The sequence below is a fragment of the Mirounga angustirostris genome, unplaced genomic scaffold (genome assembly GCF_029215605.1).
Source record: "Mirounga angustirostris isolate CCGP_5_RB_7025 unplaced genomic scaffold, mMirAng1.0.hap1 SCAF_5, whole genome shotgun sequence".
Lineage (NCBI taxonomy): Eukaryota > Metazoa > Chordata > Mammalia > Carnivora > Phocidae > Mirounga > Mirounga angustirostris.
Genome location: NW_026991713.1, coordinates 95,684,394 through 95,756,482, shown reverse-complemented (window position 1 = coordinate 95,756,482; position 72,089 = coordinate 95,684,394). Strand labels below are relative to the sequence as shown.

At 38.4% G+C, this 72,089-nt stretch overlaps 1 protein-coding gene across 3 annotated transcripts; it reads right to left on the bottom strand.

Moving 5' to 3' along the window:
* Nucleotides 1-21,243: 21,243 nt before the first annotated feature.
* On the bottom strand, nt 21,244-70,863 carry CD163 (CD163 molecule). Of its 3 annotated transcripts, none has more exons than XM_064591621.1 (17): nt 70,688-70,863; nt 69,239-69,325; nt 67,948-68,268; nt 64,484-64,804; nt 51,836-52,156; nt 50,776-51,096; nt 32,649-32,963; nt 32,236-32,550; nt 31,755-31,847; nt 31,097-31,411; nt 29,629-29,949; nt 27,977-28,285; nt 27,370-27,405; nt 26,845-26,952; nt 25,463-25,558; nt 24,505-24,554; nt 21,244-21,455 (listed from the first exon to the last, which is right to left on the bottom strand). In XM_064591621.1, exons 1-16 carry the CDS (start codon nt 70,716-70,718, stop codon nt 24,535-24,537), a joined length of 3,330 nt encoding a protein of 1,109 aa, XP_064447691.1. In that variant the 5' UTR covers nt 70,719-70,863; the 3' UTR covers nt 21,244-21,455; nt 24,505-24,534. The 3 variants fall into 3 exon arrangements, with proteins under 3 accessions (XP_064447691.1, XP_064447690.1, XP_064447692.1); XM_064591620.1 differs by having other exon boundaries at nt 24,505-24,557; nt 70,688-70,862; XM_064591622.1 differs by lacking the exons at nt 32,236-32,550; nt 32,649-32,963 and having other exon boundaries at nt 24,505-24,557; nt 70,688-70,862.
* Between the last annotated feature and the right edge of the window lie 1,226 nt (nt 70,864-72,089).

The following is a 72,089-nucleotide window of genomic DNA, read 5'->3' as shown; positions in this document are numbered from 1 at the left end:
TAATCCATCACTCTTCACATCCCCAGTGCAGCTCTTTCTGTCCATGGGTCCTGTCCCCATGCTTTAATAAAACCAGTTTTTTTTTGCACCAAAGATGTCTCAAGAATACTTTCTTGGCCATTGACTCTGAATCCCACCACTCCAAACCACATCATTCATGATGAGAACTTGCAACACAATAGGTAAAAAGGAAATTTCCTTAGCACAGTAAAGGCTGTTTATGAAAAAACCACAACTAATATCATAATCTGGGGGTGGGGAGAGCAGGAAGATTTGCCTCTAAGATCCAGAAGAAGGCAAGGGTACTCATTCTCACCACTTCTAGTCAACATAGTACCGAAAGTACAGCAAGAGCAATCAGACAGGAAAAATAAATAAAAGATATTCAAATTGGAAAAGAAGAATTAAAATAATCTCTGTGTGCAGATGACATGATCTTTTATGTAGAAAACCCTATAGGCTCCACCAAAAATCTTGTCAGAGCTAATAAATACAATAAAGTCTCAGGATACAAAATCAACATACAAGTACTAGCTGTGTTTCTTTACGCCACAATGATCTAGCAGAAAAGAAAATTAAGAAAACATTTATGACATCCCATTTTTTGATAGAATCCAAAATAATAACATACTTTAGGAATGAATTTAACCAAGGAGTGAAAGATCTGTACACTAAAAAGTATAAAACATTGATGAAAGGAGTTGAAGAAGGTACAGATAAATATGAAGATACTCATGTTTATGGGTCAGAAGAATGAATGTTGTTAAGATGTTCATACTAACCAAAGCCATCTATAGATTTGGTGCAATTTGTATCAAAATTCCAATGGCATTTTTCACAGAAATCGGAAAACAATCCTACAGTTTGTATGAAACCATAAGATTCCATAGCCAAAACAATCTTGAGGAAAAAAAAAAAAAAAGCTGGAGGCATCACACTTCCTGATTTCAAACTATATTACAAAGCTATAATTAATAATCAAAACATATAGTAGTTGCATAAAAACAGACATAGAGACCAGTGGAATAGAATAGGGAGCCCAGAAATAAAACCAAACATACATAGTCAACTAAATTTCATGCAGGTAGCCAAGAATATACAATGGGGAAAAAATAGTCTTTTTAAATATATAAATGGTGTTAGCAGAACTGGATATTTACATGCAAAAAAAATTGAAATTGGACTCTTATCTCACACCATACACAAAAATCAACCTAAAATGGATTAAAGATGTAAAAGTAAGACCTGCAACTGTGAACCTCCTAGAAAAAAATAAACATTGACTTTGGCAATGATTTTTTGGGGTATGATACCAAAAATTCAGGTAATAAAATAAAAAATAAACAAGTAAAATTATATTAAACTAAAAAGCTGCTGCCCAACAAAGGAAAAAATCAACAAAATAAAAAGACAACCTATGAATTGGGAGATTTTCTTGGTATCATTTGCAAACTATATATCTGATAGGGGGTTAATATCCAAAATATATAAGGCACTCATACAACCAAATAACAAAACGAAAACAAAACAATTCCAATTAAAAATGGGAAAAGGATATGGATAGACTTCTTTTCCAAAGAAGACATACAAAGGCCAACAGGTATATGAAAAGGTGTTCAGGGGCGCCTGGGTGACTCAGTTGGTTAAGCGGCTGCCTTGGGCTCAGGTCATGATCCTGGGGTCCTGGGATCAAGTCCCGCATCGGGCTCCCTGCTTCTCCCTCTCCCACTCCCCCTACTTGTGTTCCCTCTCTCACTGGTCTCTGCCTGCCACTCTGCCTACTTGTGCTCTCTCTCTATCTCTCTGCCAAATAAATAAATAAAATCTTAAAAAAAAAAAGGTGTTCAACATCACAAATTATCAAGGAAATGCAAATCAAAACCACAATGAGATATCACCCTACATCTGTTCGGATGCTATTATCAAAATGACAAGATAACAGGTGTTGGTAAGGATGTGGAGAAAAGGCAACCTTGTACTCTGAGTGAGAATGTAAATTAGTACAACCATTCTGGAAACTGTGTAGGGGCTCCTCAATAAGCTAAAAACAGAACTCCCATGTGATCCAGCAGTCCCTTTGCTGGGTGTATATTAAAAAATTATTATTATTCTTGTTTTTAATATAGCAGACTATCTCAATACTAGCTGGATTAGGTTAAATAAAGAATTTTTATGTTCAAAAAAATATTATTATTTACATTTTAAGCAGTTTTGAGATAAAAATCTTTTTTTTTTTCATGAAACCAACCATTAACAAATATTTACTGATGTCCTACAGTACCCAAAGAATATTAAATCAGTATCTGGAAAAGATCTGCTCCCATGTTCACTGCAGATCCCATTATTCACAATAGAATAATGTGAATAATCCCTTTATTCACAATAACCAAGGAATGGACACAACATAAGTGTTCATCAACAGATAAATGGATAAAGATGCTCATAAGTGCATATTTGTACTATGAATATATATGAATATATTTTATTCATAAAATATTTATTCATAAAGCATTATTTTATATATGAAAGTTATTCAACCTTAGAAAAGATGAAGATCCTACCATTTGTGATAACATGGATGAACCTTGAGGACATTATGCTAAGTGAAACTAAGGACATTATGCCAACTGAAATAAGCCAGACAAATATATTCTGCATGTGAAAGAGACATGAACCACTGGGAGAAAAGTGTCAATTTATAATAAACAGACCCTATGGTGGTCCCCAAAGATCCTGGCTTCCAGGCATCCATGTACTTATGTAATCTCTCCCCTTTGGTGATTCACTTCTAATTAACAGAATAGAACAGAAATAATGGAAAGTCACTTTTGAAATTAGGTTATAAAAAGATTGTACCTTCTATCTTGAGTTGTCTCTCTCTTACTTTTTTGTGTTTTTGCTCTTTCAAAATAAAAATTAAAAACTACATTAAAAATTAGCATACTAAATTCAGCAAAAATATTTAAAAAGTCAATAAACCTTAGGTTTACCCATAGTTAAGTTTGGTTTGAAATAGAAAAATCTATAAAAATCTATAATTATCATGAACCACATAATAGATTCAGGGCCAAAAAATCCATATAATCATTTCAATGACATAGTAAAATAATTTGATAAAAACTGTTCATAAACTAGGAATAGAAATAAACTCCCTCCTTCTAAGTGATATCTGGCAAAAACGTATAGCAATAATAATCCTAAAAAGGGAATGTTGGAAGCATTCCCTTTAAATGACAAACAGGAGGGGTGCCTAGGTGATTCAATCAATTAAGTGTCTGCCATTGGCTCAGGTCTCAATCTCAGGGTCCTGGGATGGAGCCCCACATCAGGCTCCCTGCTTCTCCCTCTCTCTCTGCCTGCTTCTCTCTCTTCCTCTGCCTGCTACTCCCCCTGCTTGTGCTCTCTGTCTCTGTCAAATAATAAATAAAATCTTAAAAAAAAAATCACAAACATGAAAAAAAGTCTGTTTTCATTGTTTCTGTGTAACATTATACTGGAAATTCTGACCAGTGCAATAAACCAAGAAAAATAAATTAAAAGCTTAAGAATTGTAGAGAAAGAAACTGAATTATCTTTATTTCAGTTAATTTTTTACTTACAAATATATGTCCAACACATTTTTAGACATAATAAGAAAGACTAGGTGTGGGGCTGGCTAGAATCAATATACCAAAATAAGAATAACAACAACAAAAATTGCATTTCTCTGTTTTAGTATTAGTCAGTGAATGTAATTGAAAATAGATACCATTTATAATAGCAATACAATTATTGATACCAAAGAATTAATCTAACAAAAGTAAGAAAGATCCACATCCAAAGAATTACATAACATTATTGAGAGACAAAAACACTTGAATGGGCCATATATGGCATATTCAGTAACAAAAAAGTATCCAGTTGTAATTCTTCCTCAACTAGCCTGTAAATTCAGTATCAGTGAAAATACCAACATGTAATTTTAGGAATTTGTCAAGCAGATTTTAACATTTATGTGGAAAAGTAAAAGAGTAAGCGTTGGCAAGACGTTTCTAAATAAAAAGAATAAATAAAAATACGCAATTAATAAAAAGAATTAATATATACCTAGCCTAGTATAGATGAAAACTTATTAGAAAGTGAGAGTAATTAAAACAGTGGAGTATTGATGTAGGGATAGACAGACAACTGGCTAACTGGAAGAAAATGACTGCCTCTAAAAGTCTCACACTATATGAAACCACAATATATAATATAGATAACATTTCAAATTAACATGAAAAAGATTCTGTGCAATAAATTATGTGGAGAAAATTGATTACTTACTTGAAAAAAATGAAATTAGATCAGTTTTTTATTTCATGAGTTAAAAAATCTAATTTGGGGGGCGCCTGGGTGGCTCAGTCATTTAAGTGTCTGACTCTTGGTTTTAGCTCAGATTGTGATCTCAGGGTCATGAGATTGAGCCCGGAGTTGGACTCCATGCTCAGCACAGAGTCTGCTTGAGATTCTCTCTCCCCCTGCCCCTCCCCCTCCTGTTCATGCTCTTTCTCTAAAATAAATAAATCTTTAAAAAAAAACTAACTTGGGGGCGCCTGGGTGGCTCAGTCATTAAGCGTCTGCCCTCGGCTCAGGTCATGATCCCAGGGTCCTGGGATCGAGCCCCACGTCGGGCTCCCTGCTCCACGGGAAGCCTGCTTCTCCCTCACCCACTCCCCCTGCTTGTGTTCCTTCTCTCGCTTTGTCTCTCTCTGTCAAATAAATAAATAAAAATCTTAAAAAAACAAAACAAAACTAATTTGGGAGTTTGCAGACATGTGAAAAGCAATACGTTATAACATTTAGAGGATTAAAAAGCAATATTCATTTGACTTGGGTAAATAAGTTTTTCTTAAGCAAGATGCAAAGAGTTCTAATTATTAAAATGATTGATAAACTGGGACACCTGGGTGGCTCAGTCGGTTAAGCATCTGCCTTTGGCTCAGGTCATTATCTCAGGGTCCTGGGATCGAGCCCCACGTCGGGCTCTCTGCTCAACAGGGGAATATGCTTCTCCCTCTGACCTTCCCCCTGCTTGTGCTCTCTCTCATTCTCTCTCTAAATAAAACCTTTAAAATAAATGATTGATAAACTAAGAACTGCTCTTCAAAAGATATCATTTAAAAAGTGAAAAGAAAAGTCACAAACTTGAGGAATATATTTGTAGCGTAAATTATGATTATGGACTAGTATCTAGATTATATTTTTAAAATATATATATTTATAAAAATATGGAAAATGAGCAAGTGACTTAAACAGACACCTCACAGAAGAGAACAAAAGACCTGACCATTCATATGCGAGAAGATGTTTAAAATCTTTAATATTTAAGAAACTGAGAATTAAGATAACATTATAGTTTTATGTTCTCCTGACTGGCAAAATAAAGAACTCTGAATATTTCAATGTTAGAGAGGATGTGGATCATTGGAAACGCATATACATTGCTGGTGGAATTCATCCTACCTGGAGGGTCGAAGACATATACATCATATACATCCTAACATCTGTTAATTTCACTCTTACCTGTAGATTTTAGATAAACTTTTACAAATATACACCAGAGACATATTTGTACCAGCATATTTGTATTTAGAATATTTATACCATCATATTTCATGACAGTAATAATCCAAATGACTATTGACAAGATAATGTATAAATTTACTGGGGAATATTTATTTATACAAGAAAATATATTTTACATGAGTGAAGACTAAATTAACTATAGCTTTTGTAATGACAGAAATGGAGTTTAGAAATACAATACTGAAAAAGAAAAGCAATCTCAGAACACTAAATGCAGTTTGATATTTTATAAAGCTTAAAAACAAGCTAAACTAAACAACACATTATTATATATATTATGCATATATATCTATATATTTTATATTAGTAGACAAGGTAATGAGAAGCACACAATTCCGAATAGAAGTCACCTCTGGAGGTGGTGACGGATAGGTGGAAGAGAAGAGGAAAACAGGTAGAAAAAAGAGGTTGCTAAAGATCCAGTTTCTTGGTTGAATGGTAGGTTTATGTACATTCAGGTTAATAAATTGTGTATATGTAATGAACATTTTTGTCTAATGAAATATTATATTAAATAAAGGAATTTAAAGCATTTTTAAAAACAAATTAGTGAAAATATTTGCAACATATATGACAAGAAGCAATACTAATTTGAAATAAAGATCTCATACTATTCTAATGTAAAACAGAAATATTAAAAATGAATGAACTAAGCATTTAATTAAAGTAAATAAGCATTTGAATACCATGATTCAATGTCAATACATTTAAAATGTCAATTTAAAACAATAAAATACCATTCAGTCTACAAGTTTGGCATTAATTAAAATTATCAAAAATATGAAAAATATAGGGGTGCTTCGGTGGGTCAGGTGGTTGTATCTGCCTTCGGCTCAGGTCATGATCTCGGGGTCCTGGGATGGAGTCCCACTTCAGGCTCCCTGCTCAGTGGGGAGCCTGCTTCTCCCTCTCCCTCTTCAGCTCCCCTTGCTTGTGCTCTCTCATTCTCTCTCTCTCTGTCAAATAAATAAGTAAACTCTTTTAAAAATATGAAAAATATAGAAAAAGGATAATTTCTGTATCAGATTTATAAAAAACAATTTTATTGCAAAATTCTTAAAGTAATTACAATATAAAAATTAAATAACTTCAATATCACTCCTAGAGTCTTATCTAAATCTCTTTGAATGTTTCTAAGTGATGGAAACATACACAGCCAATAAAATTTTGTATCATAAGTGAATATGTGATGTAATAAAAATGTTAAAGAACTATACAGGTAATAACCTGTAGCATAGTATAATACTAATTTTCTTTAAAATATTGTATTTTAAAGATTTTATTTATTTATTTGAGAGAGAGAGAGAACACCAGCGAGGGGGAGGGGCCAAGGGAGAGGGAGAAGCAGACTCCCCACTGAGCAGGGAGCCTGAGGGAGGACTCGATCCCAGGACTCTGGGATCATGACCTGAGCTGAAGGCAGATGCTTAACCAACTGAGCCACCCAGGTGCCCTTAAAATAATATATAGTAATATAAAAATATATCACAAATTGGTTTTCAAATTCTTAGGGTGTGTTTATCTCCTGGTATTAATATTACATAGGTTTCTTTATCATTTATTCTCTTTGATTTCTGTATTTGTTTTATTAACTTTTTCTAATTTTAAAAATACACTATGTTCAAATATGCATATTTTTTTCAATGAGACTCTCCAAATTACACATATTCTATTGACCTCAAAATAATTGTTTTGGGTAGTGATCAGGGGGAAGGTGGGGTGAGGGAATGTAGGCCCAAAGGTAATCATCCTGTAGAACTCATTAAAACAGCTGGTGAGAAAACAGGAATTCAGGCTATAAATGACCACAGTGGGCAAAAATTCTGTTGAGCCTTGCATCTGACAAAGTCTGTAGAAACAAAATATAGCAAGATGGAATTCCATGCCTCTCTGGGATATGCTAGATGACTTCAGTGATTTAAACACATAACAAGGTAGAAGCAATAAAGAATATTTTCCAAAGGAAATGGCACAAAACTTCTTTTATCCTAGGAAAATGTCATAGGATTAGATCTTGTGATGGAAACTACCAAAGTGTTCAGGATATTTTAGCATATGACGTTAAAAGTTTGCCTGTGTCCAAATTTATTTTGAGGTTTTCAGGGGTGGTTTAATTAGTATTTTCAGGACTACTTATTTTTATGTCTCAACTCTTTGGTCTACTTTCTCTCCAGTTTTATTACCATGCTTCTCCTCTGGACTTTAACACCCCGCTTTGTTTATTCATTTACTCATTTATTGAGTAGGAGGTATGCACCAGATTTGCTGCTTAATTGTTATGGGCAAAAAAGGAAGTAAGTGTTGTTCCCCGCATTCTACTTGGTGGTTTCTGACTGGAATGTACAAGCAATCACACCTTTGTAGTTCACTGTAATGAGAACTACTGATGAACATCATGATTATTTACCAAAGTTAGCCACTTTGCTTGCATCTCACTATTTCTTTTTAATTTAATAACTGCTGTTTCTTTCTTTCATTCTTCCTCCCTTTCTTTCCCTCCCTCCTTTCTTTCTTTTCCTTCCTTCCTTCCCTCCCTCCCTTCTCCTTCCTTCCTTCCTTCTCTCCTTCCTTCCTACCTTCTTTTTCTTTCTTTCTCTTTCTTTCTTTCTTTCTTTCTTTCTTTCTTTTCTTTCTCTCTCTCTCTCTCTCTCTCTCTCTCTTTCTTTCTTTCTTTCTTTCCCTAAGGTTTTTTTAGATGAATAAATTCAGGTCTATCTAGTTAATACTATACTATGCATTTGAAATTGGGAAGAGAGTAGATCTTAAATGTTCTCACCCCCAAAAAGAAATGATAACTATATGACATGAGAGAGGTGTTAGCTAATGTTATGGTGGTAATAATTTGCCATAAATAATTGTATCAAATCAGCAGTTGTACACCTTAAACTTACACGATATGTCAATTGTATCTCAAAGGAGCATCTCACTATTTCATTTACAGAATCTGTCACTTTCCTCACTTCTCTCTCCCTTTCCAGTTTGTTCTCAGTTCTGCAACTAGTAAAGTTTACATCAGTGTATGGGAAAAGAATAAGTTGAAATAGGCAGAAAAAACATACAACTAAAGGGGTCAAGACCTTATTCCGTGAGTCATTTGGAGACTTTAAATAATTTAATCAGGGTATGCTCTATAAAATTAGCATTTTAGAAAGATTATTTTAAATGCAGATGGGAGAGGTGCCTGGGTGGCCCAGTGGTTAAGCGCCTGCCTTCGGCTCAGGTCATGATCCCAGGGTCCTGGGATGGAGCTTGGTGTTGGGCTCCTTGCTCAGCGGGGAGTCTGCTCCCTACCCCCGACTTGTGCTCTCTCATTCTTGCTCTCTCTCAAATAAATAAATAAATAAAATCTTTAAAAAATAAAATAAATGCAGATGGGAGGATGGATAATAGGGATTTACAGGAATAGATGTAAATTTATAAGGGTAATGCACAACATTGCAGAAGGAGGCTACTTAGTAAGCTGATACCAACATGCAAGAACCGAGAAGTCAACAAATAGCGTAGTAATGAAGACTAGACAGGAGGGACAACTAGTAAAGTATTTTAGCCAGAACTTGTGATCCTCCCTAGACCTAAAGCCATCCTACCAAATTCCACATTTTCAGCTTCCTTGTTCATTTTCTAAAATACATGGCACACAGCATGTTACAGTTTAAATAAAATAATCCTTGGGGCGCCTGGGTGGCTCAGTCATTAAGCATCTGCCTTCAGCTCAGGTCATGATCCCAGCATCCTGGGATCGAGCCCCGCATCGGGCCTCCTGCTCCACGGGAGGCCTGCTTCTCCCTCTCTCACTCCCCCTGCTTGTGTTCCCTCTCTCTTTGTGTCTCTCTCTGTCAAATAAATAAATAAAATCTTAAAAATAAATAAATAAATAAACAAAATAATCCTTTAAGTAACACACATGAATTGGGAAGAACTGGAATTCATTAAAGTTGAACCTTGCCAGATAGGAGCTGGCTGTGGCTCTTGAACTATAGTAAGTCTTTCTCAAAAAGATGTCTTTTTTAAAAAGTCAGACATTCTGCTGATTTTCTAGAAACTTGCTGGTCTTCAGGTATAAGCCAAATAGTCACAAAATATTAAATTGACCTGTAGCAAACGGCACACTGAGGTGTGGTGTGGACACAGCACCAACAGAAGTAACATTGCATTTTCAAAAGCCTTGCACAGTTTGGGCCTCAAGTCTCACATACAGCAGAAAATCATTCCAGCCCCAGGGCCCTTTGCCATTCCTTCTTTCCACTAAATGTCTATGACATGTAACTTCCAAGGTTATCCCACTAATTTCAAATGTGCTCTGAAATACTTCCTCACCATACTTTCCTTTGTCCATTCTTACTCTTTAGAGTCCATTAAAGACATGCTCTTTGTTTTCTGCCTTAGAATTTATTTTTATTTTTCTTTACTAAAATTTATAGCAGAAAGATCAAGAGTTTGGACTTAGCTGGTCCTGGGTTTAAATTACATTTTGGAATTTACTATATGACCTTACATAAATCAGATAGTCTTTATAAACCTTCGTTTTCCATTTAACAATAGGAATGATAATACCTACATTTCAGTTTACTTATGAGAATTAAATTGAAATGATATAAAGCATTTACTATAGCACTTAGCATTTGGTAACAATAAATACGCGTTTCTCATTTAAACCTTATTTTCGTTTTTACAACTTCATATCTTTGTATGACTTCTAATCCACAGCTTTTGTCATTTATTTTTCTTGACTTTATTAGTGATTTTCTCTTTTCTTGGATTCAAATTCTGCCTCTGATATTGCTGCTTCACTAAGTACCACAAAACTTCCAGTATTTTTTATATTTTTCATTTCCTTTCTATTTTTGTCCTTACTGCATAATATTTATATCTATCTGTGGACATACAAACTCCTACCATACCTACTCTCTTCCAAATGGCAGAGCAAAATAAAAGCAAACCCTGACCAATGTGCCAAGAGTTTTGAGGTTGCATCATTATGAGACTATCTCTTCCTGAGTCTTAAGTAATAATTCCTGGGCACATCTGGGTGGCTTAGTCGGTTAAGCCTCCGACTCTTAATTTCGGCTCAGTCATGATCTCAGGGTCGTGAGATAGAGCCCAGGCTCTGTGCTCAGTGTGGAGTCTGCTTGTCCCTCCCCCCTGCCCCCCGCCCCCACTCTCTCTCTCTCTCTCGAATAAATACATAAAATCTTTTTTAAAAAATTTAAAATATATTAAAAAAGACATAATTCCTGGATCCTCTTATGCCTCAGAGGTGTACTAATGATGTAAAAACAGATCTGTTCATTGGAAATAAGACTGTAAAATTAAGTTACTGGTACTTGAAAGAAGAAGTCATTATAAAAGCTGAGGTTGTGTTTCCCTTGTTACTTCCTTGTCATGTTAGGATATGGGACAGCAAAGGAAGTTAAAGAATCTGCCTGAAAGCTCTCACAGAGTAAGGGGAACTATAAACTGCCAATCTAAACTTTCAAAAAGATTCATATTTTGCGTGAAAATATTTATGTGGATTTTGTTTAAAAGGTAAACTATGTCCCCAGGTTTGTTTACTTTAGCATACATATTACAACAGGCTATGGTAAAGAGCTCAGATGGAAATTACAAGACTCATAGCCAGATTTTCTTTCTTTCTTTTTAAGATTTTATTTGAGAGAGAGAGTGCACGTGTGAGTACAATTGGGGGTGCAGAGGCAGAGGGAGAAGCAGACTCCCCACTGAGCAGGGAGCCTGACATGGGGCTCGATCTCAGGACCCTGAGATCATGACCTGAGCCAAAGGCAGACACTTCACTGACTGAGCCACCCAGGTGCCCACAGCCAGATTTTCTATGAAAGTTTTGCTGATGTCAACATGAGAATAGATAAACACATTAGAAAATATTCTATAATCTATGAACATGTTTAAAATGGAGTCCTTGGAAAATTAATGTTAATGATCATGGGCAAGAAAATAAAGTTTAGTCGTCAAATGAGTTTGGAAAATATGAATTTAAATTATTCAAAACATTTGGTGGAAACCAGCAAAAGTAGCTTCTCAACTCATAGTGATTGTTATATGTTCTAATGGGCTTATACATTTTTCTTGGGGAAAATTTCTTTTTCTCCCTCATGTTCAATATGTTAATAGTTAGAGCTCACATCTTCTTATAAGCCAATGTCTCCCTGATTATAGTGACAGGTCCAAGGAAAAGCCAACAAGCCCATAAGTGTACTTGTCTGGATTTTTCATACCATACTTCTATATGGAGTAGGCTGATTAATAAAAATGAAGCTGGGGCATCTGGATGGCACAGTTGGTTAAGCATCTGACTCTTGGTTTCAGCTCAGGTCATGATCTCAGAGTCCTGGGATCGAGCCCTGCATTAGGCTCCACACTCTGCCCAGAGTCTGCTTGATATTCTCTCTCTCTCCTTCTGCCCCTCCTGCTCACGCTGTCTCTCTCTCTCTCTAAAAATAAAATAAATAAATCTCTTTAAAAAATGAAGCTAACATAAATAAATTAAAATGAGACATACGAAAATAAAGGCCTTAAATAACTTAGCCCTTAGAAATTTCCATTGCTAAATTAAAAAGTTTTGTCCTTCCTTGTTCCTTCCTTGTCAACCTGGATATATGGCAGACCACATAACAAAGACTAAATAAAATTATGCTACAACGGGGTGCCTGGGTGGTTTAGTCAGTTAAGCATCTGACTCTTTTTTTAAGATTTTATTTATTTGAGGGAGAGAGAGAGTGAGCAAGGGGCAGAGGGAGAAACAGACTCCCCACTGAGCAGGGAGCCCATTGCAGGGCTAGATGCCAGGATTCCGGGAGCATGACCTGAGCAGAAGGCAGACACTTAACTGACTGAGCCACCCAGACACCCCTAAGCATCTGACTCTTTATCTCAACTCAGGTTTTGGTCTCAGGGTTGCAAATTCAAGCCCTCCGTTGGGCTCCAGGCTGGGCATGGAGCCTACTTAAAAAAAGAAGAAGAAGAAGGAGAAGGAGAAGGAGAAGAAGAAAAAGAAAAGAGGAAGTCTAATTAAATCTCAGTGCTTGCTAGGTAGGAGATAGCTACACCTCTGATATTGTCTCTTTTTCTCTTCTCGGGGCAGAGGTAAAAGCCCAAGCCAGAAACAGTCAGAAGAAAAACAGAGAGAACCTTTTCTGGAAAAGCTGGAAATGAAACAAGTATTGGAGAAATATAATCTACCCCACAAGGGGAGGGGATAATCTATGATCCAGCACAAGATCATATGATTGAGATAATGGAGGATACAAAGGGAGGGTACTGAAACTTGGTCTGGTAACTTGTTTCTCAGCCACAACTTCCTGAAATTTTCAAAATACAGGATGACTGGAAACATTTTCACTTCTTTGACATTTTCATGCTGACACAATCCAGAGTAAACTATTGCTGGTAAATGAGTGAACTTTGATCTTACAGAAGTGAGAACTAAAAACATAGAACAACGAAAACCTGGTTATTGCTATTCTTTGACAAAACATATGTACTGATACTTGCCTTCACAACAAATCTGCTACTGTTTTGGGCTTCCTCCATTTCCAGTCTCCCAAAGTCATCTCCCTCAGATGCGTGGTAGCAGTTCCTGATCTAAAGGTTTGAGTCTCTTTCTCACCTTTACAATGAGCAGGTACAATGAATGTGACAACCTTCTCCTTTGGCAGTAGCTGGATATTCTGCTTTAAGGTCTCTCATAAGGCTGTAATCCAGTTGTCAATTGGGGCCATGGTTTCACTTAAAGATTTGACTGAGGAAAGATCTTCCATAGTCACTGTTGTGGACTGAATTGCGTCTCCCCAAAATTTATAAGTTGAAGCTCCAACCCACAATGTGACTGCATTTGGAGGGCCTTTAGGGAGATAATTAAGGTTAAATGAGGTTATTGGGGTGGGGCCCTGAACCAGTGGGATTGGTGTCCCTATACGAAGAGGAGGAGACACCAGAGAGCTCTCTTTTTTCATGCACACAGAGGAAAGGCTGTATGAGAACTTGATGAGAAGGTAACCATCTGCAAGGCAGGAAGAGCTCTCACCACACACCAGATTTGCCAACACGTTGATCATGGACTTGAGTCTCCTGAAATGTGAGAAAATAAATTTCAGTTGTTTAAGGCACCTGATCTATGGTATTTTGTTACGCAGCCCAAGCAGACTAACAGTCACTAATAAGGTTGTCAGCAGTATTCAGTGTGTTATGGGATGTTGTATTTGAGGCACACTTTTTCTTGCTCAGACAGAGGCTGCATTTAGTTCCTTGCCATATTGACCTCTCCATAGAGAGAGAGAGAGAGAGTCTGAACTCTTGCAACGAGAAAGAGAGAATACTAGAAAGATGGAATCACGGTTATTTATAACCTAATCTTCAAAGTGACATCTCAGCATTTTTGCCTTATTTTATTCATTAGAAGCAAGTCCTTAGGTCCAGCCCACCCACAAGGGGAGGGGATTACACAAGGCATTATTACTTGAGGACTTAATTGGGGAACAATCTACAACAAAGACTGAACAAAGAACAGGACATCCAAAAGCTGTGGGACAATATGTAAGAGTGCAACATACTTGTAATTGGAATACCCGGAGGAAAATGGTGATGGAATGGGGCAGAAGAAATGATGGTCAAGAATTAATGATAGACACCAAACCGCAGCTCCAACATACTTAAAGAACACCAAGCAAGATGGGAACACACACACACACACACACACACACAACTGTACCTTGTATACTATGTTCAATTGAGAAAGGAGAGAGAGAGGGTGAGAAAGTTGAAGTCAAGTGGAGAAAAAGTCACATGAATTAGTGTTTCCCTATTCTTTGGGTAAATACCCATTAGTGGAATTACTGGATTATATGGTAGTTCTATTTTTAATTTTTTGAGGAATCTCCATATTGTTTTTCACAGTGGCTGCACCAGTTTGCATTCTCACCAACAGTGCAGGAGGGTTCCTTTTTCTCCACATACTCGCCAACAGTTTTTCTTGTATTTTTTATTTTAGCCATTCGGACAGGTGTGAGGTGATATCTCCTTGTGGTTTCGATTTGCATTTCCCAGATGATGAATGATGTTGAACATCTGCTCAGGTGTCTGTTGGCCATCTGTATGTCTTCTTTGGAAAAATGTCTGTTTATGTCTTCTGCCCATTTTTAATTGGATTATCCATTCTTGTGCATCTGTTGAGTTGGATAAGTTCTTTAAATATTTTGGATACTAACCCTTATCAGATATGTCTTTTTCAAATATGTCCCATTCAGTAAGTTGTCTTTTAGTTTTCTTGATTATTTCCTTTGTTGTGCAGAAGCTTTTTATTTTGATGTAGTCTCAATAATTTATTTTTGCTTTTGTTTCCCTTGCCTCGGGAGACATATCTAGAAAAATGTTGTTTTGGTTGATGTCAGAGAAATTACTGCCTGTTCTCTCTTCTAGGGTTTTTATGGTTTCTGGTCTCACATTAAATGGTCTTTAATCCAGTTTGAGTTTATTTTTGTCTGTGGTGTAAGAAAGTGGTACAGTTTCATTCTTTTGCACATAGCTTTCCAGTTTTCCCAACACTATTTGCTGAAGACACTTTTTCCCATTGCATATTCTTGCCTCCTTTGTCAAATATTAATTGACCATATAATTATGGGCTTATTTCTGGGCTCTCTATTCTGTTCTATTGATCTATGGGTCTGTTTTTGTGCCAGAACCATACTGTTTGAATTACGATAGCTTTGCAGTATATCTTGAGATCTGGAATTGTGATACCTCTAGTTTGTTCTTTTAAAGATTGCTTTGGTTATTTGGGTCTTTTGTGGTTCCATACAGATTTGAAGATTATTTGTTCCAGCTCTGTAAAAAATGCTGGTGGTATTTTGATAGGGATTGCAGTAAATGTGTAGATTGCTTTGGGTAGTATGGACATTTTAACAATATTTGTTCTTCAATCCATTAGCATGGAATGTCTTTCCATTTCTTTGTGTCATCTTCAATTTCTTTCATCAATGTTTTATAGTTTTAAGAGTGCAGGTCTTTCATTTCCTTGGTTAAGTTTATTCCTAGGTATTTTATCATTTTTGGTGCAATTGTAAATGAGATTGTTTTATTATTTTCTCTTTTTGCTACTTCATTATTAGTGTATAAAATGCAATAGATTTCTGTATATTGATTTTGTATCCTGAGACCTTACTGAATTTATTTAACAGTTCTAGTAGTTTTTTTGGTAGAGTCTTTAGTTTTCTATATGTGGTATAATGTCATCTGCAAATAGTGGAAGGTCTATTTCTTCCTCATCAATTTGGATGCCTTTTATTTCTTTATGTTGTCTGATTGCTGTGGCTAGGACTTCCAGTACTATAGTGAATAAAAGTGGTGAGAATGGCCATCCTCATCTTGTTACCAATCTTAGAGGAAAAGCTCTCAGCTTTTCACCATTGAGTATGATGTTAGCTGTGATTTTTTCATATTTTATTATGTCGATATATGTTCCCTCTGAACTTACTTTGTTGAGGGTTTTTATCATCAATGGATGTTTTACTTTGTCCCATACTGTTTTTGTATCTATTGAGATGATCATGATTTTTATCCTTTCTCTTGTTGATATGATGTATCATGTTGATTGATTTGCAAATATTGAACCACACTTTCATTCTGGAAATAAATCCCACTTGATCACGGCAAATGGTTTTTTAAATGTATTGTTGGATTCGGTTTGCTATATTTTGTTGAGGATTTTTGCATCTATGTTCATCAGAGATATTGGCCTGTTCTCCTTTTTTTGTGGTTTCTTTACATGGCTTTGGTGTCAAGATAATGCTGGCCTCAAAGAATGAATTTGGAAATTTTTCTTTATCTTCTATTTTTTGGAAAAATTTAAGAAGATTAGGTATTAACTCTTCTTTAGATGTTTGGTAGAATTTGCCTGTGAAGCTATCTGGTCTTGGACTTTTGTTTGTTGGGAGTTTTTTTGATTACTGATTCAACTTCATTGCTGGTAATTGGTCTGTTCAAATTTTCTATTTCTTCTTGATTTAGTTTTGGGAGGTTTCCAGGAATTGATCCATTTCTTCTAAGTTGTGCAGTTTGTTGGCATATAATTTTTCATAATATTCTCTTATAATCTTTTGTATTTCTGTGGCATTTCAGTGGTCATTTCTCCCCTTTCAGTTCTGATTTTGTTTATTGAGTCCTCTCAATTTTTTTTTAATGATGAATCTGGTGAAAGGTTTATTGATTTTGTTGATCTTTTCAAAGAACCAGGTTTCATTGATCTGTTCTATTGGTTTTTTTTTTTTTTTTTTTGGTTTCCATTTCATTTCTTTCTGATCTGATCTTTATTATTTTCTTTCTTCTACTGGTTTTGGGTTTGGTTAGTTCCTTTTCTAGCTCCTTTAGGTATAAAGTTAGATTTTTTTTATTTGAGATTTTTCTTGCTTCTTGAGGTAGGCTCATATTGCTATAAATTTCTCTCTTAGAACAGCTTTTGCTGCATTCCAAAGATTTTTTTTTTAAGATTATTTATTTATTTATTTGTCAGAGAGACAGAACACAAGCAGGGGGAGAGACAGGCAGAGGGAGAAGCAGGCTCCCCACCGAGCAAGGAGCCCGATGTGGGACTCGATCCCAGGACCCTGGGATCATGACCTGAGCCGAAGGCAGCCACTTAACCGACTGAGCCACCCAGGCGTCCCCATTCCAAAGATTTTGAACTGTTGTGTTTTCATTTTTATTTATCTCCATGTATTTTTTTTATTCCCTCTTTGATTTCTTGGTTTATCCACTCATTGTTTAGTAGCATGTTTTTAACCTCCATGCATTTGTAGTTATTTCCAGATTTTTTTTTTCTTGTGGTTGATTTCTAGTTTTATGGCATTGTGGTCAGAAAAAATCATAGTATGACTTCAACCTTTTTGAGACTTGTTTTGTGGCCTAATATGTGATCTATTCTGGAGAATGTTTTACATGCACTTGAAAAGAATGTGTATTCTGCTGTTTGGGGAATTAATTATTCTGAAGATACCTGTTAGATCCATTTGGTTCAATGTGTTATTAAAAGCTACTGTTTCCTTGTTGATTTTCTGTTTGGATGTTCCATCCATTAATGTAAGTGGGATGTTAAAATCCCCTACTATTATTGTATTACTATCAATTACTTCCTTTATGCTTGTTATTAGCTGCTTTATGTATTTCAGTGCTCCCATGTCCAGTGCATAAATATTTACAATTGGTATATCTTCCTGTTGGATTGCCCTCTTATGATTATGTAGTGTCCCTCTTTGTCTCTTGTTACAGCCTGTTTTAAAGTCTATTTTGTCCAATATAAATATTGCTACCTCAGTTTTCTTTTCACTTCCACTTGCATGATAAATGCTTTTCCATTCTTTCACTTTCAATCTGCCTGTGTCTTTAGGTCTGAAATGAGTCTCTTGTAGGCAGGATATAGATGTGTCTTTTTTTCTTCTATCCATTTCATCACCCTATGTCTTTTGATTGGAGCATTTAGTCCATTTACATTCAAACTAATTATTTTTTTTAAAGATTTTATTTATTTATTTATTTATTTGAGAGAAAGAGTGAGACAGAGAAACAGCATGAGAGGGGAGAGGGTCAGAGGGAGAAGCAGGCTCCCCGCTGAGCCGGGAGCCCGATGTGGGACTCAATCCCAGGACTCGGGGATCATGACCTGAGCTGAAGGCAGTTGCTTAACCAACTGAGCCACCCAGTTCCCAGGCGCCCCAAACTAATTATTGATAGGTATGTTCTTATTGTCATTTGTTACTTGTTTTGTGGTTATTTTTGCAGCTCTCTGTTTCTTTGTTCTCTTGCTCTCTTCTCTCATGGTTTGCTAGTTTTCTTTAGTGATAGACTTGGATCCCTTTCTCTTTGTTTTTTGCATATCTATTACTGGTTTTTGATTTGTGGTTACCACTCAGTTTGCATATAACATCTTATGCATATAGCAGTCTATATTAAGTTGATGGTCACTTAAGTTTGAACCCATTCTTTACTCCTCTACCCACATGTTTTAGGTGTATGGTGTCATACTTTACATCATTTTATTTTGTGAATCTCTTGACTGATTTTTATAGGTATACTTAATTTTACTACTTTTGTGCTTCCTGCTTTTCTTACTCCTACTTGTGGCCTCTCTTTTCCACTTAAAGAGTCCCCTTTCACATTTCTTTTTTTTTTTTTTTTTTTTTTAAAGATTTTATTTATTTATTTATTTGAGAGAGAATGAGAGACAGAGAGCACGAGAGGGAAGAGGGCAGAGGGAGAAGCAGACCCCCGCTGAGCAGGGAGCCCGATGCGGGGCTCGATCCTGGGACTCCAGGATCATGACCTGAGCTGAAGGCAGTCGCTTAACCAACTGAGCCACCCAGGCGCCCCCCTTTCACATTTCTTGTAGGGCTAGATTAGTGGTGATGAATTCCTTTAGCTTTTGTTTGTCTGAAAAACTTTTTATCTCTTCTTCTATTCTGAATGATAGCCTTGCTGGATAAAGTATTTTTAGCTGTAGATTTTTTCCTTTCAGCACTTCGAATATATCATGCCACTCTCTTCTGGCCTGCAAAGTTTGTGCTGAAAAATCAGCTGATAGACTTATGGGGTTTCCCTTGTATATAAATGCTGTCTTTTCTCTTGCTGCTTTTAAAATTCAAAGAATATTATTTTTTAACTAGGTGATTTAAGTGGCCAAGTAATGTAGACTTGAAAAATGAGAGCATTTGAGCATCTTGAGAAAGCTAGACTTGGAGCAGAGAGACATAGGCAAAAGTTGAGAGGACAATTTACTAATATAGATTTGGTCCTTTTCTCTGTTGAGGTGGCCCATACTCTATTCTTGCCCTGTTTCATCAAAGCAAACAAGTTCTCTACAAACAGTATCAGTATCACAAATTACACTTAAGTGGGTATAAGACAATGAAAGTTGGAAATGTCTTCACCCCATATATTTTCACTTTGAAAGTTGGTATATATCATATGATGGTTAAGAGCATGGCCTCTAGAGTCAGAGTATCTGGCCTCAAGGTTCAGCTCTGTCACTTACTAGTTGCATTCTTTTTAGGCAAGTTATTTAACTTCTCTGTCCTTCAGTTTTTCCAAATCTAAAATGGATATTACAACCCATTTCAAATTATTATGAGTATTTACTTGTTAACTCATATAAAACATTTAAAGTAGTCTCTGGTGCATAGTAAGTACCATATGTTAACTATTATTACATGGAGTAAAATTTCACCATCCAGGGGACATGTTGAGCAACAGAAGAGGGAGGGTGCATTACTATTAATACTCTCTCAAAAAATTGTGAAAATTCTGAAAGTACCATCACAATTTTCATTTACTTCCTACTAGTGTATTAATAAGAAAGTGTTGTAACAATTGATGTCTCATACATAATTTGGGTAAAATAAATCTAAATATAAGTAGAAATTCTATTCATATTATATATTACTTTAAAACATGTACATAAATATTTATGTTAATTATTATATAGGTGGGGTTCCTACAAGTGTATCCTATAATTTGATACATATTATATATATATACATATATAATATATATATATTATATATATATAGTACCTGACCTGTAATTAGGAAAATAGTGCATGGCATATAATTGGGTATTTAATGTCCAATGCCTGACAAATAGTAGGTGCTTAGTAAATATTGTTGAATAAAAGAGTAAATGATTAAATGATTTAATTAATTTATGTCAAAGATATGTCTGAAATTGACAAGAGGAAGGAAAGAAATGGGAAGTGAAGCAAATTTCATGGTTCTACAAGATAATGGCTTTGAAGCCCTAAATGCCAGAAAAGAGTATAGGCAATACCAGAATACTGAGAAAAGGCTAAAAATCAATTTGCATCTCACACTGGGATATTTAACAACAGAGTCTAAGCTTAGTGTTGAATTGTTATAAGTCTTTCTTTAAATGTTATCTTCTGGGGTGCCTGGGTGGCTCAGTTGGTTAAGTGTCCACCTTCAGTTCAGGTCATGATCCCGGAATCCTGGGATTGAGCCCCATGTCAGATTCCCCACTAGACGGGGAGTCTGCTTCTCCCTCTCCCTCTGCCCCCTCCCTGCTCCTTATCTCCCAAATAAATAAATAAAATCTTTAAAAAAAAAATGTTATCTTCTATGTTAATATATAATATGGATACGTGATTTTTAATAAAATAAGAATTTTCATTATAACTTACATTTATATAGAAAAGATGTAATTTACACATTCATTTCAGTTTTAGTTACACTGTCCTAAGGAACAAGGAAGTGAGCCATTGAGTCTTTGTACCTTTACCTGGTGTTGCTGTGCATATTTTGTCAGCGATGAAAATTACAGTAACAAAAAGCAATTAAGAACAAATGAGATTCATGCCTTGTAGAGGTAACAATATATTATTAGCCTTTCAATAATCATTAACTTTCCCTTTCTTAAAAAAAAAACTAAGAAAAACAAATTTGTTTTAATTTGGTAATAAGAAGAAAATTATTATTTAAACCAAAGTAGAAAACATATATGTTATATGCAAATGGAAACACTGTCAAATGAAAAGACATCATGTTATATTTATGAAACCCTAAAAAAGTCAGAAAGCCTACCCAGAAATTCATAAAATCAAGAGCAGGAAGTTAAGACAAATTCAAATCAGCAATATTCCTTTTTATTTAAACCCCCTGAAAGTCTTATAAAGAGCTTTTAATAGTCACATTCACCAATTTAATTTTTATAAATTCAGCAGCAGTCTTTGGAACACTAGGAGACAAAGGACTGTATTGTAATCTTCAGTGAACAAGGTGGTTCTTGCTCTATTCCATAGTTCAGGTCTTCATCATGGGATCTTAAAGGCTGAACTGAAACCATAAATAGAAAAACTGTTATTTTCCTCTTTATACACACTTGCACAGAGGAATTATACTATAATGTCATATAATGTGTTATACGACAATACACACACACGTGCACACACCAAACACACACACACACAAACTCACATGTATTAAAAAGCGTACTCCTTCCCTGAACAGAAAACTTGAATGCAATGATTTGCAAACTTTAGCATGCATAAGAATTATTTCTATTTCATAGAACTAAGATGGCACCCCAAAATGCCATTTTAAAGTACCCTCACGTGATTCTGAAGCAGTGACTCAGCAATGATTCCTCTTTAAGGAAAAAGTAGTTTAATCTGTATTCATTATATTGGAATAATATTCATATGTTCAAGATTATAAATCGTAAGTCTATTGTAGTCTTAATCTAACAAAGTTCGATTTTTAATGTTTCCATATACATATACCTACATATAATCTTATAGGTGTAAACATTTAATTATATCTGATAACATGAACACATAAATGGAATGATGCTGCATTTTTGTGGATGACTTTTCCTTTTTCAGTTGGCCGTACCATAATTTTCTAGCCATTAGCTCACTGACATTCATTCTGTTTCCAGCTTTTTGCCACTACTCACAATGCTGTAAAAAGGAATCATTATATCTAAGTTCTTACACACTAGTGGCTTTATCTGCAAGGAAGAAATTCTCAGGGGTAGAATTTTGCATGAATGGATCTGTGGAACATTTAAAAAAATATTTCATAGACATTTCCAGATTGTTTTCTGCAAAGGCTACCACACCTCCCATTTCCAATAGCAATGTTTGAAATTACAATTTTCTCTGTATTCCCACCAGCAATAAATATTGGTGCTGTTTTAAATTTTTGGTGGTCTGATTTACATAAAGTGACATCTCAGTGTTAATTGTAATTTGAATTGCCTTGACATACTGGTGAATTTGAGCATTTATAAATGTCTATTTGTCACTTGAAATTCATAGCTTTGCCCAGTGATGATCCATCAAATGCTATCCTTTAATAGTTGTTAAGACATACATTAAGATGCATATAAATGTATATTTATCCCTTTCATGCCATATACAATTTATTACCTTTTATGTGTGTATGTGTATATGTATGATTTAACACTTTATATTTATATACTTTTAAGAGTTCCAACTTTAATCCTGTCTCAATCTGTATTTCTTATTTAAAAAACCCCATACTTTGGTACATATTATTTCTAAATATATAGTCTTCCCGGGTGCCTGGGTGGCTCAGTTGGTTAAGCAACTGCCGTCGGCTCAGGTCATGATCCTGGAGTCCAGGGATCAAGTCCCTTATCGGACTCCCTGCTCGGCGGGGAGCCTGCTTCTCCCTCTGACCCTCCCTTCTCTCATGCTCTCTCTCTCTCTCTCATTCTCTCTCTCAAATAAATAAATAAAATCTTAAAAAAAAAAAAGAAAAAAGAAAAAAAATATATAGTCTTCCCCCAAATTGTTTTTTTAATGGAAAATATATCCACTACCTCATTTCACCATCTTTTCTTTTTAATGTATAACTTAACAAATTTCTTCTGTTATACATTCTGCATGAAAGAAAATTATAAAATGCAAATCTGATTGTGTCTTGCCCCAGCTTAATCTTTCAAAGCCCACTGCCTCCATAACAGTCCCTAAAATAAAATATAAATGTGAAATATAGCAGACAAGGCCATTCATGATAGGACTGTATGCAGCCTTTTCAGCTTAGATTCTCACCACTTCCTCTCTCTTGAGATTTACATTAAACAATCATGTCTTTGTCAGTAATATCTTTTATTTATGTGTCTTCAGTGCTCAGAACACTACTTGTCACCATAAATATGATCAATACATATTTTTTTCCAATGGTTTTACCATTTTATTTTATTTTTTTAATTTTTTTGGTGGTTAACTTTTTTTTATTATGTTATGTTAATCATTTTTAAAGTTTTTATTTTTAAGTAATTTCCACACCCAACATGAGGCTCAAACTTACAGCCCTGAGAGCAAGAGATGCATGCTCTCCTGACCAAGCCAGCCAGGCACCCCAGTTCAATGTATATATATATTTAAAGATGTTATTTACTTACAGAGAGAGACACAGTGAGAGAATGAACACAAGCAGGGGGAGTGGGAGAAGGAGAAGCAGGCACCCCACGGAGCAGGGAGCCCGATGCGAGGCTCGATCCCAGAACCCTGGGATCATGACTTGAGCCAAAGGCAGACGCTTAACGACTGAGCCACCCAGGCGCCCCTCAATACATATTTATGAATGAAAAACTTCTTACTGTTCCCCAAAGATGTGGTTCTTTTCTATGCCTCCATATTTTGTACATGCTATGTCCTTGCCCTAAAATTGTCTTTCAATCATTTGATGTTTGCCTTGAATATCACATCTTCAGAATTTCCTCCAATTTCTTAGGAAAACTTTCTATGTTCTTATGGCATCTTATACTACCTTTACCATAACGGGCATTATACAAGTGTTGACATAAGTCTTTTCTCTTTCACAAAATGACCGTTACAATATCTTAAAAAAATTTAATCATATAAATGTACCCAGTTTCTCCTTAGCTCCATGATATACCATTGTTATTGCTTAGAATATATAACTAATAATTGGGGTGCCTGGGTGCCTCAGTCAGTTGAGCATCTGACTCTTGATTTCAGCTCAGGTCATGATCTCAGGGTCGTGGGATCAAACCCCGAGTCGGGATCCCAGCTCAACCAGGAGTCTGCTTGGGATTGTCTCCCTCTCCCTCCCCCTCTGCCTCTCCCCTTTTTCTCTCTCTCTCTCTTTCAAATAAGTAAATAAATCTTTAAAAATAATAATATATAACTAAGAGTTGGATAAGAGTCACATTTATAAAGAGCTGTTGTATATTCTGAATATGGATATACATACATATATACATAAATATACATATGTATGGAAATACGTGTATATACATTCTTTCTTTTTTTATAATACCAGAGGAGTTCTCAATTTTCAAAAAAATGTATCTGGTTTGAACAACATTGAATAATTTCTCTTCACTCACCTTCTTGGGTTGTAATTCCCATTTTCCTCTTCAGTGTACCTCAGAATGGTCTTCTTTTTCATCCAGAAACAGGAAGAGATATAGACACAGAAATTAGCCCAACATCATTAAAATCATCTGACTCATTGGGATTTTCTGAAAGGAAGGAAATAATTACTGGGAAATAAATCAGACCTCCCCTCAAGTGCCTTAGAACCTCTTTGAACATTTAGACGCATTGCCCACAATTAGGAAGGCAAACGTGTGATTTACGGGGCACAGGAAGTCTTTTCCATGCCTTAAATATGTTTTCCCGACATAGTTGCTGCAAATACCAAGTCCCTGGGATGGAAGAAGTGAGGCAGGCCCTTCTCAGAAGGTAAGGAATACAGAGAAGGTGTTGATCCTTCATGGAGTAGGTGGGTGTTGGGCTATTTCTTCCAACCCAGAAGAATTAGGCCGCCCAGAGGCAGAATTAGTGCATTGGTGCTAAACAGAAGTTGGAGGACAAAGAAAGCCATATGATGTAATGGGAAATAGTGATGGCTTCTATGGGAAAAAGATATAGGAACTTTAAGCTTTTAGATTTTTAGGGGAAAATATAAATATCAAATTAGAGTAAGGAAAGGAGCAGGAAGTAAGAATGGAAGGAATTGTGAAAGAAATGTGAAAAGTGAAACCTTTTAGATTAATTTGTTTCAGTAAGATGAGGTCCAAATCAAATATTCTACTTGCATGGTTCTTTGTACCTCCACCAGAAATCATCACAGACCTCTAAGTCAGATCGCATGATTGCAGTTTTTATGTTCTCTAAGAGTCACTTGTAGTTCATTCCTGCCTTTCTTCCATATATGCATCATAAGCTTCCTATTACATGTTTGAGATTTCTTTCACAGCTATGCAAAGTAAAATGCCTCAGCTGCAACTGTAGCTACTGGTCTGAACCCCAGGGCTGTAGACCCTCAAAGAACCCACAGACCTGAGGAAGTCAGCACATCCAGATCATCTGCTTTCTGGCAAGAATTCATCTCCCGGTATTGAACTTGGTGGACAGAATTCTCTCCTCTCGAGCAAACTGACAACAGAGGTTCTAGATTAGGGATCAGCAGATCATAATAAAACTTGCCCTCCCTACCAGTGCTTTTTCCCAGCAGTGCACACATACTCAATCTTTATCCATGCCCTTGTCTTGTTTGCATCCCTTCTACTACCAAGCTTTTCCCTTATAAGGCTACAAATTCAAATGCAGTAGGTTGAGGCGAAACCACCCCTACTGCCATCATATGCCACCCCAGTTTTTCCCTCCAAGCAGGCGGCAGTCTTCTCTAATTCATGGGAGCTTTAAAAAAAAAAAAATCTCTGAAATCTATCCATCCTCTCTTCTCCATGCTCACTATCAAGTCCTTTTCATCTTTCATGTCAACTATTTCAAAATGCTACCCCTGTCAATAATGTGGTCTTCCTACAACCCCTCACACATCCTGTCATCAAACAGAACTTTCTAAAAAACAGCTGGACTATTTCACCCTCCCCGATCACATAATACTCTTTGACTAGTCATCTTCTTACCATGAAGTACATGATTCCTCCTTTGTTCCCCATTCTTCTACAGCCTTATCAGTAGCTTCTCTCTTTGAACTCAACTTTTACTTCCCCTCAAAATGGCAGGTGGCTGTCCCTTAAGCTTCTCTACACTTGTACATATTTTTCTCTTTCCTTATAATGCACTTTACCTAGTTCTTGGAACTTGATTTTCAAAATGTCTCAAAAGCCTCCTAGAAGCCTCCAATTCTCCCCCTGTCCCTCTCCTAGTTAATTACTGTCTTCTCTGTGCCACTTGTGTTCTTTATTCTCACGAACATGCAATACTACATGGTGCCTTATTTATCTCTTTTGCATATATATCTCTTCCGCTAGACTTGAAATTCCATGACTACCAAAACACTTGACTATTGATGTCTATATCTTCAGAGCCTAGTACATTGCTTAACAGAACAGTAGAATGAGTACTAAGTATATAGTAAGAGCAAATACATATTTGGGCAATAAAAGATTCCTCCTAAACCATATAAGCATATTCATTCTAAACTACCAATTCTATAATGTCCCAATTAAACATCCAGCTAAAGTACAGGAGTCATCAACCAACCAAAACCCCTTTCTCCTCTGAAATCTTGTTCCCTCTTTTGGAGAAACTGCTTAAACCTCTTCTAGGTTCCATCATTTTGGCTGTTTGATGCTTGAGTCTAATATGCATACACTTGCTTTTAATATGTATATATATTTCAGATAATATGTATTTTATCCCAAGAATTTTCTTATCCCATAGAGACATTAGAAAGACCATAGCTTGGCTCAGACCTGTAAGCCGCTGTTGCCATCTTCGCCTCTGAATCCACAAGAGGAGAACAACGAGAAAGGCCAACACAATGATGCCAAGGATCCCAAATGCAACAAGGGATGCGTGACCTAAGTGCAAGTAAGTATCACAAGAGATGATGTCTTAGCTAACAGACTGAGGTCCCTGGTACCATCCCTCTCTTAAATACAGGATGGCTGAAGTAAGTTTCCCAATCCTCAGAAAGACTTCTGACCAGGGTGCCTGGGTGACTCAGTCGTTAAGCGTCTGCCTTCAGCTCAGGTCATGATCCCAGGGCCCTGGGATCGAGCCCCGCATCGGGCTCCCTGCCCGGTGGAAAGCCTGCTTCTCCCTCTCCCACTCCCTCTGCTTGTGTTCCCTCTCTTGCTGTGTCTCTCTGTCAAATAAATAAATAAAATCTTTAAAAAAGAAAAGAAAAGGAAGACTTCTGACCCAAAGTCTCTTAACAAAAAAGATTCTAAATAATGCAGACAATTGGACCCATGCTCATAAACCCCATGATATACCTCCAGCATTTGATGATCTCTGGGTCATGGCAATTTCTGTAGGAGAAAAGAGAAGGAGACTCAATTTGGGGAGTAATGTGTAGAACAAATATTTCTATTTTTTATGTGAGCCTTGGTGCCTCTCAACCAAGTAAACTACTCCTTCCCACCTAAAACTAGGGTCCCTTTATCCTTATTCTTCCTGTACAGAGATACATATAAGTTATATGCTTTTCCTTGGTGAAAGCCAATGTATAACAACAAATGTTCTCATCGTTCCTTCAGATTGAGATATCATCATTCTGGGCGCCTGGGTGGCTCAGTTGGTTAAGCGACTGCCTTCGGCTCAGGTCATGATCCCAGAGTCCTGGGATTGAGTCCCACATCGGGCTCCCGGCTCAGCAGGGAGCCTTCTTCTCCCTCTGACCCTCTCCCCTCTCATGCTGTTTCTCTCTTTCTCTCTCAAATAAATAAATAAAATCTTAAAAAAAAAAAGAAAGAAATATCATCATTCTTTCCCCACCAGGTCCCTGTGTTGAGGTGTCCAGTCTTGACACAAGGCACTTCAATGCCCACCCCCTCATTGCTGCCTGAGATTCCAAGCTTACTCCAGGCTCCTGGCACTCACCTGAGCACCTCACAGCAGCATCTTCCTTGTGCCCACAGTCACTGTGCCCCCAGGGTCTGGCAGGACAATCCCACAAGGAAGACTCATTTCCTTTGCATGTCACTTCATTGAGCCATATGGGCCCAGTCCCCTGGCCAAATGCTGCCTCTTTTAGTGCCTCTAAGGCTGGGCCACAGCCCACCTGTTGACACACCACCTGCGCGTCTTCAAGGTCCCAGGAGTCATCACACACTGTCCCCCAGGAACCTCCATGCCAGAGCTCCACACGTCCAGAACAATTAGAGGTTCCTTCTTGAAGTCTTATCTTGTCTGAAAAATCACAGACACCTAAATCATTTCTGAGAACATAAAAACTTCTAAGAGGTCACAGAGGAAAAGAGAGATTTGAAATTCTTTTTAGATCTCTATTTTAATACTTTGCTATTTAATGTGCATTTAAAAATATATTTTTAACAAAATTTATCCTTTATGAAAGCCTATGTCCTTTCAGCAAACTGGGTGTATTTCATCCTGGACATCAGAACATTAGTGAGGGGGCACCTGGGTGGCTCAGTTGGTTAGGCATCAGCCTTTGGCTCAGGTCATGATCCCAGAGTCCTGTGATTGAGCCTTGAGTTGGGGTCCCTAATCAGTGGGGAATCTGCTTCTCCCCTTTCCTCTACCTCTCCCCACTGGTGCATGCTCTCTCTCCCTCTGTCTGTCTCTCCTGCTTGCTTTCCCTCTCTCTCTCAAAAAAATTAATACTTTAAAAAAAAAATAACATTAGTGTGAGTCAGAAAATGTGGAATAAACAAAGTTAACACTGTATAATGTTAATTTCTCTCAAAGAGAAAACGATTTAGGAGATTGCCAGGTACATAAAAAACCTCTTCCAGGGGCGCCTGGGTGGCTCAGTTGGTTAAGCGATTGCCTTCGGCTCAGGTCACGATCCTGGAGTCCCGGGATCGAGTCCCGCATCGGGGTCCCTGCTCAGCGGGGAGTCTGCTTCTCCCTCTGACCCTCCTCCCTCTCATGCTCTCTGTCTTTCATTCTCTCTCTCTCAAATAAATAAATAAAATCTTTAAAAACAACAACAACAACAAAAAACCTCTTCCAGTGTAAGAAGATGGAGAATGGCAAAATACTTCAGGATTGATATTTTTGACTGCTTCCCTTCTTCTATTAGTAAAGCAAGATAATATTTGAAAGAAAAGTGGGAGGAGGGGTGCCTGGGTAGCTCAGTTGGTTGAGCTCAGGTCATGACCCAGGGGTCCTGGGATCGAGTCCCACGTCGAGTTCTGCTCAACAGGGAGCTTGCTTCTCCCTCTCCCTCTGCTCATGCTCTCTCTCAAATAAAAAAGTATTAAAAAAAAAGAAAAGTGGGAATGGTAAGGTAGACCATTCAATAGTCAACTACTGAATTATATATTTTCTGCTCTTCATGTGTTCTCAGAGAAAGCAATTAAATAAAACTTTCAAGAAGACCGTGGGGAGCGTAATGCTTTTTGGACAACTAACCCGTGATCCTGAATACCTATAAGCCAAATTAAATGAAACCAATTACACCATCAGGGTAGAAGAGGCAGCAGAGGTTATTCATTCCTACTTAATGAGATCAGAAGATGATAGTAGAATTAAAAATGGAATTCTCATATCAACCAGCGGATACTCACCGGCACATATGATCCAGGTCTCCTCTGAAGGGCTGGCCACTCTCTGTTTCCATGGAGCAGATGGACACTGCCATAACGTGTCGGGTCCTTTCGGGCACTGGACATTGTCCACCCACATGTGCCTGGATGTTGGTTTGTCTAAAGATGCAGGGATGATGTCTCCTCTGTCTGCACAGCCCAGCTGCCTGCATACCACCTCCATGGTGGCTGCAGACATACCACTTTTGCCAACGCTGCCCCAAGCTCCATTGTAAAAAACTTCCAGACGCCCTGCACAACTGTGTCTGTTGGTTTCATCAATCAGTCTCAGAGACATGAACTCTGGGGTGAAATACAGAGTTAGTAGTTTCACATCTTCTCTGAAGATTCACAGGGCTCCCTCCCTTTACTCTAAGGTAGAATGGTTTTAAAAATAGGTATAATATGTCAATTACTAGTAATTCTTTAGTAACTTCTGGATGATTTAGTAGATTTCGATAAAATGTATTATGTTCTACACTAAATATAGTATAGCTCTCTAAATAGCTTATGGTGTTCTAGTATTGGGTTTTGTGCTTAGGGACCTCTTTAGAAGACCACCAATGATTCTAAATTGATTTCTAAATCTTAATCAAGGGCTCAGAGCCTTTATATCAATCATATAGTTTGTATTTTTCTCCCTAAATTACTGCAGTTTTAGCCTCAAGAAACTTATTTCATTAATTTTTTTTGCAGCTCTCCTGATAGTTAACATTTATGGAGATACTCAGACACTAAAACCAATGTTGTATACATTACCTTAAAATAAAATATTTCCTTTTCTGACTCTTCATAGTTGGCTGCATATGTCCTCTACCAGTTTATGATATTAAATGCAAATGATATCAAATCTCTTCTGGCATATAGAATTTTTCACTTCCCCAAGTAACCAAGTCATAATTCTGTTTTTCCCAATATACTACAACTGAGTACAGTTCTCAACTTCACAATAGTTTCTAAAGCTTGCCATGTATACAGAATAAAAGCAGTGGCTTCTTATGATAATTTTTGCTCCTATGACAAGTAAGTTTCATTTGCCTATCATGAAAAATTACTTAGGTATGGTAATTATCTTTTGCCCTGTAGAAGGTAGTGCTGGGTTTATTTCTTCTTGTCCCTTTTAATCTACTTCTTTATACAGTGATATCAAGTGGTGCACTGAATGTAGCTCCATATATATTCATAAAAGAAGTTCTCAGTCTTAATTTTGTTGTCATGTTCATGATATGCAAGCCTATTTCTGTATTTTCCTCTTTCTGATGTTATACTACCTTGCACATGGGGTAGCATTAATTAATCAAATCCACATGTCGGGACCCTGACTCAAGCAATAGTTCCCTCCAAACCTGCTTCTCAGGGAATTCTCTCAGTTGAATATCCCTCACTCCCCTTGGCTCCTCCTCAGTCCTTTCTTAAGTAATTGTGACCAGAGCTTCTGTGTAGAACTTACCTGAGCAGATAACTCCTGCATCCTCCTTATGTCTGCAGTTGTGCCGCCCCCAGCCATGTGAACGGCATTGCCAAATATGAGATTCTTTTCCATTGCAGTTCACCTCATCCAGCCAGATGGGCCCTGTTCCTTCCCCAAAATGAGCAGAGCCAATGGCATTAATGGCCATTCCGCAGCCTAGCTGTCTGCACACCACGTGGGCATCACTCAGGTCCCAGCTGTCATCACAGATGGTGCCCCAGGAGCCCTCATGGTAGATCTCTATTCTCCCAGCACAGCGACCACCTCCATTTACCAGGCGAAGCTGACCACTCCCTGAAAAGAGAAAATAAAATGTTAATAAAAATGAAGGGGGAGGGAATCGGAGGGAGAGATGACCCATGAGAGACTATAGACTCTGAGGAACAAACTGAGGGTTTTAGAGGGGAAGGGGGTGGGGGATGGGTTAGCCCGGTGATGGGTATTAAGGAGAGCACGGACTGCATGGAGCACTGGGTGTTATACGAAAACAATGGATCGTGGATCGCTACATCGAAAACTAATGATGTATTGTACGGTGACTAACATAATATAATAAAATTTAAAAGAGTTCAAAAAAAAAATAAAACACATCCATAAGGATTGAGATCATTTTTCTAGATTGGTCACTGATTCTCACCTATGCAAGTAACATCACTCTCTTCTGGAATGGTAGATCTCGTCGTGTCCAGAGATGATGAGTTGCATGGCGATAGCGTCTGACTCTGATTTCCTGCAAACACCAAACTGCTCAGTCATACAAGATACAAAAAGTTAGGGTGAGGAAGGGAGATCCGATGAAGTGTAAGACAGATGAGCTGAGAACAAACAGCTTTAGAGAGAGGGGAAGGTGGTAGGTCAACCAGGCTGGGAATGAATCAAACACTTTGAGAATGGCTGGTACACGGTAAGCACCAGATATGTAATTACGAGGTTTGTGAAAATTAAGTTTACTTTTCCTCTAAAAAGACACATGAGGTTAATATTCTGGCACACTTCTCATGATCCCTTAAAATAGATCATGTCCTTTTACTTTTGTTCTTCATCTCTATAGGTACACCTGCTCTGAAGGCACGCCACCATGAGAAATGTTTGTCATTGGCTGTCCGTCATCCTCTTACCTGAGCAGATTACAGAGGCCACTTGCCCGGCTGAACATAGCGGCGCACCCAGAGCAGTTACAGGACAATCTCCCATATGCTGCTCAGTCCCAGTGCAGTGAAACATGTGCCTCCAGATCGGACCACTTCCTTTCCCAAAATGCACTCCTCCTGGGGTAGAAAGGGCTGCTCCACATTTGAGCTGCTGGCACAAAACGTGGGCATCTTCCATGTCCCAATGAGAGTTGCAGAGGGATCCCCAGTTCCCAAGTATCTTAAGCTCCACTCTTCCCTCACATTGGGACTTGCCATTCACCAAACGAATTTCTGTGTATCCTGGAAGGAGACAGGGCTTTTAAAAAGATGTCTGCAATTACCTAACCCCACCCTCTTCACAGTATGGGAACAACTTGAACATGTTCTCTGGGCCTCACTTGAGCAGACGACTCCAACATCCCTGCCGTGGCTACAAGTCCCATCTGGCCGGGGGGCTACTGAGCAGAGTGAAAGATGGGACTCCTGCCCCTCACACTGGAATTCTTCAGCCCAGATCTGTCCATTTCCTTCTCCAAAGTGAGCTCCCCCTAGGATGGAAATGACTGTGCCACACTGTAACTCTCTGCACAGCACACTGGCAGCTTCCAGAGAGAAGTCAGAGTCACAGACGGTGCCCCACCTGTCGCCATGTTTCACTTCAACACGACCAGAGCAGGGAACTTCTCCTCCAACGAGTCTGGGTTCCCTGTGGGCTGAAAATGATACTATTTCAGTGAGAAATGACATGATTCCTAGATTTTCCTTCATGATGCGACTGGAAAGGGGATGTCGGGGTGTTTAATGATTTTTCATACTTGTTCCCCTTGGCTTTTCTGCCTGGAGTTGGGCATAGCAAATTCTAGATCTCCCCATTCCTCACTGGACCAATTCATCTGAGAGAATTTTAGAACTTTGTTTCTTGGCATCAACCATTCCTAGAAGCATGATAACTCTTTCCATTTAATATTTTGTGTACATTATTCATAGCACTGGAGACCATAGGTGATACATAGCTTCTCTTTTTATTTTGTAGCCTTATATTCATTTCTCTACCCACCGCAGTCTGGTGTTGGCCCCAACCTTTTTGAATGGTTTAATATAAAGTGTTGCAGGATACTTCCTGTTTTCAAACTGAACATGGGATTTCTTCTTCCCTTTGATATATGTTACACTTGATACATGAGATACTCCTTTCTCCTGTTTTCTCCTCCTTCCCGTCTGACAGTGCTTTACTAGAACACTTCATGCATTCCCTGACCAAGATGCTGTCCTCAACTCCCTCACCTTCTCTTAAATGCCAATAAATATGTTTTCATCTCTATGTTTCTCTTTAACTTTATATTCATAAACCTATCTACTTGGACATCAGAATATAAGGTGTTCAAAATCGAATGAATTATTTTACTGACAGGACCACAGTATTCTTTACTCAATTAATGACATCCAGACCAAATTAGAATCACTTAAAAATCGAACCACTTCTTTATCTCATAAATAATGGTAATGATAATGACAGTAGTGAGCATTAAATGAGCACCTATTTTTTTTATGGCACTTTACTAAATATTGAGCAAACATTATTTCACCTAATCTTTACAATCTCCTCAGGGGATAATTATTAGTATTATTCCAATTTTACAGACAAGGAAACTGAAACAGAGAGGTGTAGTAATTTGCTGCAATCACATAGAGAGTTACTGAAGGGCCAGGATTCGAAGGCAGGCAGTATGTTCCACAGCCTAGAATCCTGACCTTCTCAATACACTGCTCATGTGGAACATCACCAAGGTCAGTCAGTCCTCCAGGATATTTCTCCTCCTTATTTGTTGCTACTGCTTTTTCTTTTAAGATTTATTTATTTATTTTGGTGGGGGCAGGGGGAGGGACAGGGGAGAGGGAGAGAGAGAATCTCAAGCAGATGCCCCGCTGAGCGCAGCACCCGACACAGGGCTCAATCTCACGACCCTGAGATCATGACCTGAGCCAAGAGTCAGATGCTTAACTGAACCAGCCAGGCGCCCCTGTTGCTTACTACTGCTTTAATGTAATTTGTCATCTTATGTCATGTAGACCTTTGCAATGGCTTCCTAAGCAATCTTGTTTCTAAGCCTTCTTTCTAATAACTATATGCATGCCCACAGATATGTTATTACATTTCAAGTATTTTCACATGATTTCTTTGTCTTCAAGGCAATTCAACGTTTCTTTACTATTTATGCAATAATTTATCATTTCAACAAATAGTATTAAGGACCTACAATGTTTTAGGCATTTGGGTGGGCTAAAAAGTCTGTCACAGTTCAGTCCATCAGTGAAAACAGCTACTGCTACTAATAATAATCATAACCATAGCAGTTAACATGTATTGATCACTTGCTGTGTAATTCCTGTGAAGCAGGTATTATAACTACCACTTTTCTTTTGAGGCAATTGAAGCACAGAGAGCTTTGGTAGATACGCCAATGTCACACATCTATTAAAATTAAAGAGAGATAATAAACAGTAATTTCTTAGCATACTTTAAAATGCTTTATGATGTCACCTTTAAAGCTTTCATGTCTATTACTCTATCAATCATACCTGATGTTCCAGCCTTAAAGAATCCTGGTCATGCCATGTTTCTGGGCCTCTGCAGAAACTTTTCTCTCCACTTATAATGTATTTCCCAACCTTTGTACCTGGGAAAACGCTACTTCTTTTCAAGGTTACTCAATCTCTCATTGAACACCCTCTCCCTCAAAAACACACAGGTGAGCAGAAGATATACATGCTCAAATAATGATGAGTCCAGGGGTGCCTGGGTGGCTCAATCTGTTAAGTGTCTGCCTTCAGCTCAGGTCATGATCTCAGGGTCCTGGGATTGAGCCCCGCATCGGGCTCCCTGCTCATGGGGAGTCTGCTTCACCCTCTGCCCCTCCCCCATCCTGGTGCGCTCTCTCTTTCTCTCTCTCAAATAAAATATTAAAAAAGCAAATAATGATGAGTCCAAAACTAAAAATATATGTTAGATACAAAACTAATAAACGAAGGAGTCATCAGCCCTGTTGGAGGCTTTGCAGGAAAACTATAGAGAATGCTATAAATTCGAGCTGAGTTTTGAAATAAAAAGATAAGGAGTTTGGCAAGTAAGCGATGTGTAAATCCACAATTAATGGATACGGTCATAGGGGCGCCTGAGTGGCTCAGTCGGTTAAGTGTCCTACTCTTGATTTCAGCTCAGATCATGATCTCAGGGTCATGAGATTGAGCCCCATGACAGGCTCTGCACCTAACGTGGAGCTTATTTAAGATTCTTTCTCTCCCTCTGCCTGTCCCCTGCTTTCCCTCTCTTAAAAAAATAAAATAAAATATAAAAATAAAGGATACAGTCATGAAATATGGCATAACTGAGGAATTATGAATAATTTAGTATGAATGGGATTTAAAATGTAAAGAAAAGACGCACCAGAAATAAAGCTAAAGAAATGGAGCTCAAGTTTTAAGAACACTCTTTGCCAAGTACAACCATCAAGATAAGTAAGAGTTTCTTTTAACATACTCAGAGATGATTGAAATTATTTGGGGAATACAAACTAATTCCTTTAATTAATTTTTTAAAGAAAGGAAGTGCATTTGAAGGACCTTCTAAAGGGCATACGTCTTTTAGAAGTGCCTGCTGTCAAACATCACTAATTCCCTTGACATTACTCTCAGCGTGACACAGATATCCTATCAACACTTGCCAGTTTCTGAAAATGTTTTAGATCTGACTATATTCTCTATTGTAGCAGTATAAAATACCCCAGCACATTAAAATTTCACCACTTATCCATTAAATCTGTACAAAGCAAGTTTCTACACAAATGTGAGTTGAAGAACACATTGCTTTCTAAACACAGCTCCAAGTTTAAAGCAAATAATGTCCCTACCCCACAAATAATGAAGGACTCTTGAGTCCTTAATGTCTTCTAGCTAAATCATTATCTGAGCATGAAATTCCTCTAAGATATCATTAGCTAGTATGCATATGATCCCATTCCACTTTGGGAGAGATATAAACCTTTAAATAAAGGCAGTTCCTTAGACTGAGCCAAAGTCAGCTTTCTTGTAACCTCTTGCTCTCTCATCTGGATCCCTCTTGAATAAAATAAAACACAGCTGATGCCAAAACAAACCAAAAAATGAAACCAAACCAAATAATTTTCTCTGATGGTGAAAACTTGTGAAGCACTCGAAAACAGTTCCCTTCTATAAATATCCTCATTTCCTTTTTCCCTAAAATGTTTGAATCCTGAGCAAAAGGAGAGTCTTCCATTCAGAAATGACTTGGGAGATTCCATTCTAGCTTTCTTTTTTTTCATGAATCTGTTAGTAACACATTAATCTACACCATGAGTTGGCTTCCTTATATCGTTTACTTTGTGTACATGGTTAGATTATTCATAATTTACTCCTTTAAGAGATTTCTCTCCTGCTAAACCTGTGACTGCATTTTAACATAAAAGCCATTAATTTGATTTTTGTACCTGTATTTAGCTCCTTTGATCAATAATTTAAACTTTCCCCTGGCATAAGTAACTGAATTTGTATTTCTTTCTTTCTCTAGAAGTAAATAAATGAAGACAGAAGAACAAATATAAGAATTCATTAGAATTACTTCCTTTTGTTTAGTAATAGATAAAATACACAATATGATTTAAAGAAGCATTAACACATTTTTATCATTTATTCCTTTCCAGACTCTGAAGAAGTATAAATCATTCTAGTATCAAAACTATTTCTCAAAAACAAAACAAAACAAAAAAACCAACTATTTCTCAAACCTTAGTAAATACAGGGGCGTCTGGGTAGCACAGTTCATTAAGGGACTGACTCTTGGTTTCGGCTCAGGTTGTGATCTCAGGGTTGTGGGATCCAACCCAGGGTCAGGCTCTGTGCTCAGTGCTTAGTCTGCTTGGGATTCTCCCTCCCTCTGCCCGCCCCCCCCCCGTGCTCTTTCTCTCTCTAAAAAATAAAAATAAATCTTAAAAATAAAAAACCTTAGTAAATACAGCACAAATCATATGAACTGATGCTTAAGTTCAGATGTTCTCTGTGGCACCTACATAGCCATCACAAACAAAAGGTCTGGGATTCAAAGTAATTTTGTAGCCAATTTTCTTAGACCAGTTTGTGGCTGGTTTATAGAAACTGCACATCAGAGATAAACTGTTGCTTTATCTTTCTAGTCTTCCTGCTTTGTTGAGTTCTTTGGCCCTTTTCAGCCCTAAAGCCCTGTGCTCTACAAAACTAAGAACTCTAAGAATTTAAAGAGATAATGGAATTTGTAGTTTGAATTTGGCAGGCACAGAGATAGTATTTCCATGATTTTCCCCCCTGGAAATCTTCTGGAAGTACCAAGAAATCAAGAAACAAAATGAAAGGGGCAGCTAGGTGGCTCAGTCAATTAAGTGACCAACTCTTGGTTTTGGCTCAGGTCATGATTTCATGGGTTGTGGGATCGAGCCCACTTCCGTTTCGGGTTCCCTGCTCAGCAGGAAGTTGGCTTGAGATCCTCTCCCTCTGCCCCTCCCCCTACTTGTACTCGCTAGCTCACTCTCTCATAAATAAATAAATCTTTCAAAAAAGAAACAAAATTACAAATTCTATTTCTAGCAAAACAAGAAGAGTGCTAAAACCTAGGTACCCACTAAGTAGAAGAGCTTCTAAAAACTGCACGAATATAACAAAAGAGTTTACAAAAGAAGACAAAGAGCACACACAACATACTTAGCAAACAAAAATATAGTTCTGTAAACAGAAGGGCCCACCTTCTGCTGCAAATTTATGCTATTTCTATTTGGGATTTCTATTATATACAGTTGAATAGAATCCTAAATAATTCAGAATGTTACCAAAACTGCATGCTCTAGTAATAAAACCTAAATTTTGGATGCGGTTGGATGGAATGGATGGAAAGAATATATAATAACTCAGATATTATAGGCTGGAAAGCTAATGTCTTGTTATCCATGGTAAGATATTTGGACAAGTGTCACCTTGAAAAGAAAACGATGTGTGCTCTGAAGCTGAAAAATCAGAGAGTGTACTTGGAGAACAAAAAAAAAAAAACTGAAAAAAAATCAGAATGCTGGCATGACGTAAATCCTCCTTGCCACTTTTAGCATTTACAAGAGAGAGATGAACTCAGACTTGAAGTAGCCACACTGAAAGAAAAAAATGGAAGGAAAAATACCAATTTTGTGAGGGAGGTATGTTCTGCCTTCAGCTACTACATAATGAAATGAGAGACCTATAATTGGGAACTTGCAGGATTGGAAACAAAACAAAACAAAACAAAACCCTAAGCATCCCTATCCCCCAAACTGAGGTGGTGATAAAACTGTAGGCTTAACAGAAAATAGAATTGATACTCCACAAAGTCCATGAGCCTACCAGCAAAGACAGGACTTTGGTCTTGCTTTTTCTCCCAAACCCCAGGTTTCAAATGACCTTAGGGCAGTGAAGGAGCTGGTCATAGCAAAGATCAAAGTTTATAAATATATTCCTTGACTCTGGTTACTTTCAAGTGGCATTACCATGAAAGAAAATTGACCAGAAGAATTCTAAGTTTGGAGAGAATTATTTTGCTGACTTTGAGGACAGCTGACATCAGCCAAAAATAACTCAACCTGTAAAGCAATCCAAGGGTCCCTGAACCAAAGTCAGTAGAAAGTGGGTTGTGAAAGGTGTGCAGCCCCCAAACTGCACTTAGATATGACTTTGGAGAGCCTGCAGTAGAAGGAACTGGCCCAAGAATAGACCTGGGCCCATGAAGGACAATGGACAGAGGACAGCTTCTCAGAGGGCAGAACCTGGACTATCAGATTGGCTTACCAGGAAGCTCACTCAGTTGCAGGGCAACTTATCATTCTTGACCAATAGGATTTGATAATTACCTCAGAGAAACAACTCTAGGCACTTCTTGGTGACCACAGAAGCATCCAGCCTTAAACTGCTTACCTATTTGACTTATTTTAGTGAGAAAGAAGTAAAATTTTCTTTATCCACTCTTATTTGGCTTTCTTTTGGATGCTGCTAAACTAAATGCTAACTAATATAAAATACAATTAATAGGAAAATATTTAGAAGAAAATGATCAGACATACAATAATGCTTACACATGCCCAAACATAAGCAAAGTTCCCCCCCAAAAAAAGTTATGTAGAGAAATATAATTCATAGTTGTAGCATGATACAGGATGACAATAAATGTTATGGATGTATAATATGACAACAAAAAATGAATAATATGACTAAGTTAAGGTCAAATACGCCTCTCATCTCTCAAAATTAATCCAATCAGAGTTCTTTTTAAAATAAATCTGGAGGGGGCGGAGCAAGATGGTGGAGGAGTAGGAGACCTGGATTTCGTCTCCTCTCAGGAATTCAGCTGGATAGGGATCAAACCATTCTGAACACCTACAAACTCAACAGGAGATCGAAGAAAAGAATAGCAACAACTCTCTGAACAGAAAAGCAACCACTTTCTGGAAGGTAGGACGTGCGGAGGAGTGAATCCAAGGCGATATTCGGGAGGATAGACTGCGGGGGAGGGGCCTCCGTCAGCCGCTTCTGGCAAGTGATAGAACCACGGAGCACAAAATGGGAACTTTTAAAAGTCTGCTCTGCTGAGGGACGTCACTCCGGTGGCTAAGTGGGGGGTGGAACCCTCATGGGACAGTGTGGTCTCAGGACCCTCAGGGTCACAGAAAGACCGGGGGTGCCTGAGTGTGGCAGAGCTCCCAGTTATCGGAGCAGGGAAGCCAGCTGCAGAGACGGAGCCAAGGCATGGGCTCTCAGCTCGGGGTTTGCAATAAACTGTGATCCACGGCACAGTCGGGCCACTGCTCCTCCAGCAGGGACCCAACAAGCGGCAGATCCGGGGAGACTCCCGTTCCTCCCCTGGGAGGAGCCGCGCTGGAGTGCACCGCAGGGATCTGCTGGGTTTGGAGACTCCACACAGGGTCGGGTGCCAGAGATAGAAATGCACGGTCACAGGCCGGGTGAGCACGGAGTGCAGCCGGAGACTGGGGAGATGGGAGTGATTGACTGCTTTTCTCTGGGGGCTCACTGAAGAGTGGGGCCCGAGTTCTCAGCTCCTCCGGGGTGGCGATTGGGAGGCTGCCCTTTCACTCTCGTCCTCCAAAGCTGTATGGAAAGCTTGCAGGGAACAAAAGCTCGGGAGAGCAAACCCAAGCAGATTACTTAGCCCAGACCGGGCAAGGGTGGGGCAATTCCGCCTCCGGCAAAGACATTTGGGAACCACGGCAACAGGCCCCTCCCCCAGAAGATCAGCGAGAACAGCCGGCCAAGACCAAGTTTACCGATCAATGAGAACGGCAGAACTCCAGCGCTAGGGGAATACTGCACAGAGAATTCATGGCTTTTTTACAGTGATTCTTTTGTCTTTCAAAGTTAATTTTTTTTTAACTGTCTTTTTTCTTTTTTTTTTTTGAATTTTTCTTTTTCCCTTTTTCAACCAACATCTTATCAATCATTTTTTTAAAAAACATTTTTATTTTTCATTTTTAGAGTCATATTCTATCCCTTCCTAGTAGTTACCCATATTTTTGGCATATATATATAAGTTGTTCTCTCTTTAAAATTTTGAGATAGTTTCTTCTAACAGATCAAAATATACCCGAAATCTCTAGTGTATGGTTTTTTTCTACTCCCCTGCCTGGTCACATTCTCTCCCTTTTTTTCTTTTTTTTTTTTTTTTTTTAAATCCTCTTCTTTCTTTTTTCAAACAACTTCTTATCAATTCCTTTTATAAAATATTTTATAATTTCCATCTTTACAGTCATATTCCATCCCTTCATCATATCAACCCTTATTTTTGTACATATATAAGTTTTTCTTTCTTTAAAATTTTGGGAGGCACTTTCTTCTAACAGACCAAAATACACCCAAAATCTAGTGTGTGGCACTAATTTATATATCAGCCTGATCATATTTGATCACATTCTGTTTTTGTTTTGTTTTGTTTTGTTCTATTTTTGTTTGTTTTTATCTTTATCTTTATCTTTTTCTTTTTTCTCTCTTTCCCTTTCTTTTCCCACTGCTTCATGTCTTTTCTGATTTGTTTAGAGTTTATTTTCTGGGGACGTTGTTACCCTGCTAGCATTTTGTTTTCTCATTAATCTATTCTCCTCTGCACAAAATGACAAGATGGAAAAAATCACCTCAACAAAAAAAACAAGAGGTAGTACGGACTGCCAGGGACCTACTCAATACAGACATTAGTACGATGTCAGATCTAGAGTTCAGAATCATCACTTTAAAGATACAAGCTGGGCTTGAAAAAAGCATGGAAGTTATTAGAGAAACCCTTTCTGGAGAAGTAAAAGAACTAAAATCTAACCAAGTCAAAATCAAAAAGGCTATTAATGAGGTGCAATCAAATATGGGGGTGCTAACTGCTAGGATAAATGAGGCAGAAGAAAGAATCAGTGATATAGAAGACCAAATGATGGAAAATAAAGAAGCTGAGAAAAAGAGAGATAAACAACTACTGGATCACGAGGGCAGAATTCGAGAGATAAGTGATACCATAAGACGAAACAACATTAGAATAATTGGGATCCCAGAAGAAGAAGAAAGAGAGAGAGGGGCAGAAGATATAATGGAGCAAATTATAGCAGAGAACTTCCCTAATTTGGGGAAGGAAACAGGCATCAAAATCCAGGAGGCACAGAGAACCCCTCTCAAAATCAATAAAAATAGGTCAACACCCCGACATCTAATAGTAAAACTTACGAGTCTCAGAGACAAAGAGAAAATCCTGAAAGCAGCTCGGGAGAAGAGATCTGTAACCTACAATGGTAGAAACATTAGATTGGCAGCAGACCTATCCACAGAGACCTGGCAGGCCAGAAAGGACTTTCTGGCAGGCCAGAAAGGACTGGCAGGATATATTCAGAGCACTAAATGAGAAAAATATGCAGCCAAGAATACTATATCCAGCGAGGCTGTCATTGAAAATTGAAGGAGAAATAAAAAGCTTCCAGGACAAACAAAAACCAAAGGAATTTGCAAACACGAAACCAGCCCTACAAGAAATCTTGAAAGGGGTCCTCTAAGCAAAGAGAGACCCTAAAAGCAACATAGACCAGAAAGGAACACAGACAATATACAGTAACAGTCACCTTACAGGCAATACCATGGCACTAAATTCCTATCTTTCAATAGTTATCCTGAAGGTAAATGGACTAAATGACCCAATCAAAAGACAGAGGCTATCAGATTGGATTAAAAAACAAGACCCATCAATATGCTGTCTGCAAGAGACTCATTTTAGAACCAAAGACACCCCCAGATTTAAAGTGAGGGGGTGAAAAACCATTTACCATGCTAATGGACACCAAAAGAAAGCTGGGGTGGCAATCCTTATATCAGACAAATTAGATTTTAAACCAAAGACTGTAATAAGAGATGAAGAAGGACACTATATCATACTTAAAGGATCTATCCAACAAGAAGATCTAACAACTGTAAATATCTATGCCCCTAACATGGGAGCAGCCAATTATATAAGGCAATTAATAACAAAAGCAAAGAAACACATCGACAACAATACAATAATAGTGGGGGACTTTAACACCTCCCTCACTGAAATGGACAGATCATCTAAGCAAAAGATCACAAAGGAAATAAAGACTTTAAATGACACACTGGACCAAATGGACTTCACAGACATATTCAGAACATTCCATCCCAAAACAACAGAATACACATTCTTCTCTAGTGCCCATGGAACATTCTCCAGAATAGATCACATCCTAGGTGATAAATCAGGTCTCATCTGGTACCAAAAGATTGGGATCATTCCCTGCATATTTTCAGACCACAATGTTTTGAAACTAGAACTCAATCACGAGAGGAAAGTCGGAAAGAACTCAAATACATGGAGGCTAAAGAGCATCCTACTGAAAAATGAATGGGTCAACCAGGAAATTAAAGAAGAATTTAAAAAATTCATGGAAACAAATGAAAATGAAAACACAACTATTCAAATTCTTTGGGATGCAGCAAAGGCGGTCCTAAGAGGAAAGTATATAGCAACACAAGCCTTTCTCAAGAAACAAGAAAGGTCTCAAGTACACACCTAACCCTACACCTAAAGGAGCTGGAGAAAGAACAGCAAATAAAGCCTAAACCCAGCAGGAGAAGAGAAATAATAAAGATCAGAGCAGAAATCAATGAAATAGAAACTAAAAGAACAGTAGAACAGATCAACGAAACCAGGAGCTGGTTCTTTGAAAGAATTAACAAGATTGATAAAGCCCTGGCCAGACTTATCAAAAAGAAAAGAGAAATGACCCAAATCAACAAAATCATGAATGAAAGAGGAGAGATCACAACCAACACCAAAGAAATACAAACAATTATAAGAACATATTATGAGCAACTCTATGCCAGCAAATTAGATAATCTGGAAGAAATGGATGCATTCCTAGAGATGTATCAACTACCAAAACTGAACCAGGATGAAATAGAAAACCTGAACAGACCTATAACCACTAAGGAAATTGAAGCAGTCATCAAAATCTCCCAACAAACAAAAGCCCAGGGCCAGATGGCTTCCCAGGGGAATTCTACCAAACTTTCAAGAAGAATTAATACCTATTCTTCTGAAACTGTTCCAAAAAATAGAAATGGAAGGAAAACTTCCAAACTCAATTTTGAGGCCAGCATTACCTTGATCCCAAAACCAGACAAAGATCCCATCAAAAAGGAGAATTACAGACCAATATCCCTGATGAACATGGATGCAAAAATTCTCACCAAAATACTAGCCAATAGGATCCAACAGTACATTAAAAGGATTATTCACCACGACCAAGTGGGATTTATCCCTGGGCTGCAAGTTTGGTTCAACATACTCAAATCAATCAACGTGATACAATACATTAACAAAAGAAAGAACAAGAATCATATGATCCTCTCAATAGATGCAGAAAAAGCATTTGACAAAGTACAGCATCCTTTCTTGATCAAAAGTCTTCAGAGTATAGGCATAGAGGGTACCTACCTCAATATCATAAAAGCCATCTATGAAAAACCTACAGCGAATATCATTCTCAATGGGGAAAAACTGAGAGCTTTCCCACTAAGGTCAGGAACACGGCAGGGATGTCCACTATCACCACTGCTATTCAACATAGTATTGGAAGTCCTAGCCATAGCAATCAGACAACAAAAAGAAATAAAAGGCATCCAAATCGACAAAGAAGAAGTCAAACTCTCACTCTTTGCAGATGATATGATACTTTATGTGGAAAACCCCAAAGACTCCACCCCAAAACTGCTAGAACTCATACAGGAATTCAGTAAAGTGGCAGGATAGATTATCAATGCACAGAAGTCAGTGGCATTCCTATACACCAACAACAAGACAGAAGAAAGAGAAATTAAGGAGTCGATCCCATTTACAATTGCACCCAAAACCATAAGATACCTAGGAATAAATCTAACCCAAGAGGCAAAGGATCTGTACTCAGAAAACTATAAAATACTCATGAAAGAAATTGAGGAAGACACAAAGAAATGGAAAAACGTTCCATGCTCATGGATTGGAAGAACAAATATTGTGAAGATGTCAATGCTACCTAGAGCAATCTACACATTCAATGCAATCCCCATCAAAATACCATCAACTTTTTTCAAAGAAATGGAACAAGAATCCTAAAATTTGTATGGAACCAGAAAAGACCCCAAATAGCCAGAGGAATGTTGAAAAAGAAAAGCAAAGCTGGTGGCATCACAATTCCAGACTTCAAGCTCTATTACAAAGCTGTCATCATCAAGACAGTATGGTACTGGCACAAAAACAGGCACATAGATCAATGGAACAGAATAGAGAGCCCAGAAATGAACCCTCAACTCTATGGTCAACTAATCTTTGACAAAGCAGGAAAGAATGTCCAATGGAAAAAAGACAGTCTCTTCAACAAATGGTGTTGGAAAATTGGACAGCCACATGCAGAAGAATGAAACTGGACCATTTCCTTACACCACACACAAAAATAGACTCCAAATGGTTGAAAGACCTCAATGTGAGACAGGAGTCCATCAAAATCCTAAAGGAGAACACAAGCAGCAACCTCTTTGATCTCAGCCACAGCAACTTCTTCCTAGAAACAGCACTAAAGGCAAGGGAGGCAAGGGCAAAAATGAACTATTGGGACTTCATCAAGATAAAAAGCTTTTGCAAAGCAAAGGAAACAGTCAACAAAACCAAAAGACAACCGACAGAATGGGAGAAGATATTTGCAAATGACATATCAGATAAAGGGCTAGTATCCAAAATCTATAAAGAACTTATCAAACTCAACACCCAAAGAACAAATGATCCAATCAAGAAATGGGCAGAAGACATGAACAGACATTTTTCCAAAGAAGACGTCCAAATGGCCAACAGACACATGAAAAAGTGCTCAACATCACTCGGCATCAGGGAAATCCAAATCAAAACCTCAATGAGATACCACCTCACACCAGTCAGAATGCCTAAAATTAACAAGTCAGGAAATGACAGATGTATGCGGGGATGCGGAGAAAGGGGAACCCTCCTACACTGTTGGTGGGAATGCAAGCTGGTGCAGCCACTCTGGAAAACAGTATGGAGGTTCCTCAAAAAGTTGAAAATAGAGCTACCATATGATCCAGCAATTGCACTATTGGGTATTTACCCCAAAGATACAAATGTAGGGATCCAAAAGGGCACGTGCACCCCGATGTTTATAGCAGCAATGTCCACAATAGCCAAACTATGGAAAGAGCCAAGATGTCCATTGACAGATGAATGGATAAAGAAGATGTGGTATATAGATATACAATGGAATATTATGCAGCCATCAAAAGGAATGAGATCTTGCCATTTGCAATGACGTGGATGGAACTGGAGGGTATTATGTTGAGCGAAATAAGTCAATCAGAGAAAGACATGTATCATATGACCTCACTGATATGAGGAATTCTTAATCTCAGGAAACAAACTGAGGGTTGCTGGAGTGGGGGTGGGGTGGGAGGGATGGGGTGACTGAGTGATAGACACTGGGGAGGATATATGCTCTGGTAAGCGCTGTGAATTGTGCAAGACTGTTGAATCTCAGATCTGTACCTCTGAAACAAATAATGGAATATATGTTAAGAAAAAAAAAAAGAAGAAGGTAGCAGGAGGTGAAGAATGAAGGGGGAGAAATCAGAGGGGTAGATGAACCATGAGAGATGATGGACTCTGAAAAACAAACTGATGGTTCTAGAGCGGAGGGGGGTGGAAGGATGGGTTAGCCTGGTGATGGGTATTGAGGAGGGCATGTTCTGCATGGAGCACTGGGTGTTATGCACAAACAATGAATCATGGAACACTACATCAAAAACTAATGATGTAATGTATGGGGATTAACATAACAATAAAAAATTTAAAAAGAAATCTGAATTCTAGGATGAATACAAGTGATGCGCCTAGAACAAAATGATTCATAAAGGTTGAAAATAAGAGAAGAGAAAATAAATAAAGCAATAGTTGTGATACTAATATCAGACAAGTTTGGGAGTGCCTGGGTGCCTCGGTGGGTTAAGCATCTGCCTTCAGCTCAGGTCATGATCCCAGGGTCCTGGGATCGAGCCCCGCATCATGCTCCCTGCTCAGCGGGGAACCTGCTTCTCCCTCTCCCACTCCCCCTGCTTGTGTTCCCTCTCTTGCTGTGTCTCTCTGTTAAATAAATAAAATCTTTAAAAAGAAATATCAGACAAGTTTGATTCAGAACAAAAATCATTCAACCATAGAAAAGGGGAAACTTTATAATACTAAAAAGAATAATTCATAATGACCACATAACAGTCATAGGAAGCTCTATGTCCCAGATTCACAGAGCATCAATTTGTCAATTATATGAGGCAATCACTGGTATACTCAGTGGAAGACCTATAACCTCATGTATTTATATTAATAACTAGGAAAGAATCAACATTAATTAAGCACTGCACTCAAAAAGTTAAATCAGTCAGAAACCAGAAAGGAATTAATAGAAAGAAAAACAAATTATAATGAATTAGAAAATGAAAATAATATTAATCTTAAAAAATCCAAATGCTGGTTCATTTAAAAAAAGCAAAACCAAGCTAATTTTATCTAATAAAAGGAGTTAAAAGTATAAATAAAGTCACACAGTAATAAATGATAAGAAAAGAAATGTCATGGATAGAGAAGTAATTTCAGAAAGGTCTTTAAATATTGATATGAAATTATGGTCAAGATGTTTTACCAAGTGAGTACTAAGGTACACAACAATTTATATAATATACCATCACTTGAACAACAAAATGAGGTGAAACTTATATATGGATTTGTTTGTATTTACATAAAATATCTCCTAAAATATATATATATACATACATATATATATATATATGTGAATATATATATATATGTGAAGAACAGAACTGGACAGCTGGGGATAATTTTTGGGAAGAGCTTACACTTTCATTTCAAAGTGTGAATCATAAAAAAAACCACACACATACATACATGAACACACACACACACACACAGAGTGTGAACCATGTGAATATATTGTCTAATCAAGGAATCTCTTTAAAAAAGAAAAGAAGAATGGTTGAAAAGCAGATATGTACATTCAAATTTGTACCTTAAAAGATTGTCTTTTTCCAGTCAGAGGATAATTTCTATGTAACTAAAGGTAGACACAATTTGTAACATCAGGTAATGCACACAGGAGCACATCTAGATTAGGATGTATCTGAAGTAAAGTCATTGGTTAGTGGACATGGAGCACCACATGACCACATCTCTACATGGTTAACAGTTTTGTTCTTAGGTTGCTTTTCTTAAAGTCTTTCTTTTACCATATCAGTAATAGTTATGTCAATATGTTACCTTACAGTTGTTAAAAAAGGCATCACTTTTCAACAATGTTAACATTTGTGTAAATGTGATTAGCATAAAATACTAGAGATTTTCCTTAAACCTGGCCAACTCACAGCTCACTTTGGAACTGCTAAAAGAAGTTGCAGTGAAATACACAAAAACATTCAGAAAGAAGAAATTCTTACATAGTCATGCCAGTTTATCTAACATATTTTTTTTAATTTTATTTTATTATGATATGTTAGTCACCATACATTACATCATTAGTTTTTGATGCTGTGTTCCATGATTCCTTGTTTGTGTATAACACCCAGTGCTCCATTCAATACATGCCCTCCTTAATACCCATCACCAGGCTAACCCATCCCCCCACCCCTCTCCCCTCTAAAACCCTCAGTTTGCTTCTCAGAGTCCATAGTCTCTCATGGTTCATCTCCCCCTCTGATTTCCCCCCCTTCATTTTTCCCTTCCTACTATCTTCTTCTTCTTCTTCTTTTTTTTGACATATAATGTATTATTTATTTCAGAGGTACAGGTCTGTGATTCATCAGTCTTACACAACTCACAGCACTCACCATAGCACATACCCTCCCCAATGTCTATCACCGAGCCACCCCATCTCTCCCACCCCCCACCACTCCAGCAACCCTCAGTTTGTTTCCTGAGATTAAGAATTCCTCATATCAGTGAGATCATATGATACATGTCTTTCTCTGATTGACTTATTCTGCGTAGCATATAACCCTCTAGTTCCAACCATGTTGTTGCAAATGGCAAGATTTCATTCCTTTTGATGGCTGCATAATATTCCATTGTATATATAGATATAGATATAGATGATATAGATATAGATATCTATATCTCTCTCTATATATATACCACATCTTCTTTATCCATGCATCTGTTGATGGACATCTTGGCTCTTTCCATAGTTTGGCTATTGTGGACATTGCTGCTATAAACATTGGGGTGCACATACCCCTTCGGATCACTGTATTTGTATCTTTGTGGTAAATACCCAGTAGTGCAATTGCTGAGTTGTAGGGTATCTCTATTTTCAACTTTTTGAGGAACCTCCATACTGTTTTCCAGAGTGGCTGCACCAGCTTGCATTCCCACCAACAGTGTAGGAGGGTTCCCCTTTCCCCGCATCCATGCCAACATCGGTCATTTCCTGACTTGTTAATTTTAGGCATTCTGACTGGTTTGAGGTGGTATCTCATTGAGGTTTTGATTTGGATTTCCCTGATGCCGAGTAATGTTGAGCACTTTTTCATGTGTCTGTTGGCCATTTGGACGTCTTCTTTGGAAAAATGTCTGTTCATGTCTTCTGCCCATTTCTTGATTGGATCATTTGTTCTTTGGGTGTTGAGTTTGATGAGTTCTTTATAGATTTTGGATACTAGCCCTTTATCTGATATGTCATTTGCAAATATCTTCTCCCATTCTGTCGGTTGTCTTTTGGTTTTGTTGACTATTTCCTTTGCTGTGCAAAAGCTTTTTATCTTGATGAAGTCCCAATAGTTCATTTTTGCCCTTGCTTCCCTTGCCTTTAGTGATGTTTCTAGGAAGAAGTTGCTGTGGCTGAGGTCGAAGAGGTTTCCACCTGTGTTCTCCTCTGGGATTTTGATGGATTCCTGTCTCACATTTTATAAAAATCATTTGGAGACGTTCCCATGAAAGACATATTTAAGTTCTACCTTCAAAATTTTAATCCTTCTTAATCTTTCAGTACTTCCATGGATTTAAAAATGACTCAATTGTTTTGTTTCTTAATCAATAAGCATAGGGAAAAGAAGGGAGAGGGGCAAACTAAAAAACAGACTCTTAACTATAGAAAACAAATTGATGGTTACCAGAGGGGAGGTGGGGTGGATGAGATTGAGGAGGGCACTTGTGAAGAGCACTGGGTGTTCTTTATAAGTGTTGAATCACTAATTTGTACATCAGAAACTAATATTATACTGTATTTTAACTAATTTATATTTTTAAGATTTTATTTATTCATTTAAAGAGAGAGAGAGAGAGCTGAGGGAGGCTCAGAGGGAGAGGGAGAGAGAGAATCCTAAGCAGACACCCCAGCGAGCACAACGCAGGGCTGATCTCATGAATGTGAGATCATGACCTGAGCAGAAATCAAGAGGTGGTCCCTCAATCAACTAAGCCATCCAGGTGCCCCTTAATTAACTGTTATTTAAATAAAAACAAAAACAGGGGCGCCTGGGTGGTGCAGTCGGTTAAGCATCGTGAGATTGTCATGAGATTGAGCTCCACACTCAGTGGGGAGTCTGCTTGGGATTCTCTCTCCCTCTCCCATTGCCCCTTCCTCTGCTCAATCTCTCTCTTCCACTCATATAATTAAATCTTTTAAAAAAAAATTCCTGAAAAGCTAAAGTGAACAAAAACAAAATAAAACAAGTCACACCCTTGACCAAGGCACAAAATGAATTATAATTTCATCTGAAACTCACACAATGGAATAGGCATTTTCTGGTTTCTTGAGTGAGATCTAGTCATAAGTACCAATGTTTCTCATCAGTTTCAAGGATCTTACTGGAAATTTATACCCCTGGAATTCAACTTCTTAACACGTTGATTGAAAGTCTTACCTGAGCAGGTAACTTTAGCTTCTTCATAGTGATCACAGCTAAGTCCACCCCACTGCCAGTTCTTGCAGTCCCAAAGAGAAGTTTCATTTCCAACACAGCTGCTTGAAAACAGCCATGTGTCTGTTGCCTTAACTTTGGAATAAATCTGATAGGACGTTTTGAGAGCAGATCCACATCCCAACTGCCTGCAAACCACATCGGCTTCTTTCAGTGTCCAGCCTCTGTCACATACTTTCCCTATCAGTTTCTGAATTTCCACCTCCACTGTCCCAGCACAGCGGCTGCCTCCACCGACAAGTCTCAGCTCCAGATCGGATCCATCTGCAAAAGAAACTTAAGTTTAGTCCATAGATACATATGGAGGTTAGCTCCCAAAGGATAGATTTTTTTTTATCTTGCTCCTTCCCACATACTGAGGCATTGGAAAGGATGACTTATCCATCTCTTGGTGTTTTTTTTAACAGCCAGTATAGGCTATGAATTCGGTTAGAAACAGGATTATAGCTGCAAGGGTTAATAAAAATTGTCAATGGCAGAAAAATATGAGCAAGTCAGAGATTTTTTAAAAAGACATAACATTTTGTGTCTTGGAGCTCCAGGTAGATTTAGACTCTGAAATGTGGTCCCTAACAGCAGCCTGAATAATTACTACAGAAAATAGACAACCCTCCAAACTAGTCAAATAAAGAATGGGGATGTCTGGGTGGCTCAGTTGGTTGAATGTCCAACTCTTGGTTTCAGCTCAGGTCATGAGCTCGGAGTTGTGATTTTGGGATCATGATCTCGGGGTTGTGGGGTCGAGCCCCACGCTGGGTTCTGCACTCAGTGTGGAGTTTGCTTGAGGATTCTCTCTCTCCCTCTCCCTCTGCCCATACTCTCTAAATAGATAGATGATAGATAGATAAGACCTTTTTAAAAAGAAAGAAAAAAAGGAATGTGTTTAAGATTCCTTACAACATGGAAATTATTAGTTATTTCTATCTCTCCCATCTCACACCCATTCCTACTCCTAAAGAACACAGGTCCTTCCTTCTCTGTTTTTCTCTTTCTTTTAACTTACCAGAACATGTCACACCAGCATCTTCATTATGATTGCAATAATGCTTTCCCCATTCGTGGTGTCTACACTGCCAGAGAGCAGATTCATGTCCGTGGCAGGAAACACTGTCAAGCCAAATGTGTCCAGTTCCCTCAGTGGCATTAACTCGACCAGTGGCGGCAATGGTAGTTGGGCATCCCAATTGCTTACATACCACAGCGGCATCATTACTATCCCAGCCATCATCACACACTGTCCCCCATTCCCCTTGGAATTTTACTTCTAATCTTCCTGAACATTCAGTGACTCCATCTACCAATCTCAGGCTGAGATCTGCTCCATCTGTAAGAGAGACACAAAACAAATCATAATAAAGAAACAAGAATAAGGGGGGACTATAAGTAGAGACAGAGAAAACAGTGAAAAATCATTAAAGGTGGAGAAAGAGTGGCTTGGGCAAGAAGACAGGACTTTTCAGAAAGGCTAATAACAAAAACATAAGAAATAACAAGTCTGGTGAAGATGCAGAGAAAGGGGCACCCTCTTGTACTGTTGGTGGGAACGCAAACTGGTGCAGCCACCATGGAAAACGGTATGGAGGTTCCCCCCAAAATTACAAATAGAACTACCTTATGATCCAGGAATTGCACTACTGGGTATTTCCCCCCAAAATACAAAAACACTAATTTGAAGGGATGTATGAACCCCTATGTTTATAACAGCATTATTTATGATAGCCAAATTATGGAAGCAGCCCAAGTGTCCCTTGATAGATGAATAAAGAAGGTGTGGTGTATATATATGGTGGAATATTATTCAGCCATAAAAAGAATAAAATCTTGCCATTTGCAATAACATGGGTGGAGCTAGACAGTATAATGCTAAGTAAAATACGTAAATCAAAGAAAGACAAATACCATATGATTTCCTTTATATGTGGAATTTAAGAAACAAACAAATGAGCAAAGGGGGAAAAAAAAAAAGAGAGAGAGACAAACCAAGAAGCAGACTCTTAACTATAGAGAACTGATGGTTACCAGAGGGAAGGTGGATGGAGGGATGGGTGAAAAAGGTGAAGGGGATTGAGTACACTTATCATGATGAGCACTGAGTATAAGATTGTTGAGTCACCAATTTGTACACTTAAAACTAATATAACACTATGTTAACTATACTAGAATTAAAATACAAAACTTAATAAAAAATTTAAAAATAGAAATACCATATGATCCAGTAATTCCACTAATGGTTATTTACCCAAAGAAAATGAAAATGCTAATTTGAAAAAAATATATGTACTTCTGTTTATTGCAGCATTATTTACAATAGTCAAGATATGGAAACAGCCCAAGTGTCCATCTACAGAAGAATGGATAAAGAAGATGTGGTGTGTATACATATATATATGATGGAATATTACTCAGCCATCAAAAAGAATGAGCTCTTGCCATTTGTAACAACATGGATGGACCTATAGGGTATAATGCTTAGTGAAATAAGCCAGACATAGAAAGGCAAATATCATATGATTTCATTTATATGTGGACTCTAAAAAACAAAACAAATGAACAGACTCTTAACTATAGAGAACAAACTGGTGGTTGCCAGAGGTAAGGTGGGCAGGGGGATGGGTGAAATGGATGAAGGGGGTCAAGAGGTACAAACTTCCAGTTATAAAATAAATAAGTCAGAGGAAGAGCAAGATGGCAGAGGAATAGGAGACCTGGATTTTCTCTGGTCTCAGGAATTCAGCTGGATAGGGATCAAACCATTCTGAACACCTACAAACTCAATAGGAGATCGAAGAAAAGAATAGCAACAACTCTCTGAACAGAAAAGCGACCACTTTCTGGAAGGTAGGACGTGCAGAGAAGTGAATCTGAGGTGATACTTGGGAGGATAGACAGCGGGAGAGGGGTCCTCTGCCGGCCGCTTCTGGCAAGTGATAGAGCAGCGGAGCACAAAATCGGAACTTTTAGAAGTCTGCTCCGCTGGGGGACGTCGCTCCAGTGGCTAAGAGGGGGTGGAATCCTCATGGGACAGTGTGGTCTCAGGACCCTCAGGATCACAGAAAGACCGGGGGTGCCTGAGTGTGGCAGAGCTCCCAGGTATCAGAGCAGGGAAGCCGGCTGCAGAGACAGAGCCGAGGAGTGGGCTCTCAGCTCAGGGTTGCCATAAACTGTGATCCACAGCACAGTCGGGCCACTGCTCCTCCAGCAGGGACCCGACAAGCAGCAGATCCGGGGAGATTCCCCTTCCTCCCCCGGGAGCAGCGGCGTGGGAGTGCACTGCAGGGATCTGCTGGGTTTGGAGATTCCACGAGTCGGGTGCCAGAGATAGAAATGCTCAGTCACAGGCCAGGTGAGCACGGAGTGCGGCCGGAGACCAGGGAGACGGGAGTGATTGACTGCTTTTCTCTGGGGCGCACTGAGGACTGGGGCCCCGAGTTCTCAGCTCCTCCGGGGCAGAGATTGGGAAGCCGCCATTTTCACTCTCGTCCTCCAAAGCTGTATGGAAAGCTTGCAGAGAACAAAAGCTCCCGAGAGCAAACCCGAGCAGATTACTTAGCCTGGACCGGGCAAGGATGGGGCAATTCTGCCTCCAGCAAAGACATTTGGGAACCGCGGGAACAGGCCCCTCCCTCAGAAGATCAGCAAGAACAGCTAGCCAATAAAATTAACAAGTCAGGAGAGGACAGATGTTGGCGGGGATGCAGAGAAAGGGGAACCCTCCTACACTGTTGGTGGGAATGCAAGCTGGTGCAGCCACTCTGGAAAACAGTATGGAGGTTCCTCAAAAAGTTGAAAATAGAGCTACCCTATGACCCAACAATTGCACTACTGGGTATTTACCCCAAAGATACAAATGTAGGGATCTGAAGGGGTATGTGCACCCCGATGTTTATAGCAGCAATGTCCACAATAGCCAAACTATGGAAAGAGCCAAGATGTCCATTAACAGATGCATGCATAAAGAAGATGTGGTATTATATATTTATACAATGGAATATTATGCAGCCATCAAAAGGAATGAAATCTTGCCATTTGCAACGACATGGATGGAACTGGAGGGTGTTATGCTGAGCGAAATAAGTCAATCAGAGAAAGACATGTATCATATGATCTCACTGATATGAGGAATTCTTAATCTCAGGAAACAAACTGAGGGTTGCTGGAGTGGTGGGGGGTGGGAGGGATGGGGTGGCTGGGTGATAGACACTAGGGAGGGTATGTGCTATGGTGACCGTTGTGAATTGTGTAAGACTGTTGAATCACAGACCTGTACCTCTGAAACAAGTAATACATTATATGTTAAAAAAAAAAAAAAAGAAGAAGAAGATAGCAGGAGGGGAAGAATGAAGGGAGGGAAATCAGAGGGGGAGACAAACCATGAGAGACTATGGACTCTGAAAAAACAAACTGAAGGTTCTAGAGGGGAGGGGAATGGGGGGATGGGTTAGCCTGGTGATGGGTATTAAGGAGGGCATGTCCTGCATGGAGCACTGGGTGTTATACGCAAACAACGAATCATGGAACACTACATCAAAAACTAATGATGTAATGTATGGTGATTAACATAACATAATTAAAAAAAAAAAGAATAGCCAGCCAAGACCAAGTTCACTGATCAATGAAAACGGCAGAACTCCAGCACTAGGGGAATACTGCACATAGAATTCGTGGCTTTTTCCCCATGATTCTTTAGTCTTTCAAAGTTAATTTTTTTTAACTTTTTTTTTTGAATTTTTCTTTTTCCCTTTTTCAACCAACATCTTATCAATCCCTTTTTAAAAAAATCTTTTTTTATTTTTCATTTTTAGAGTCATATTCTATCCCTTCATAATAGTTACCCTTATTTTTGGTATATATATATAAGTTGTTCTCTCTTTAAAATTTGGGATACAGTTTCTTCTAACAGATCAAAATATACCCTAAGTATCTGGTGTATGACTTTGTTCTAGTCTCCTGCCTGATCACATTCTCTCCCTCCCTTTTTTTTTTAAATCTTCTTCTTTCTTTTTTCAACCAACTTCTTATGTTATCAATTCCTTTTATAAAATCTTTTATAATTTTCACCTTTACAGTCATATTCCATCCCTTCATCATATTAACCCTTATTTTTGTACATATATAAGTTTTTCTTTCTTTAAAATTTTGGGAGGCACTTTCTTCTAACAGACCAAAATACGCCCAAAATCTAGTGTGTGGCACTGATCTATGCACCAGCCTGATCATATTTGATCATATTCTGTTTTGTTTTTGTTTTTGTTTGTTTTTATCTTTTTCTTTTTCTTTTTCTTTCTTTCCCTTTCTCTTCCCCGTTTCAAGTCTTTTCTGATTTGTTTAGTGTGGGATGTTATTACCCTGTTAGCATTTTGTTCTCTCATTCATCTATTCCCCTCTGGACAAAATGACGAGATGGAAAAAATCACCTCAACATAAAGAACAAGAGGCAGTACCAACTGCCAGGGACTTAATCAATAAGGACATTAGTAAGAAGTCAGAACTAGAGTTCAGAATGATGATTTTAAAGATAATAGCTGGGCTTGAAAAAAACACGGAAGTTATTAGAGAAACCCTTTCTGGAGAAATAAAAGAACTAAAATCTAACCAAGTTGAAATCAAAAAGGCTATTAATGAGGTGCAATAAAAAATGGAGGCTCTAACTACTAGGATAAATGGGGCAGAAGAGAGAATCAGTGATATAAAAGACCAAATGATGGAAAATAAAGAAGCTGAGAAAAAGAGAGATAAACAACTACTGGATCACGAGGGCAGAATTCGAGAGATAAGTGATACCATAAGACGAAACAACATTAGAATAATTGGGATCCCAGAAGAAGATGAAAGAGACAGAGAGGGGCAGAAGATATAATAGAGCAAATTATAGCAGAGAACTTCCCTAATTTGGGGAAAGAAACAGGCATCAAAATCCAGGAAGCACAGAGAACCCCTCTCAAAATCAATAAAAATAGGTTAACACCCTGACATCTAATAGTAAAACTTACAAGTCTCAGAGACAAAGAGAAAATCCTGAAAGCAGCTCAGGAGAAGAGATCTGTAACCTACAATGGTAGAAACATTAGATTGGCAACAGACCTATCCACAGAGACCTGGCAGGCCAGAAAGGACTGGCATGATATATTCAGAGCACTAAATGAGAAAAATATGCAGCCAAGAATACTCTATCCAGCTAGACTGTCATTGAAAATAGAAGAAGAGATAAAAAGCATCCAGGACAAACAAAAACTAAAGGAATTTGCAAACATGAAACCAGCCCTACAAGAACTATTGAAAGGGGTCCTCTAAGCAAAGAGAGATCCTAAAAGCAACATAGACCAGAAAGGAACACAGACAATATACAGTAACAGTCACCTTAGAGACAATACAATGGCACTAAATTCATATATTTCAATGGTTACCCTGAATGTAAATGGGCTAAATACCCCAATCAAAAGACACAGGCTAACAGATTGGATAAAAAAATAAGACCCGGGCGCCTGGGTGGCTCAGTTGGTTGAGCGACTGCCTTCGGCTCTAGTCATGATCCTGGAGTCCCAGGATCGAGTCCCGCATCGGGCTCCCTGCTCAGAGGGGAGACTGCTTCTCCCTCTGACCCTCCCCCCTCTCATGCTCTATCTCATTCTCTCTCTCAAATAAATAAATAAAATCTTAAAAAAAAAAAAAAGACCCAGTGATATGCTGTCTGCAAGAGACTCATTTTAGACCCAAAGACACCTCCAGATTGAAAGTGAGGGGGTGGAGGGGCGTCTGGGTGGCTCAGTTGGTTAAGCGATTGCCTTCGGCTCAGGTCATGATCCTGGAGTCTCGGGATCGAGTCCCGCATCGGGTTCCCTGCTCAGCAGTGGGTCTGCTTCTCCCTCTGACCCTCTTCCCTCTTGTGCTGTCTCTCATTCTTCTCTCAAATAAATAAATAAAATCTTTTAAAAAATAATAATTAAAAAAAAAAAGAAAGTGAGGGGGTGGAAAACCATTTACCATGCTAATGGACACCAAAAGAAAGCTGGGGTGGCAATTATTATATCAGACAAATTAGATTTTAAACCAAAGACTGTATTAAGAGATGAGGAAGGACACTATATCATACTTAAAGGATCTATCCAACAAGAAGATCTAACAATTGTAAATATCTATGCCCCTAACATGGGAGCAGCCAATTATATAAGGCAATTAATAACAAAAGCAAAGAAACACATTGACAACAATACAATAATAGAGGGGGACTATTAACACCCCCCTCACTGAAATGGACAGATCATCTAAGCAAAAGATCAACAAGGAAATAAAGACTTTAAGTGACACACTGGACCAAATGGACTTCACAGATATATTCAGAACATTCCATCCCAAAGCAACAGAATACACATTCTTCTCTAGTGCCCATGGAACATTCTCCAGAATAGATCACATCCTAGGTCATAAATCAGGTCTCATCTGGTACCAAAAGATTGGGATCATTCCCTGCATATTTTCAGACCACAATGTTTTGAAACTAGAACTCAATCACAAGAGGAAATTCAGAAAGAACTCAAATATATGGAGGCTAAAGAGCATCCTACTAAAGAATGAATGGGTCAACCAGGAAATTAAAGAAGAATAAAAAAAACTCATGGAAACAAATGAAAATGAAAACACAACTATTCAAAATCTTTGGGATGCAGCCAAGGCAGTCCTAAGAGGAAAGTATATAACAACACAAGCCTTTCTCAAGAAACAAGAAAGCTCTCAAATACACAATCTAAACCTACACCTAAAGGAGCTGGAGAAAGAACAGCAAATAAAGCCTAAACCCAGCAGGAGAAGAGAAATAATAAAGATCAGAGCAGAAATCAATGAAATAGAAACTAAAAGAACAGTAGAACAGATCAACGAAACTAGGAGCTGGTTCTTTGAAAGAATTAACAAGATTGATAAAGCCCTGGCCAGACTTATCAAAAAGAAAAGAGAAATGACCCAAATCAACAAAATCATGAATGAAAGAGGAGAGATCACAACCAACACCAAAGAAATACAAACAATTATAAGAACATATTATGAGCAACTCTATGCCAGCAAATTAGATAATCTGGAAGAAATGGATGCATTCCTAGAGATGTATCAACTACCAAAACTGAACCAGGAAGAAAGAGAAAACCTGAACAGACCTATAACCACTAAGGAAATTGAAGCAGTCATCAAAAATCTCCCAACAAACAAGAGCCTAGGGCCAGATGGCTTCCCAGGGGAATTCTACCAAACATTTCAAGAAGAATTAATACCTATTCTTCTGAAACTGTTCCAAAAAATAGAAATGGAAGGAAAACTTCCAAACTCGTTTTATGATGCCACCATTACCTTGATCCCCAAACCAGACAAAGACCCCATCAAAAAGGAGAATTACAGGCCAATATCCTTGATGAACATGGATGCAAAAATTCTCACCAAAATACTAGCCAATAGGATCCAACTGTACATTAAAAGGATTATTCACCACGACCAAGTGAGATTTATCCCTGGGCTGCAAGTTTGGTTTGACATCTGCAAATCAATCAATGTGATACAATACATTAATAAAAGAAAGACCAAGAACCATATGATCCTCTCAATAGATGCAAAAAAAGCATTTGACAAAGTACAGCATCCTTTCTTGATCAAAAGTCTTCAGAGTATAGGCATAGAGGGTACATACCTCAATATCATAAAAGCCATATATGAAAAACCTACAGCGAATATCATTAAAATGGGGGAAAACCTGAGAGCTTTCCCCCTAAGGTCAGGAACACGGCAGGGATGTCCACTATCACCACTGCTATTCAACATAGTATTGGAAGTCCTAGCCATAGCAATCAGACAACAAAAAGAAATAAAAGGCATCCAAATCGGCAGAGAAGAAGTCAAACTCTCACTCTTTGCAGATGATATGATACTTTATGTGGAAAACCCCAAAGACTCCACCCCAAAACTGCTAGAACTCATACAGAAATTCAGTAAAGTGGGAAAATATAGAATCAATACACAGAAATCAGTGGCATTCCTATACACCAACAACAAGACAGAAGAAAGAGAAATTAAGGAGTCAATCCCATTTACAATTGCACCCAAAACCATAAGATACCTAGGAATAAATCTAACCCAAGAGGCAAAGGATCTGTACTCAGAAAACTATAAAATACTCATGAAAGAAATTGAGGAAGACATAAAGAAATGGAAAAACATTCCATGCTCAAGGATTGAAAGAACAAATATTGTGAAGATGTCAATGCTACCTAGAGCAATCTACACATTCAATGCAATCCCCATCAAAATACCATCAACTTTTTTCAAGAAATGGAACAAAGAATCCTAAAATTTGTATGGAACCAGAAAAGACCCCAAAGAGCCAGAGGAATGTTGAAAAAGAAAAGCAAAGCTGGTGGCATCACAATTCCAGACTTCAAGCTCTATTACAAAGCTGTCATCATCAAGACAGTATGGTACTCTCACAAAAACAGACCCACAAATCAATGGAACAGAATAGAGAGCCCAGAAATGGACCCTCAACTCTATGGTCAACTAATCTTCGACAAAACAGGAAAGAATGTCCAATGGAAAAAAGTCTCTTCAACAAATGGTGTTGGGAAACTGGACCATTTCCTTACACCACACACAAAAATAGACTCCAAATGGTTTAAAGACCTCAGTGTGAGACAGGAGTCCATCAAAATCCTAAAGGAGAACACGGGCAGCAACCTCTTCGACCTCAGCCACAGCAACTTCTTCCTACAAACAGCGCCAAACGCAAGGGAAGCAAGGGCAAAAATGAACTATTGGGACTTCATCAAGATAAAAAGCTTTTGCACAGCAAAAGAAACAGTCAACAAAACCAAACGACACTGACAGAATGGGAGAAGATATTTGCAAATGACATATCAGATAAAGGGCTAGTATCCAAAATCTATAAAGAACTCATCAAACTCAACACCCAAAGAACAAATGATCCAATCAAGAAATGGGCAGAAGACATGAACAGACATTTTTCCAAAGAAGACGTCCAAATGGCCAACAGACACATGAAAAAGTGCTCAACATTACTCGGCATCAGGGAAATCCAAATCAAAACCTCAATGAGATACCACCTCACACCAGTCAGAATGCCTAAAATTAACAAGTCAGGAAACGACAGATGTTGGCATGGATGCGGAGAAAGGGGAACCCTCCTACACTGTTGGTGGGAATGCAAGCTGGTGCAGCCACTCTGGAAAACAGTATGGAGGTTCCTCAAGAAGTTGAAAATAGAGCTACCATACGATCCAGCAATTGCACTACTGGGTATTTACCCCAAAGATACAAATGTAGTGATCCAAAGGGGTACTTGCACCCCGATGTTTATAGCAGCAATGTCCACAATAGCCAAACTGTGGAAAGAGCCAAGATGTCCATCGACAGATGAATGGATAAAGAAGATGTGGTTTTATATATATACAAAGGAATATTATGCAGCCATCAAAAGGAATGAAATCTTGCCATTTGCAACAACATGAATGGAACTGGAGGGTGTTATGCTGAGCGAAATAAGTCAATCAGAGAAAGACATGTATCATATGACCTCACTGATACGAGGAATTCTTAATCTCAGGAAACAAACTGAGGGTTGCTGGAGTGGTGGGGGGTGGGAGGGATGGGGTGGCTGGGTGATAGACATTGGGGAGGGTATGTGCTATGGTGAGCGCTGTGAATTGTGTAAGACTGATGAATCACAGACCTGTACCTCTGAAACAAATAATACATTATATGTTAAAAAAAAAAAAAGAAGAAGAAGAAGATAGCAGGAGGGGTAGAATGAAGGTGAGGAATCGGAGGGGGAGATGAACCATGAGAGACTATGGACTTTGAGAAACAAACTGAGGGTTCTAGAGGGGAGGGGGTTGGGAGGATGGGTTAGCCTGGTGATGGGTATTAAAGAGGGCACATTCTGCATGGACCACTGGGTGTTATAGGCAAACAATGAATCATGGAACACTACATCAAAAACTAATGATGTAATATATGGTGATTAACATAACATAATAAAAATAAATAAATAAATAAATAAGTCAGAGCAATGAAAAGTATACCATAGGAAATATAGTCGGTAACACTGTAATAACTTAGTATGGTTACAGATGGTGACCACACTTACTGTGGTGGACAGCTAATAATTTATGGAATTGTTGAACCAATATGTTGTACACCTGAAACTAATATAACATTTATGTCAATGATGCTTCAATAATAACTTTTTTAGAAAAAGAAGACAGGGGGTGCCTGGGTGGCTCAGTTGTTAAACGTCTGTCTTCGGCTCAGGTCATGATCCCAGGGTCCTGGGATTGAGCCCCGCATTGGGCTCCCTGCTCAGGGGGAAGCGTGCTTCCCCCTCTCCCACTCCCCCTGCTTGTGTTCCCTCTCTCACTGTGTCTCTCTCTGTCAAATAAATAAATAAAATCTTAAAAAAAAAAGAAAGAAAAAGAAGACAGGACTTTTCAGTACAGAGAACATGTACTATAAAAAGAGTTTCTGGGGCGCCTAAGTGGCTCAATCAGTTAAATATCTGACTTCGGCTCAGCTCATGTCTCGGGGTCCTGGGAACAAGCCCCGAGCGGGACACCCTGCTCAACAGAGAGTCTGCTTCTCCCTCTCCCTTTGCCCCTCCCCCTACTCTCTCTCCCTCTCTCAAATAAATAAATGAAATCTTTAAAAAAAGGGAGAGGGGCACATGGGTGGCTCAGTCGTTAAGTGTCTGTCTTCGGCTCAGGTCATGATCCCAGGGTCCTGGGATTGAGCCCCACATCGGGCTCCCTGCTCAGCCGGGAAGGCTGCTTCTCCCTCTCCCACTCCCCCTGCTTGTGTTCCCTCTCTTGCTGTGTCTCTCTCTGTCAAATAAATAAATAAAATCTTTAAAAAAAAAAAAAGGAAAACATTCCTAACAGGAGATCTAGAGGCCACATTTTATCTAGAGGTTTGTTTGACTATCACAGAGTTTTTATTGGAATTCTTTGTTTTTTATTGGAATTTCTTTGTTTTCTTGTTAAATATATATTTGTATGTGTTTAGGTGATATGCACACACTCCGGTTTGCCCAGGACTCAACACTGATTCATTACCTGTCTATGACTGCCTGGTTTGCGTTATACACCTGGCCCCTTTGTGACCACTTCCGTAGTCTAAAAGCAAGCAAAGAGAAAAGGGGACCTCATCATTACCACTTTCACCTCCCCCAATCAATATTCCTCAAAAAACAGAGCTTGATCCTGAGCCATCTCTTATAATAAATAAGTTGCCCCTTTCTTCTGGCAGGTTTAGCGTTTGCTGCCACAATACAGTTTACTGGGAGTCCTCAGCATTGAGAAGAAATGTGCTGATTGGGGACCTAGAAAGATTTTGGTGGGTAAAGGAGAATGGAAGGTAACTCCTGTGCTTTTTTCGATCCCCAATCCCTCTTGCTTTCTTCAGCTAACAAATTCCATCTCTGCTGTAGGAATCCCATTCTTTGTAGTTCAAACAATAGATGGTCATGTTGTCCAACAACAACAAAAGGCCAATGTAAGAAATAGAAAAAGAGCCAGAACCCCCATGACACTGTTTCAGTGTTTGAATCCAGCCATGCCTGAAGCCAACAGTACCTCTGGATTTCCCAGTTTTCTGAGTCAGTACCCTCTTTCCTTAAAGTTAGTTAGTTAGTTAAAGTTTGAATTGAATTTTCGTCATTGGAAGAAAAGAAGATATCTGGTGAATACAGGGACATTTTTACTCTATTACATTTTTCTGAACTTTCTCTGGGGTTCAGGACCTACTAAGCTTCAAACTAAGAATTCAAGTGAAAAAAGGTGTGTCATCCCTGCACACACAAATCCACTGTCCCTGTGCCCTGAGCAAGCATGGAACACGAAAGTCTCTAGACAGAGTCCGTTCATACCATAGCACTAGCTTAAATGAGGTTTTAGTAGAAAACCAAACTATTTTTTATCATTTGATTCTGTGAATTTGAACTAATATTTTGGGAAGGGGTGGGTTAAACTCTTTGCAGGTAGAGGATGATAAGGAATGTGATTTGTTTTTAAAACTCATCCCAAGGGGGCGCCTGGGTGGCTCAGTTGGTTGGGCGACTGCCTTCGGCTCAGGTCATGATCCTGGAGACCCGGGATCGAGTCCCACACTGGGCTCCCTGCTCGGCGTGGAGTCTGCTTCTCCCTCTGACCCTCCCCCCTCTCATGCTCTCTCTCTCATTCTCTCTCTCTAATATAAATAAATAAAATCTTTAAAATAAATAAATAAATAAATAAAACTCATCCCAAAAGTACAATTTGCTAGTTAAGCTGGTTTTTTTTTTTTCCTTTTCTCTTTTTCTTTCTTCTCTTTTTTGGGGGGGTTGGGGGAGAGAGGAAGGATTGGATTATTCTCTAAACACCTCCTTCTATCCTCATGACTGGGATCTCAGTTTCCCTGTTCATCCTTCCTCCCTAACCTAGTTATTCTCATTTCAGTTAAGATAAAATCTCCACAGGTATCAGATGGGGAACCTGAAACTAGGTCATAATAAGGTGATTGATGAAGTAGGCCTCATTCTGTTTTTAAGAGTTCAGGCTTTTCAGACTCTTACCCCCTTTCTTTTGTCCTCTCAGGAAGAACAGAACAAACCCAGATCAGTCCTTACCTAAGCAAATGACTGCAACATCCTCAGAGTGATCACAGTTATGCTTTCCCCATCCTTCGTGCTTGCAGTTCCAGAGAGCTGACTCATTTCCACTGCATATAAGATCATCAAACCAGATTGGTCCAGAACCTTCTCCAAAATTAGCTGAACCAGAGAAACTGACAGCACTTCCACATTCGAGCTGTTTACAAACCACAGAAGCATGATCTATGTTGAAGTTATCATCACACACTGTTCCCCACTGTCCTTGGAACTTGACCTCTATTCTTCCAGAACACTTGTTTCCTCCATTCATCAGCCTTATCTCCAAGTTGGATCCATCTAGAGCAGAGAAAAGACCAGAGTTCAGAAGTGATATTCATTCAGAAGTGACTTTAGGAAATAAAATTTCTCTGGACGTTTGAGATTTGATGCTGTCCTTAAAAATGGTGCCTCATTTTGGATGCTGCCCATCTTTACATATTGGGGAATTTTAATCTTTTAAGGACCAGCTAACAATGAGGACTTTCCTCTACACCTACTTACCAAGGAAAATGTTTTACAGATTAAAATTTGCTTTCTGTTTTGTTTTATTTCCTTCCATTGTTAAGACAAAGTAAGCACTCTTTCATATAGAAATTGGTAAATTTGACTTAAAGCAGTTATTTTAAAAACTAGAGAAAATAAAATTAGTTCATCCAACAAAGTAGCAAAAATGGAAAACTGGTCGTTTGTTGAACATTTAAAATCTTTATTTTAATCTGTCTTTATTATCTACAGTTCAGAGCATGAAGAATTACCTGAAGTCAAATATAAAATTAGAAAACAGGAAAAAGGGGAAAATAAAAATGCCTAAGCATTCACAATAGTTTGCAAAAGCATCCTATGGTATACCAAATTAATAAAAATTAAAGAAAAAATAAGTCAAAATAATTCATTTCTTACCAATCTCCTGTTTGAATCAAAGCTTCCCCTCCCCCAAAGCATCTGGTACCATTTTTAGCAAAGAACAGCTCTTTCATAAAGGAAATTCTCTCTATACACTCTTCCCTAGATTTTCTATGAGGACTAAAATACCCAAGAAAAGGAGATTTGGGATGAAATCTGGGGACACATCACATGAAAAAAAAAAAACTGTTTGGGCTTGAACAAAATTTTTAGAGGCTCTCTTTTTGAAAAAGGGATTCACTTTTAGAAGCTCTAAATACCAGGCAAAGACTTCTACTTAACAGGATTTTTTATTCTGGACAATTAATAATCATAAAAGTAGTAGTTCACAATTAAAATATGCATCTTATGTTCCAAGTGTATCACCTAAGCTATCAATCTTTACAACATTGAGCATTACGTGTTATTCCCACTATCCCTACTTCACAGATAAGCATTCTCAGTTTGCCTAATTGTCACAGGATCATACACCTAGAAAACAGTAGAGTCAGGAGGTTAAAAGAAAAAGCAGTCTAACACCAGCCTTTATTCTCCTGACTGTTATACTATATTGTCCCTGCGCGTGTGATGATAACATAACCTCCCAACAGGTAGAGGTTCTAAGGATTGAGCATTAGTCAGGTTGGGGAAATCTCAGAATATAGCCTCTGAAACCTCATGGAACTAGGGAGTCCATGGGCGACTAGGCATGTACCAGTTGGAGCATTCACTGTATAAACTTCAAAAAGCAAATTTGATTAATTCTATCCTTAATTATGAAAAAACAGAAAACAAGAGTTAAAAGTGCTACACTGATGTCTTAGCTTAAACAGCTAAGAGTCTGGCAAGAGTTGTTTTTTTTAAGATTTTATGTATTCGTTTATTTGAGAGAGAGAGAGAGAGTAGGGAGGAGCAGAGGGAGAGAGACAAGCAGACTCTGTGCTGAATGTGTAGCCAGACCGAGGCTCAATACCACCACCCCAAGATCATGACCTGAACCAAAATCAAAGGTCTGACGCTCGACTGACTGAGCCACCCAGAATCCCTGAGCCTGGCAAGATTTATTAGGATTTTTAACTTTGCTGTAGATGCTCCATGTAAATGTTACTATTGTTATTCCCTATCTTTCCCCTGTAATGATTAACAATAAAAGACAAGAAGAGGGAGGAGGGGGAGGAGTGGGAGGAGGAAGAGGAAAAGGAGGAGTGGGGAGTGCAAGGATGGAAGGAAGGAAAAAGGAAAAAGTAGAGCTCTACATGTATTAAAGCACTGAGTTTTCAGAAACTAAAGTTTAGAAAAGTTTAACAACTTGCTCAAAATAACATTCATGAGCAGCTGAGTTGGAATTTAGTCCCGCATTTTTCTTTTTTCTTTTTTTTTTTTAAAGATTTTATTTATTCATTTGACAGAAATAGATACAGCAAGAGAGGGAACACAAGCAGGGGGAGTGGGAGAGGGAAAAGCAGGCCTCCTGCAGAGCGAGGAACCCAATGTGGGGCTTGATCCCAGGACCCTTGGATCATGACCTGAGCCGAAGGCAGATGCTTAACGACTGAGCCACCCAGGCACCCCCCGCATTTTTCTAGATACTAGCCTGTGTTGTTCTCAATACACCCCAATGCCTGGAGAGAGATTAGTCCTTTCTAAAAATCAGTCCCATGGAGGAGATGGTCTCCAAGAAAGAGGCTAGGAGAGAGAGGCCAGTGAAATGAACAAGGAGAAATGGGAAGCCCAAGAATCTGAATTGGGTCATAAATATGACCCTGGGATTTACAGCAGAAAGGTCTGACGCAGAACTTTCTGAGTTATTGTAAGGTCAACTGAGATACAATTTATGAAATGTTTTATAAATCAAAACCACCATGGGGCATCTGGGTGGCTCAGTTGATTAGGCATCTGACTTGATTTCGTCTCAGGTCATGATCTGAGATCGACCCTGTGTTGAGCTCCATGCTCAGTGGGGAGTCTGTTTGAGAATTCTCTTTATATTCTCTCTCTCTCCTTCTCCCTCTGCCCTTCCCCCAGCTCTCTCTCTCTCTCTCAAATGAAATAAATAAATAAATCTTTTAAAAAACCCACAACAAACCACCATTAAATAAAATGAACAGCATTATACACTGGAAAAAGCAATTATACTTGGCAAAACATCCTTCCTCCAACAAAGGATTAGTGCTAGGAATATTTATATCTCGATTCAGTAAGTTGAATATCAGTGAATGGACAGAAAGGTCAATGCACAAAAGCAGCACATTACTGAGAAAGAGGACAAAGAATTCACTTAGATATCATACTTTTATGTAGGAGTAGAGACTTATAGTAAGATTACTGACTGTAAAATTGAGACTGGTCACTTCCTTATTGATTGTGGTATTCAGAATCTCTTTTGATTTTTTAATGGGGTTTGTCATGCATCTTCTGGTCTTTAGCAATAGATTGGGTGATTTTATATATGAACGAGATGACTTACAGAAAACTGGCTCCTTTTCATTTTTAACCCATCTACATACCCCCCCCCCAAAAGCATTTCATGTTGAGGCTTTGACTTTTGTAAGTCCTACCTGAGCAGGTTACTCCAACATCTTGTTGATGAGTGCAGTTATGCTTTCCCCATCCATCATGTTTGCAGTCCCAGAGAGCAGATTCATTCCCTCCACAAGAAACATGATCCATCCAAATGTGTCCAGAGCCTGGCCTGGAATTAGCCCATCCAGTGGCTTTGATAGCAGTGGGACATCCCAGCTGCCTGCAAACCACAGAGACCTCATCCATGCCCCAGCCATTATTACACACAGTTCCCCATTCCTCCTGGACTTTCACCTCCACTCTCCCGGTGCACTTGTCTTCACCATCAGTTAGCCTCAGCTCCTTCTCTGTTCCCCCTGCAACAATGTGTAAAGGCAGCGATTGGTCGGGATCCAGAGCAAGTGGAGAATTATTATTCCTTAGATTACTTATTTTTCAAAGTCAAATTTGAGAAACATTCTGGACTCATCCATGGTACAATAGAAGAATGCTATTTCATGGGAATGCAAGTACAAATATCAGCATCACAGGCTTCAGATGAAGCAAGGACATAAAACCAGTTAAGCTAAGTAACGCAATTGTGAGATTCTTTATAATGTCGATTTATATAATCTCCACAGAGAGTTTACTATGTAAATAATATATTACAAAATTTTATAGGTATGAGCTATGTAAGTTTCTCCAAGTTCGTAAGATTGATAGAAAGAAGGCTCATGATGAGGATGAAGAGACCAGTCTTAAGGAATTTAACGCCCATTACACACATATATGGAAAACACCAAGAATTCTTAAAATACTAGTTGAAATCTGGCTGAAACTTTTCTACTTAAGTGGAAGTTGAGATGGAGATATTTTCCTATATCTCCTATCATGAAAAAAATCCCTCTCCCTCCCCCAAACCATCCGCCCCCCAAATGTCTCAGCTACCATCCTATGATTACTTTAACTAACATAGGAACCTGTGGTCTCACTGATATCTATCTGGCCTCCCTCAATACATTTTAAGGTAAATTTTGGCATTTGATTTTATTAAAGTGTTCCTCAAATTCCATTTCATCCCAATAATTCTGAGGTTTTTCCTCTTCTGTATTGTTCCCTATTTTTTAGGTAGACATTATTTTAAATCTTTAAGCAAAATGCACATTTTTTTTCCTGTGAAAGTTAATTTTATTTTGGGGGAACCATGCTATTTTGTTCATATTTTGGTGTCACATGGTTAGGATCTTACTTTGTGCTTTTAATATCTGATCCTTTGAAATCATGAAGCATGTTTTTAAATGCTGTTGAGCCTTCAGGAGAATTATTTGCATTTGACAAAGCACTCACCGAGAGAACTGGTGATCAAACAGGCACTGAGAACTGAGACCACAGCCACAGTGGAGGGGCTAAAGAGGATGAAACATCTTCTACAGTCTGTGAAAAAAGAAAAAAAAGAAGAAAAGAAAAAGGACAAAAGTATTGCCTTCCCAAAAAAGAGAGTTTGGAGAAGACAGATAATTTCAGAGATTTGAGGTTAACAAGGGAAATCGAACCAAGACAAAGAACCCTTCCTTCTAAAAGGCAAGGTGGACAGGAAACCTTCATACCCAGGACCATGTAGTCTCAGTGAAATAGCTTTGGAAATGTTCATTTTAGAGGTGACCTAGGGGTGAGTAAGAAGGAGGAAGTTGTGGATGGAAAAGAATTTCAAGAGCAGACCTTAAAACCTGGAAAATCGCAAAAGCATCGATGAAGCTTAGCAGGGGCACAGAACGAAAGTCAACTACTGAGGTCCCTGTCTCCAAGCCCACTGGACCCAGATGGTTAGGTGGTAAGCTCCAGGAGGGAATGGATTCTATGTATCAGCCTCAGCACTACTTCACCAGTACCTGGCACAGTACCTGCTAAATGGTAGCTGAACATTGATGGAATAAAGTTACAATGTTTCTATCTGAAAAATCAAAATACTAGATCTTATCCCTAGATAGAGCATAAAGCTCTACAGCTTTCATTACTCTCACTTCTTATTCTTACTCTAACCCGACACTCATGTAAAAGCAAGAATGCGTTGGTAGCCACACAGGAGCATGTACTTTGGGATAAGTCACTGAACTGTGCACTTAGGACTTGTGCTTTCATGTGATATGCTATACTATGATTAAAAAGCTTTGAATAAAGAGCCCCTCGGTGGTTCAGTTGGTTAAGCATTGGCCTTCGGCTCAGGTCATGATCCTGGGGTCCTGGGAGCCAGTCCCAAATTGGGCTTCCTGCTCAACAGAGAGTCTGCTTCTCCCTCTCCCACTGCTTGTTCTCTCTCTCTCAAATAAAGAAATAAAATACTTTAAAAAAATAAGCTCTGAAAAAAATAAAAAATGCTAAATGAGTTTAACACATCCATGTAAATCATGAAGTAGATTTCAACATTCAGGATGCTATTCTAAATTTCCCTATGTGATCAACTTGAAATCAATATTCATTCCTGTATGATCTATGTTTTCTAACAATTATTGTTGTCCTACTCAATACAGTTCAGTTTGTTTCAGCTCCTTTCTTAATTTCACCTCAGCAGTTTTACAAAATTGATGCCAAATCTAATCTTTTTTTATGCCAAATCAAATCTTTATCCCCCATCTTCAATTCTGAATCTATGGCAGATAAAAGTTACTGCCATAAAAGCTTAATGCCCATTTCCCATTCCTTACTCTCCCAGTGCCAATCACTATTAAATAAGATCCATCGACTGTTAACTTTATACTATATTAAAAGGCAAATGTAGACTAAATGAGAAATGTTTACCTGCAGATCCAGAGTTTCCATATGGGACCATTCTGAGTTTGTCCAGTCCAAAGTTTTAATGATTTCTAAATCTTCTTGTATTTTTCCTTAGAAATGTTCTGCTAAAGAGGAGGACCACTAAGACTTCTAAAAATCATCTCACTTCCACAAAACAAAACAAAACAAAACAAAACAACCAGAAAGGCTACATAATGGAGGTGGAGTCAGTCAGTGAAAAAAGGGAAGTCATTCATAAACTGAGGTTCCCTTTCATGCTCATGTTTTCTTCAATATGGGACATGAAACAGCCAAAAGAAATTGAGAAACATTTACTACAGATTTATAAAAATTAAGGGGAAATATTAACTCATGTCCGATTGCTATTGAAATGAATATTTAGATTTCAGTACTTTGTTTTGGACTAATAGAAACAAGAATGACAATCATTATGTAGTTATGTCAAAAAACTAAAGTGAAAGAAGCAAAGCATAATTTAATAATATTTTATCACTATAGTCACTTGTAATACTATTACCATAATCAAATGTACCAAATGAATAAATCTGTAGACTGTCTACGGACAGCACTTGCTTTTTCTTTTCTAATGAGATGAATAAAATTAGCCATGACCATTACAGATTCTACAAATGGTGCAATACAAATTTATAAGACATAACTTTAGCTCTAAATAACTCAAATTCAAGTGAGAGAAAAATATATGTTAACAATAATAAACAGAGGTTCAAAGCACAGGGTGAAAAATAGAGAAAAAAATGATCATATCAACTGCGAGACAGGAATGAACTGTCAGAAAACTCTTTTCTGTGAGAAGATGCTCAAATTGTGTCCTAAAATATGAGAAGGGCTCTGCCCCAAAGAAAAAGGATAAAGGGATTTAAGGCATAAGAAATGACACATACAAAACAATACAGCCATATGAAAACATGGAAATTTGATGGTCCATGATGGCATAAATATTCTCAGGTATAAGTGGTGTGCCAGAATAGGGGAGTTTAAGAAGCATCTCCAGTCTTGCAAGGAGATACTACAATCGGGTCAACAAGGGCATGCTGGCTTCTTTCCATTTCTTGGACATAACTAACCTCTTACACACATTGTTCCTTCTGTGTGTATTGCTTCCCGCCACTGTCTTTCCAGAGCTAACCCTTACTCATCTAGCTTTCATTTCTTCGTTAAACACCACTTCACTGGGAAAAATAACCTTAACCTTGAATTATTCAGGAAAATGTGCACTCACAGTAACCTGTGCTTTGAAGATTATAACTCATACTTTTTATAATTATTTATTGTTCATCTTACTAGCTGGTCTTAAAACACCAAGGATAGGAAGCATGTCTTCTTTTTCAACAAGACATCCACCAGCCCTTGCCAAAGGGTAGGCACTTGATAATACCTATTTTTT

Bases quoted from the DNA above. Each gene is read 5' to 3' on its own strand.
- CD163 (XM_064591620.1), bottom strand. From the start codon at position 70,718: ATGGTCCCATATGGAAACTCTGGATCTGCAG. The intron at 69,326-70,687 runs GTAAACATTTCT...CTTTTTTCACAG, and splicing joins TGGAAACTCTGGATCTGCAG to ACTGTAGAAGATGTTTCATC. The intron at 52,157-64,483 runs GTAAGGACTGAT...TCTCTCTTACAG, and splicing joins TGTTGCAGTCATTTGCTTAG to ATGGAGCAGATCTCAGCCTG.